The sequence below is a fragment of the Cyprinodon tularosa genome, unplaced genomic scaffold (assembly GCF_016077235.1).
Source record: "Cyprinodon tularosa strain WSP-4 unplaced genomic scaffold, ASM1607723v1 ctg1484, whole genome shotgun sequence".
In the NCBI taxonomy this organism is placed as follows: domain Eukaryota; kingdom Metazoa; phylum Chordata; class Actinopteri; order Cyprinodontiformes; family Cyprinodontidae; genus Cyprinodon; species Cyprinodon tularosa.
The window spans coordinates 1-52,869 of record NW_024038314.1 but is presented as its reverse complement, the minus strand read 5'-3'; the positions used below and the strand labels follow the sequence as shown (position 1 = coordinate 52,869).

Sequence of the window (52,869 nt, the reverse complement as noted above, 5' to 3'; positions counted from 1 at the left end):
CTAACCACGCTCCACTGCTCATCAACAGCTCAGGTTGTAGAGGTTGTCAGCGCTGCGTGTCCCGAGCCCGTGACATCATCAATGACCCCCCACCCCCCCACCATGGACTGTTCTCTGGGAAGAGGCTTCCCAGCATTCAATGCAGGACCAGCAGGTTCTGCAGCAGAACCCTTCAGAACCTCTGAAGAACGACTCCATCTTTAATGAACCAACATTTTATTTGTTTTCAAACAAAGAATAAAAAGAACATTTTTCTGCTTAAAGATGGAGATCCTGTCAGTTTAAACGCTGATAATCCATCAAATGGACCCGGTTGGAGAACCCTGGCTGAGATGGTTCTGCTGCTCCGGCATCAGAGCCGCCGGTTGATGATGGATTCTGAGTCAAAGATATCAGAACCGCTCATGTTGGACCTGTGATCAGACAGATGACTGAAGTTCTGATGAGCTGCTTTTCCAGATGTTTGAACAGAACTTTTCCCTTCGTTTGTTTCCCGTTTAGTCCACTTCCTCCGACCCACTTCCAGCTCCAGGCGCAGCCTCGATGGGTTCTGGATCTCTGGGAGACTCCGGCTGATCCAACGGTTCTGGCTGAGGCTCCTCCATGGGTTCCTCAGCTGGTTCTGGAGCCGGTGTGGGTTCCTCCACATCCTTGGTCAGATCGTCCTGCAGAGAAGAAAACAGAGTGGAAAGAAACCGGACCCTCTAGTTCTGGTCTCACAGGACGGTGGGACCAGAACCTAGGCGGGTTCTGGTCTGACCAGAGGCGGGTTCTGGTCCCACCAGAGGCGGGTTCTCCCTGATCCACATCATTCGGGCTTCTCTTCATCACCCCGTCTCACACAGAAGCTAAACCACCATCATCATCATCATCAGCCTGGCGGCGTTTCCGTCTGCTAAACAGCTGCTGCAGCAGCTCCATTTCAGAGGCGGGGCTTACAGCTCTGACATCATCAAGGTAGAACCAATCAGGTAATTCAGATGGAAAATCTCAGCGATGCTTAAAGTTTTTTTTTTTAAGTCAGTCCAACGATTTCTGCTGGTTTTAGCGTAAAGATCAGAGGGTGGTTCTGGTTATGCTAGCACACAAGCACTGCTGCATTATGGGTAATTCTGGAGCTGCAGCTTAAAGTCCCGCCCCCTGTACTGTGATTGGTCCAGCCTGATCTGGGCGGAGTAAACGGCGATTGGATGATTGATTCACTGATTGATTAATTGACCCGGAGACGCCGATCAGTTCTGATCAGGACTAAAAACTCCCCAAACCTCAGATCCAGATCAACCAAAGCTGAACCTCAGCAGAACCGTCTCGGTTCTACAGACGGGCCAAACAGAACTTCCAGCTCGGACCGTAGAGATCTCAGCTTCTGGTCTCTGAGGTCGGACCTCAGGCCTGAAGGCTGACCTCGGGTCGGGTCCTACAGTCAGTTTGTAGAAGGTCCGTTTTCTGGACAATCTGCAAAACCTACCTGGGAAACAGAGTCCAGAGTTCCATCCAGGCTCGTTGGCTCCGCCTCTTCCTGCTCCATGGGTTCCTCTTCCTCCTTTAGAAGAACCGCTTCCTGCTGATGGCGAGGATCCGGCTCGCCGGGCTCCATGACAGGAGTTTCTGGATTTGGAGCCGGTTCCGACTGGAACATTAGAAGAGATGAGCGAAGAGCAGAAACCTCCGGCTGCTTATCAGAGCGGGTCGGACAGAACCACTCACCTCCTGCCCCAGGACGGCCTCCGCCGCCTTGGGTTCTGGTTTCTTATGGGCTTCCAGAACCGCCATGATGGAGGTCGGGATGTGAGCTTGCTGTTAGAGACAACAGGATGGTCAGGACCAGGAACAGAGCCAGGCGGGGGCATCGGTCAGGTCCGAGTCTCACCTGATGCGGCGTGAAGGACAGGACGTGCTGCAGGAGCGGCGTCCTCATCTCGGGGCAACGCTCGAAGACGGCGCTCAGCTGCGGCGGCGGCAGCTGCAGCAACACGCTGTAGGACTGAGGCTTGGTCCTCTGGCAGCACTTCACGAAGCCCTCCCACACTTTGGGATACTTCCACACCTGTAGGACAGGAGGACACGCTTAGGACGACCTGCGGGACAAGCTGCGGGACGCCCGGAGGACGAGCTGCGGGACGCCCTGAGGACGACGCCCAGGACGCCCTGAGGACGACCGGCGGGATGTCTGGAGAAGGACTAGTGCCTGAAAAGACGATGCAGACCTGCTTGACGATGAGGCGGGACAGGATGTTCATGACGAAGCCGCCCAGGCGGGGGTACATGGTGAGGGACTGGATGACGGTGCGCATGAGCAGCATGGGGAGCGGACTGTGCTCCATCAGCTGCTGCATCACCACGGCCAGAACCTCCGAGGTGTAGACGTTCTTCTCAGCAAAGCACAGGTTGGTGGCTGAAAGCAGAAGGAAACATCTGGCTGAGATCTACAGCTGAGTTACTGAGAAACGCTGGCATCTAGTGGTGACGCTTCAAACTGCAGCTTCTAGGTTCCCTTCTTCTCCTCAGTCAGAGTTCGGTTCTAACCTCTAAAAACTCTATATTCCCTCTCCAGCTGGATCCTGCTCCGTGGTTCGGAGCAGGATCAGAACCCAGACCGATCTCAGGGGTCGGTTCTTAGCTGGGACCAGTGAAGTCCAGTTGGGCTCAGCGACGCCGCCCACTGGAGGAACACTGACCTTTGATGATGGACTTCATGTCACACTTGTTGGAGTCGATGTTGTGCAGAGCAATGAGCAGGTCTCCTGGAGTCAGAGGAGAAACCGAGGAGCTTCCCTCACCTGTGGAGAATCCATCAAGGAGCAGAGGACTTTAGTGGGGGGGTGGGGCAGCACAGGCTCCCCCTAGTGGCTGATTTTATTGATTGATTGAAGATTGATCTGATTAAAACTAAGATCACTGGCACCAATCTAAATATTATTGGTTTAGAAAAGCTTCAACATTTTGGAGGAAGTGGAGGAAAAAGGACTGAGCTGGTTTACATCTGAATATTTGAACTAAAAACGTAGAAATTTCCTCCTTTCATCTGAGGAACATTGCAGAAATGAGCAATCTCCTGTCCAGGGGTGATGCTGAGAAACTAGTCCATGCATTTGTTACTTCAAGGCTGGACTATTGTAATTCTTTACTATCAGGAAGTCCACAAACTGTAGTTAAAAGCCTTCAGCTGATCCAAAATGCTGCAGCCAGAGTTCTGATGGAAATGAAAAAGAGAGATCATATCTCTCCTATCCTGGCTTCTCTTCATTGGCTTCCTGTTAAATCCAGAATAGAATTTAAAATCCTCCTTCTCACATATAAAGCCTTAAATGGCCAAGCTCCATCTTATATCAGAGATCTGATTGTTCCTTATGTTCCTAACAGAGCACTTCGCTCTCAATCTGCAGGTTTACTAGTGGTTCCTAGAACTTCTAAAAGTTGAATGGGAGGCAGATCTTTTAGTTCTCAGGCTCCTCTCCTGTGGAACCAACTACCAGTTTTAGTCCGTGAGGCAGACACCCTGTCTACTTTTAAGGCTAGGCCTAAAACTTTCCTTTTTTAAAAAAGCTTCTAGTTGGAGTGGCTCAGGTTATCCTGATCTATCTCTATAGTTCTGCTGCTATAGGCTTAGACTGCTGGAGGACATAGGGACCCCTTTTTCATCATTCTGCTTCATTCTATCTCTATTCTCCCACTCTGCAGAATCTGTTAGTTCAATCTCTAACGTTCTGCTCTCTCTGCTTTTTCTCATAGTAGCTTCATCTGGTCTGTTCCTGTTTGGCTGTGACTCCATCCTGGAGAGAAATATCAGCTGTGCTGCTGCCATCAACACCTTTGTTTCTAGATGTTGGAGCTTGGCCTGTTTTCCAGTGTAGTCCTGTTTCTCTGACTGTGACTAACTGGATGTGCTCTCTTCATCCTCTGACATGGGAGCTGGCTCGGAGCTCGTCTGGTTAACCCTTTCTTTCCCAGGCAGAGCTGCCTGTTGAGCTGGTTAAACGTTAGCTTTTCTAACATAGAAAGTGTTTATAGATCTGTGATTCTAGTTTGTGGGCCTCAGCATCATAGACTACCTGCTCAGTGACTGATTGCTATAGAGTCAGTATCTCATCTCTGTAGCTGCTCATCAAGTAAAGTCAAAGACTGGATGATCTGGTTGATCTGGATCTATAAAATGAGCTGAGATGAATCAGGGCTATAGAACCACAGCGAGTAGAAGTGTAGAGGCGTCCTTACTGTGCTGAGTTCCCAGCAGTCTGTTGAAGACCTCCTTCACCACGATGGGGTTCAGCTTGATGAGTTTAGGCAGAGCCTGGATCACTTCACTCTGAGACAAACAGAACCAGTCCATCAGAACCAGAACCAGCAGCTGGACCCAGAAATCCGCGGACAGAACCTGACCTTCTCCAGCCCGTTGATGACCGGGATCAGGAAACGCACGTCAGGAACCCGTTTATGGTAGAGGTCTCTGACCCGCTCCACCAGCTCCGGAGACGGAGGCACTGCAGACAGGAAGCACACAGAGGCCGGTCAGAACCAGTGATTCTGCTGCCGGGTCTGGGTCGGGTCGGGTCGGGTGGGTTCTACCTTTGTCGGTCAGAATGTGCAGACAGCGGGTCACCAGAGTCTCGGCTCCTTTGGGGCAGTTCTCCACCAGGAGCAGCAGCTCAGGAGAGTTCATGCCCATTCCTCGGATCTGCAAAGAGAACCAGAACACATCAACCAGCCGGGTCCCGTTCCAAAGGAACCTGAACCGGACCGCCCCGACCACCACCAGAACCAATCAGAACCAGCAGGGGGAGCTCCAGCCGAGGCTCTCGCTCTGCTAGCTGCTCCATCTTCACCGACGGTGGTCAAACAAAACAAGGAACCAAACAGGAAATAGGTTCTGTTTCCTCATAACGGACCAGAACCACACCGACCCGGATCATGGCTCTGCTGGAACATCAAACCGGGTCGGTCGCGTCGAGGACTAAGGCCTCCATACTTGGGTCATGGAAAACTGGGTCCAGAACCTTCACCTGGACCCCAGCATCATGGAACTGGGTCCAGAACCTTCACCTGGACCCCAGCATCATGGAACTGGGTCCAGAACCTTCACCTGGACCCCAGCATCATGGAACTGGGTCCAGAACCTTCACCTGGACCCCAGCATCATGGAAAACTGGGTCCAGAACCTTCACCTGGACCCCAGCATCATGGAAAACTGGGTCCAGAACCTTCACCTGGACCCCAGCATCATGGAAAACTGGGTCCAGAACCTTCACCTGGACCCCAGCATCATGGAAAACTGGGTCCAGAACCTTCACCTGGACCCCAGCATCATGGAAAACTGGGTCCAGAACCTTCACCTGGACCCCAGCATCATGGAAAACTGGGTCCAGAACCTTCACCTGGACCCCAGCATCATGGAACTGGGTCCAGAACCTTCACCTGGACCCCAGCATCATGGAACTGGGTCCAGAACCTTCACCTGGACCCCAGCATCATGGAACTGGGTCCAGACTGGTACAGGCTTCCTGCAGCATAAGGCAAGTTAAATTCAAGACTTTTTTAAGACTTTTTAATGCCGCTTGAAATAAAAATTTAAGACCAAATTCACAAGAAACACCAGAAAAACCTGCTTGCATCAACTTAACCCAAAGGTTTATTCTAACATAAACTCTGCACTAATGTTTTAAATGTTGAAAAGCTTCCCATACAGGAAGAAAGCTAAAAACACACAAATGACAGAAATATTTGAACATTTAACTGAATTCACAAACTTAGTTTTAGTTTCAGTTTTAAAGCCCCAACATAACCAGCGCCAAGTCTTTCTGCAGCTATTTTTCTTTGTATGGTTTTCTATGTTTAATTTGGTGATAATGGAGGCGTTGCAGAGACAAGGGTGGAACTAAACTGAGAAATACCGGCTGTTTCTCTCTAACTCCGTTCTGACGCTTTGTGTTTCGTGCTTCGCATGCGACTCCGCTGCCTTAATCCCATCGTTCTGAGCTTGAAGGACTTGTAGCATAAATCCACTGAGCCTCATGTTTGTTCCCTGGTTTCAGCCACGGAGGAAACTCTCGGCTGGAGACGATTATCGTCACATTTACACTTGCTCAGATTGTCCAGACAGAAAGTTAACGGTGCATCTCCCAAATGTCCCGGCAGCAACAACGCTTTATTGGTTCCGCTATCGGGACGGAACCAATAATGGCGAGCCGTTATTTTTTTTTAAATAAAAAAAAGGTAAATTTTAATGTTTTATTTAGATTACAAAAATAAATCGTAATAAAAATAATCCTATTTATGATGTTTTAAAAATTAAGACCTAAGAAAGACTGATTTAAGACATTTTAACACCAATTAAGGCCTTAGATTTATTTTGAGGAATTCAATGCCTTTTACGACTTTTTAAGGACCCGCGGGACTGTGGAGGTTCTGGGATAGAAACCGGACCGGTAGCGCCTCCTGCTGGAATCTTCTAGAACTCACGGGCTGCTCGATGGCGCGGAGGACGCTGCGCTTGATGTCTGCGATGGCCTCGGTGTAGACGGACGCCAGCTCGTGGACCAGCCGGTGGTTCAGAGGGAGCAGGGACAGGTAGAGGAAGAGACACTGTCTCACCGTGTCCTCCGTCCACGGAGCCGCCACCTCTGCAGACACAATCACACGTCAGCTTCCTGCAGCCGCCCGGCGGGTCTGAGGACACGGAACAGAACCTGTGTCTTTGTCGGCTCCAAACAGCAGAGACGGCGGGTTTGGGTGAACGAGGAGCTGCAGGTAGTTCAGGGCAAACTTCTCAATGTAGTCCCTCAGGTGGTCCTTCTCATACATCCGCTTCAGGAAGGACAGGGCGGTGCTGCGGACCTGGAGGACAGACGCGGGACGGTTCAAAGACGGGACCAGGTCCGTTTAATGGAAGCGCCGCCAGCAGCCTCACCTTCTCCTTCTCATGTGAGCTCAGGTCCAGAAGAACATGGAGGTACTGGAACTGTCTGGACGGCCTCTTCACGATGAGCTCCTTCAGCGTCGTCATCCCCAGATAGACCCGCGACTGAGAGAGAGGTCAGAGGTCAGCGGACATCCTGGGGGACACCATGGAAGAGACGGGGTTCCGTTACCTCGTCCTCGCAGTACCGCCGAATCACGTCCAGCGCCGACTCGGTGATGATGGGCGCCTCCAGGACCAGCTTAGTGAAGAGTCTGGGAGAGAAACAGAGGTCAGAGTTCACCCAGGCAGTCCTCCACCCGACCACAGGGGGCAGCGTCCAGATATGGACCAGAACCTTCCGGAGCTTCTCCTCCGCTAGCAGCTGTTAGCCACACCTCCAGCCGCTGTCAGAGGAGAAAACCCACTGGGAAGGAAGGAGGGAGGAGCAAACAAGGAGGCTGAGGAAGGAAGGAGCAAAGGAAGGACAGAGGGGAGGCAGAGGAGGTGTGGTCCTCACCCGTCCCTCTGCTCGGGCTTCTCCTGCAGACCCGACAGCAGCGTGTAGAGGCAGTGGTCGTAGCTGTCCAGCAGGCCGGCGGGCAGCTGGCTCAGGTAGGTGTTGTACTCCTGGTAGAGCAGGGAGAAGGCCAGCTCGCTCCTGGTCCGGACGTCCTCCAGAACGTACTCCAGGACATCCTCCTTCATCACGCCCTCGAACTGGGTCACCAGCCTGGAGAGGAGCTTCACCCGGACCTGCAGCAAAGAGCGACCGACACCCGTCCTGAAGGAGGCGCCATGAAGGCCTGATTCTACAGCTGGCCATCCTAGAACTACATCAACCAGAAGCCCACCCGTCCCAGAGGTCCTTACGTGGGACATCCCGCTCTGCGTGATGGCCTTCTCCGACTGGAGGATCCGCTTCACCGCTTTGGACGACAAAAGCCCGATCTGGGAGTCCGACAAAGGCTGGACCACGTCGGCGAGTCGGAACACCTTCTTCCTCCCGACGGTACCGGTGCTCCTGCAGGAGAACCAGGAGGGTGAGGGAGGGTCTGGAGGAAAACCAGGAGGGTGAGGGAGGTTCTGGAGGAGAACCAGAAGGGTGAGGGAGGGTCTGGAGGAGAACCAGGAGGGTGAGGGAGGGTCTGGAGGAGAACCAGGAGGGTGAGGGAGGGTCTGGAGGAGAACCAGGAGGGTGAGGGAGGTTCTGGAGGAGAACCAGAAGGGTGAGGGAGGGTCTGGAGGAGAACCAGGAGGGTGAGGGAGGGTCTGGAGGAGAACCAGGAGGGTGAGGGAGGGTCTTGAGGAGAACCAGGAGGGTGAGGGAGGGTCTGGAGGAGAACCAGAAAGGTGAGGGAGGGTCTGGAGGAGAACCAGGAGGGTGAGGGAGGTTCTGGAGGAGAACCAGGAGGGTGAGGGAGGTTCTGGAGGAGAACCAGGAGGGTGACAGAGGGTCTGGAGGAGAACCAGGAGGGTGAGGGAGGTTCTGGAGGAGAACCAGGAGGGTGAGGGAGGGTCTGGAGGAGAACCAGGAGGGTGAGGGAGGGTCTGGAGGAGAACCAGGAGGGTGAGGGAGGGTCTGGAGGAGAACCAGGAGGGTGAGGGAAGTCTGGAGGAGAACCAGGAGGGTGAGGGAGGTTCTGGAGGAGAACCAGAAGGGTGAAGGAGGTTCTGGAGGAGAACCAGGAGGGTGAGGGAGGGTCTGGAGGAGAACCAGGAGGGTGAGGGAGGTTCTGGAGGAGAACCAGGAGGGTGAGGGAGGGTCTGGAGGAGAACCAGGAGGGTGAGGGAGGTCTGGAGGAGAACCAGGAGGGTGAGGGAGGTCTGGAGGAGGCTCACTTGGTCTGTGCCGAGGGGAGGATGGGCTCAGGGAGCCTCTTGGCTGCAGGAGCTTCAGAGGGAGGAGGCTTCTCTGGGTAACCTCCCACCACGGAGATGGCCTGGCCCAGAACAACCGAGGACAGTTTGCGTTTGATCAGAACGTCTTTGGCAGCAGAACCGTCCTCCGTCTGCTCCTCTTTATCCGCCTCCTCCTCCCGGGCCTTGCACTGTTCCAGACCTGGGGAGTAAAGGACCACAGTCAACACCGTCCATTTCTGTCCAAAGGGATCCGGGTCCAAAGGGATGCGGGTCCCAAAGGGATCCGGGTCTCAAAGGGATTCGGGTCCCAAAGGGATGCGGGTCCCAAAGGGATCCGGGTCCCAAAGGGATCCGGGTCCCAAAGGGATCTGGGTCCCAAAGGGATCTGGGTTCAGACACCTTGTGGCTGATAATCAGAACCAGGTCTCTCTGTTTTTGGTCAGATTTAGATAGAAAAGTTTGGTCTTCAGCCTCATGATGCGTCCTGTTCAGGGGGTAACCAGGGGCGACCAGCCGCTGATGACCCCTCCCCATCAGAAATCTTAAAGGGGAACAGCATTTTTTTTTCCCATTGTTTCATTGATTTTCCGTTATTCCATCATGTTCTTCTCTCCCAGATGAGTTTAGTGTCATTTGGAGCCGTTCTGAAGATATTCCGTTAGGTTATATCCAGTAACGTCTTCCTATGGGCAACGACTTGAAGGCACAAACTAAACTGTTCATCGTTTATTCTTTATGGAACGCCAGCATTCAGAACATGGAGGCCAATCACTGTCCCCCAGACATCCCAGAACGCCCGACGACATCCCAGAACGCCCGACGACATCCCGGAACGCCCGACGACATCCCAGAACACCAGACGACATCCCAGAACGCCCGACGACATCCCAGAACGCCCGACGACATCCCGGAACGCCCGACGACATCCCAGAACACCAGACGACATCCCAGAACGCCCGACGACATCCCAGAACGCCCGACGACATCCCAGAACACCAGACGACATCCCAGAACGCCCGACGACATCCCAGAACGCCCGACGACATCCAAGAACACCAGACGACATCCCAGAACGCCAACCGACATCCCAGAACGCCAGACGACATCCCAGAACGCCCGACGACATCCCAGAACGCCAGACGACATCCAAGAACACCAGACGACATCCCAGAACGCCGACATTCCAGAACACCAGACGATATCCCAGAACGCCGACATTCCAGAACACCAGACGACATCCCAGAACATCCAAGAACACCTGAAATCCTCTAAGAATACCCGAGAATATGCCAGAACACCCAGAACTGCGGGAGGTAGGAGCAGATATGCTGACCTGGGCCGATTCCTGCCGCCGTCATCTGCGTCGCCATCAGTCTGGCCAGATGTTTGATCTGGGCGTCAGTGCCGGCCGACTCCACAGGCGTGTAAGTGGCCTGGAAGGAGGCTGGCATGACGTCCGGCAGGTACACCATGCTGATGAGCACCTGGGACAGAGACCACGGTTAGCAGGCTGCACGGGTCCGAGTCGGCTTTACAGACCGTGCCTCCTCACCAGGTTGGCTACGTTGTCGGGCGTTAGCAGCGGGCGTAAGAACTCTGCCGTGAGGTCGATGGCTGAATGTGGAGCTGGAACCGCGGCTGGCTTCGGGGCCGCGAGTGGGGCCGGTTCCTCTTTGTCTTCGTCGTCCTCAATGAGAGCTGGTTCTGAAAGCAGGACAACAGAAGTCTAAGGGACAGGGCGTGGCATCAGGAAGCAGGACGCTGGCGAGGACTCACCCATCTTGACCTTCTTCCCGTCAGTGGACTGCTCGTAGCGAGGCCTTTTGCGCTGCTCCCGCGGTGCCGGTGTGTAACGGGTTATTTCGCTCTGCGGCATTCCCAGATCCAGCAGCAGGGTGCTGATCTGGACCTGGAACTCCAGGCTGCAGGGGTGCTTCAGGACCGCCACCAGGTGCAGCTTCAGGTTCTTCCGAACGCTGCTCACCTGAGACTTGGCCAGAGTCGGAGGGAGGTTGGCTGCAAAGACAGATCAATGAGGCTCTATCAGGAAGCATCCTGCAGGACCAGGTCAGACCAGGACCCCAGGTCAGGCCTGGGTAGCGGGTTCCGTCTCACCATGCAGCGTCTCGTAGGCCTGCACCACCTCACACATGAACATGGGTCTCTGCCGGGCGATGGTGGCCAGAGAGCCCAGCGCCGTGGTCAGGTTGATGCTGGAAATGGCAGGATGGACCATGAACTTCAGCAGCTTCTCCAGGGCGCTCTTCCCCTCCTCACACAGCGTGTCTGCGGGTTCACCACAACAGGTTAGTGTCACAAACACAGCATAGAGCTAGAAACTAGAAGCGGGTCCTGGGACATCACCATAGCGAATGTAGGAGTGGTCTCTGGGGACTTTGTCCAGGCTGATGTCTCCTTCCTGCCTCTTAGGGACGTCGGACTCTGGTGTCCGTGGCGACAGCGTAATGATCAGAGATTCTGTGAACTTGATGGCGTGGGTCCGGATGCCATCGTTCTCTGAGTCCAGCATGGTCAGAACCTCCCCGCTCATCTGTGTGACCAGATCCCAGCACGCCTCCTGCATCTCCGACACCGTTTTAGAGCGGACCAGCCACTGCAAAGACATGACGGGTCAGGAGGACACGAGGTGGGTTTCTGGCCCCCCGGCGGTGCGCTCTCTGGGCCCCCGGCGGCAGGTACCTGCAGGGTCACCCTGTAGAGCTGGGTGAGGGAGAGGACGGCCTTCTTCACCACGTTGACGCTGTCGTCCCTCAGCAGCATGTTGAGGTTGGCGATGAGCCTGAGGAGGAGTTCGTTGTCCCGCTTACTGATGGATCAGAAGCACAGCAGGAGCTCAGCAGGACGTTAAGATCAGCAGGATCACGATCAGAAGGTATCGGCTGGCTCACCACGCCTCCTCTATGAATCCGATCACAAACTTCCTCACTTCGATGGAGCGGTCCGTCTGGAAGGCGATGATCTCCTGCAGAACAGAATTATATCAGAAAGGAAGCGCCGGCTGGACTGAAGCCCCCCCCCCCCAAGCCAGAGCCGCTCTGGGAACAAAATCACGATGAAAAAGTCTTCATCCTCTTTCTTTACTTACGTCCAGAAAGTTGTCGAGCAGAGACGGGTCTTTGTTGATGATCAGCTCCTGAACCTGGAAGAAGGAATAGAATCAGATCCGTTCTCCTCCAGCGTTCTCCATGGAGCTTTAGAACCAGACCACTGACCTGTTTGAGAACGTTCAGCTTCTCATCTGATGACATCAGCGCCGCCTGATTCAGAAGCTCCACAACCTGAAAGAGGCCAAAGATCCAGTCAGCAGCTGCTTCGGTTCCTCTGGGTTCTGCTGGAGAGAACCTCAGAACCAGATTCTCAGGCAACAGAAGCTGCTTTAACATTATGGGGTTCAGTCTGAACAGAGTCCAGGCCCCCCTAGGGGCCTCCTGGGGGCCACCAGGACTGAGAAGACAGGGTTTAGAAGGGAGGGATCCTGACCACAGGAACCAGCTCAGCCGGGTGGAGCAGCAGTAGCTGAGGGTGATGGAGCTCCTCAGCCAGCAGGAGGCGCTGCAGTTAACCAGGGTTTCATTGATTGATTGATTGGTGATTGATCAGTCCCTCCCTCACCTCCTCCATTAAACCAGGTGGACCAGTTCTCCATCAGAACCTTCCAGAACTCAGGCCACCAATTAAAGACTAGATGATAAAGGGCAAAGTTTTGGCACCCCACAGACTTCCTGTTTCTGCTTGAAATGAGCAGAAGCAGCTTTTTACCCTCTCACTGGTGCTGCTGTCGATCAGAGTAGGGGCCGCCCCCTCCATCATGCCGCCCTGGGAGCGCCTCACCGCCTGGAAAGATCCTGGAAATCCTGGAGAACATGGAGTAGCTTCAGTAAAGATTCACCAGGAACCGATAAAACACTTTTATCTCCTTTAGATATTGGGAACAATTAGACCTGTTAGCTGCTATGCTAACCCTGATGCTAAGCCGTTAGCTCTCTATTAGAACTATTTATGCTTAATAATCGTACCTCCTTATTTCGCTGCCGGGTTTAAGCAAACATTAATAACCAGCAGCCATAGAAAGATCTTCTTCTCAAACGATTTTCCTCCTTTATTTCTTAGAAAACTCTGTCAGCGCGGAACGTTAGCCGCCGCTCTTCCTCTGCTGCTGGGAACCAAAGGTCTGCGCAGCAGCAGTGCCTACCGGCCGGAGGGGGTATTACAGCCTTTCATCAGCGGAAGCCATCGGATCCTTTTTTTTTTTTTTATAAACTTTATTAGAAAAATTTTATAATACAGAGAAAAATACAATTTACAGTGAACAATCGCCAGGGGTTTGAGCAAAATAAAATAAAATAAAAAGTAATTAAATAAAAGTAAAAAAAAAAAAAGTAATAGTAAATAGAAGCATATAAAGGGATTATATAAATACTTTAAATTTAGAGCATAAAGTTATAGTCTTAGCAGCTTTTTTATTATAGGAAGAGGACAATGTAGAAAAATAAGTAGTTGCTTCCTTTAGAAAAGAAATACACGAGGGTTTAGTCACAATAACTTTACATTTGTGGAAATAAAACTTGGCCAACAGTAACAAAAGATTACATAAGAAGAAATGTTCAGAAAGTTCTTTTTTATATTTTGTGATTCCAAATAAAACATCTTGAAAATAAAGTTCAAATTTATCATAAATATTGTCCAGAATGAAGCGACAGATACCTTTCCAAAAACGCCTGGTGTGTTCAGAGGACCAGAACAGATGAGAGACAGACCCTGAGGGGCCAGGTTCTGAGTGTCAATGTCCTTTTTATATTTAACCTAAAATGACTTTACTGGATAACAGCGGTGAATGATCTTAGAGGAAACCTCTTTAACCTTGTTTACTAGTAAATATTTATTAGGTAAAGACCAGGTTTTGTTCCAGCAGACCTCTGAGGCCAGTCCAGACCAGACTGAAGTTACGTAAGGAACTGAAATGCAGTTTGCTTGGAATAAAGTACGAAAATGTTTGTTATTTTTAGGAGATTTAGGTTGAAAACACAATTTACCTTCATAGGTGTCAGTTAGTTCAGTTGGAGTCTGACCTTTGAATAAAATCAGAACACCTGGAGGAAGAGCATCAAAACTATAGCAAACTGTTCTGGGTTTATAGGAATCTTAAAATGATAAAAAAAAAAAAAATTCTTGATAATTAAAGAGGTTTTTCCTTTTTCATTGAAAAGTTGACTTACTAGTGTGATACCATTCCTAAACCAGTTTAAAAAAAACAGAGATTCTCTCTTATAACATATATCTTTGTTATTCCAAAGAAAGTCCCTATTAGGAGAAAAATTATGTTTGAAGATCAGTGACCGGGCCAGAAGGGCTTGTTTATGAAAGTTAGACAGAGCGATCAATGTTAGAATTACACTGCAAAACAAACTTAAGACCAACTATCTCAGAGAACAAGTAGTGAGGAATAAAAGTCCAGATTGAGGTAGGATTTTTAATTCAAGTTCACTTTGAATGTATTGTTGATTGTTGTAAAGTCGAGAACGTTAAGACCTCCTGCATCATAACTATTCATTAAAACGGATTTTTTAATATAATGAGTTTTGTTTTTCCAAATAAAGTTGCATAGTGTCCTGTCAATTTCTGTGCACATCTTTTAGTCTACAGCCAGAGAAACAGCCGCATCGGTTAGTCTGCATATTCCTTCAGCTTTAGAAAGTAAAATTCTGCCCCGAAGGGATAAATCTCTTTGGAGCCATGAGTTAAATCTTTTCTTTCTTCTTTCTAAAATTGGGCTAAAGTTGAGATAACATCCAGTGTTCTGTGTTTGGTTAAGGTTATTCCTAAGTAATTAATGGTTTCTTTAATTGGAATATTGCAGCAATGAGAGAGTTCACATTTCTTAACAGCCATTAATTCACATTTGTTCACATTTAAGTAAAGACCAGAAGCCTCAGAAAATACTTTTATCAATTCAAGTGCCAGAGAAACTTCAGAAGAGTCTTTTAAGAAAATTGTTGTATCATCAGCCGATTGGCTGATAATAATTCTTTAGTCCAGAACTGACATTCCACCCAACTGACTATTTATTCTGTGAGTAGCCAATAGATGAGTGGATAGCAGAAATAAATCAGGGGAAATGGGACAAACTTGCCCTGTACCACGTTTTAAGTCCAATCTTGGGGATGTTCCGTTTCTCAATTTGATTGAACTAGAATGTTTTAATCCTGTTTTAAACCTTTAAATCGGTTTTTAAATGTGCAAACCCCATACGGTAACCCCATGGTAACCCCATGGTAACCCCATAGGGTAACCCCATGGTAACCCCATAGGGTAACCCCATTGTAACCCCATGGTAACCCCATAGGGTAACCCCATGGTAACCCCATAGGGTAACCCCATAGGGTAACCCCATGGTAACCCCATGGTAACCCCATAGGGTAACCCCATAGGGTAACCCCATAGGGTAACCCCATGTTAACCCCATGGTAACCCCATAGGGTAACCCCATAGGGTAACCCCATGGTAACCCCATGGTAACCCCATAGGGTAACCCCATAGGGTAACCCCGTAGGGTAACCCCGTAGGGTAACCACGGAGTTACCATAACACAGGATTATAGGGCGATTTTTAATTTCATAAAGAAATATTTGTTTTATAAATAAATCGAGAGCAGCTGGTTTATTTATATGTTAGGGGGAAAAAACCCAGAAGGAAAACAAATGAATAGAAGCGTAACCGTTTAGACCAGGGGTGCTCAAGTCCAGTCCTCAAGAGCTACTATCCTGCAACTTTTTGATTCACCCCATTTTTAACACACCTGAATCAAATGAGTGGCTCGTTACCTGCCTCTGCTGAGCTAAATGAGGGGATTGAGCCTTTGGATTCAGGTGTGTTAGAGGAGAGATGCATCTAAAAGTTCCAGGATGGTAGCTCTTGAGGACTGGACTTGAGCACCCCTGGTTTAGACGAACTACTGTTTTTGACTACACATCCCAGAAGTCTTTGCAGCAGAAGTCCGATAGCTAGCCAATGAGGAAGCAGGAGGAAATGCTAATGTTTACAAGCAGTCAACAGGCTCCAGTTTCCTGCTAAAAACACCGATTTCTGCGGCTGGATGGAACATTTCTATCAGATCATGTCTGAAGTTAAATGAAGGAGTTTGACAATCTGGTAGGAAAATGTTTATTGCTTCTTTTTCTCAGATATTTCCACTGAGCCTGTTAGCTCTGAGCTACAACATAAAAGCTAAACTGGAATCGAGTTTAACGTTTGTTGTGATTGATCTTATTTTTGTTTATTGGAGAGGAAAGTTTGTTCTGTTTTTATCTAAAGTGTAGCTCCTGTTATAGTCCAGGTTCTGGTTCTGGTCCCAGAGGGTCATCCAGTATCATGGAGACCATGGAGCCCATCAGAGGGGCCAGGTTCTGGTTCTGGTCCCAGAGGCTCATCCAGTACTATGGAGACCATGGAGCCCATCAGAGGGTCCAGGTTCTGGTTCTGGTCCCAGAGGCTCATCCAGTACTATGGAGACCATGGAGCCCATCAGAGGGGCCAGGTTCTGGTTCTGGTCCCAGAGGCTCATCCAGTATCATGGAGACCATGGAGCCCATCAGAGGGGCCAGGTTCTGGTTCTGGTCCCAGAGGCTCATCCAGTATCATGGAGACCAGGTTAGCCCATCAGAGGGGCCAGGTTCTGGTTCTGGTCCCAGAGGCTCATCCAGTATCATGGAGCCCATCAGAGGGGCCAGGTTCTGGTTCTGGTCCCAGAGGCTCATCCAGTATCATGGAGACCAAGGAGCCCATCAGAGGGGCCAGGTTCTGGTTCTGGTCCCAGAGGCTCATCCAGTATCATGGAGACCAGGTTAGCCCATCAGAGGGGCCAGGTTCTGGTTCTGGTCTCAGAGGCTCATCCAGTATCATGGAGACCATGGAGCCCATCAGAGGGGCCAGGTTCTGGTTCTGGTCCCAGAGGCTCATCCAGTATCATGGAGACCAAGGAGCCCATCAGAGGGGCCAGGTTCTGGTTCTGGTCCCAGAGGCTCATCCAGTATCATGGAGACCAAGGAGCCCATCAGAGGGGCCAGGTTCTGGTTCTGGTCCCAGAGGCTCATCCAGTATCATGGAGACCAGGTTAGCCCATCAGAGGGGCCAGGTTCTGGTTCTGGTCCCAGAGGCTCATCCAGTATCATGGAGCCCATCAGAGGGGCCAGGTTCTGGTTCTGGTCCCAGAGGCTCATCCAGTATCATGGAGACCAAGGAGCCTATCAGAGGGTCCAGGTTCTGGTTCTGGTCCCAGAGGCTCATCCAGTATCATGGAGACCATGGAGCCCATCAGAGGGTCCAGGTTCTGGTTCTGGTCCCAGAGGCTCATCCAGTATCATGGAGACCATGGAGCCCATCAGAGGGGCCAGGTTCTGGTTCTGGTCCCAGAGGCTCATCCAGTATCATCGAGACCAGGTTAGCCCATCAGAGGGGCCAGGTTCTGGTTCTGGTCCCAGAGGCTCATCCAGTATCATGGAGACCAAGGAGCCTATCAGAGGGTCCAGGTTCTGGTTCTGGTCCCAGAGGCTCATCCAGTATCATGGAGACCATGGAGCCCATCAGAGGGTCCAGGTTCTGGTTCTGGTCCCAGAGGCTCATCCAGTATCATGGAGACCATGGAGCCCATCAGAGGGGCCAGGTTCTGGTTCTGGTCCCAGAGGCTCATCCAGTATCATGGAGACCAGGTTAGCCCATCAGAGGGTCCAGGTTCTGGTTCTGGTCCCAGAGGCTCATCCAGTATCATGGAGACCAGGTTAGCCCATCAGAGGGTCCAGGTTCTGGTTCTGGTCCCAGAGGCTCATCCAGTACCATGGAGACCATGGAGCCCATCAGAGGGTCCAGGTTCTGGTTCTGGTCCCAGAGGCTCATCCAGTACCATGGAGACCATGGAGCCCATCAGAGGGTCCAGGTTCTGGTTCTGGTCCCAGAGGCTCATCCAGTACCATGGAGACCATGGAGCCCATCAGAGGGTCCAGGTTCTGGTTCTGGTCCCAGAGGCTCATCCAGTACCATGGAGACCATGGAGCCCATCAGAGGGTCCAGGTTCTGGTTCTGGTCCCAGAGGCTCATCCAGTACCATGGAGACCATGGAGCCCATCAGAGGGTCCAGGTTCTGGTTCTGGTCCCAGAGGCTCATCCAGTACCATGGAGACCATGGAGCCCATCAGAGGGGCCAGGTTCTGGTTCTGGTCCAGTCTGAAGCAGGATGAGGTTCTGGGACTTTGTAGTTGACCTAAAGCTCTGATCAGAGGAGATCTGAACCGTTCGATTCCCATCACAGGGAAGCATGTTGGCGGCAGCATCATGCTGAGGAGAGGCTGGTCAGAGATGATAGAAGGTGGATGGAACATCCTTCTGAGTTAGATCCCAGCTGTTTAGAATGGCCTAGTCAAAGTCCAGACCTCCTTCCGCTCTGACTGAGCCTGAAGTGTTTAGAGGAAGTAGATGATCAGACGATGTTCCCAGGTGGTGGAGTTCTAGATCGGGGGGTGGGGCAGAACCAAGGGAGGATCAGCCTGGTTCTGTGTCTTCAGAGTTCTGGTACTGATGGTTTTGTCTCTGATGGTTCTAAAGGTTGTGGTGTCTCCTCAGCGCCCCCATGGACTGGGTGTTTGTCATGAACCGGATGGGCTCTCAGGGCAGCTCCTCCTCCCAGCGGAGGCGGATGGTTCTGGGGGTTCTGATCCTCCTGCTGGTGGATGTCATCTGGGTGGCTTCATCGGAGCTCACCACGGTAAGGAGGTTCTGATCCCAGCAGTTCTCATCAGAAGGATCAGGACCTGCGAAACAATCCAAACACATTTCTGTAACTGATCCAACATGTCCTGCCCTATCGGTTGCATGAACTAGTTCCGGACCGGTACCGGACCCGGTACCACAGCTAGCCTCTCAGCATGTCATGTGTTTCCTCCTCTGCTGTTCTCTAGTACATCTTTAAGCAGCAGGAGTACAACAAGCCTTTCTTCAGCACCTTCACCAAGACCTCCATGTTTGTTCTGTATCTGCTGGGCTTCCTGCTGTGGCGGCCGTGGAGGCAGCAATGCACCGGATCGCTGAGGCGTCACCAGTCTGCGTTTGTAAGTCTACATCGTCTCACAGTCACTAAGGGAACAATTTAAGGTTCTGCTGCAGGAAAAAAAGTTTGACAAACTACGGATGGGCGGCAGCTTTACTTCTTCATCAGCTATTCATGATGAAGCAATGGTCTATTAAAGGCCTTTCTGTGGAGCGGAGAAAAACAACAACGGCACCAAGGATGGTTTAGGCTGCCAGAACCATGAGGAATGATTAACGGACCCGAACAAAGAACCAAATATATCAGAGGTTCTTAAAATCCAAAACACCCAGAGAAAAAAACAGAACCACTGATAAACCTGTTGGGTTCTGGTCGGTCTGACTGAACAGGTACCAGGACTAGCTTAGCTTTGCTGCTAGCCCGACCTGGCTCAAGCTAGCAGTCAATCACCGTGGCAACCCATGTGGTAATGCTTTGGTGAAACAGTCCAGGCTAATGGGCGGTCTGGGTTTGGGTAGACCGACCTCTGCTTTCTGTCTTAGGAGTTAAACCTGTGAAAGACTACAAACAATAAGACATTTTTCCATCAGAGTTTGGTTGGATTGTTTTATATAAAAACAACCAAATGTTGAAGCTTCCAAAACCCTGACCCCCCAGGGTGCAGACCAGGAAGCAGAGTCCTAGTTTAACAGACCTCTCTGCAGCTTCTCTACTGTTACCCACTCTTTACTCCATCCAGACAGTGTCTTGCCCACGACCAAAATCTAATAAATTAGCAAATATTCCCAAAGGAGTAAATCATGATAATCTAATTAAAATCAAAATAACTCCAATTGGGGAAAAAGTTAAAACAATTAAATGTGGTCTGTTTAACATAAGATCTCTTTCCTCTAAAAGTCTGCTAGTTAATGACTTGATTTGTGATAATCACATTGACTTGTTTTGCCTTACAGAAACCTGGCTGCAGCAAGAGGATTATGTGAGCATAAATGAGGCAACTCCTTCAAGCTATTTAAATTTTCACATCCCCAGAAGTTCTGGGCGAGGAGGAGGAGTAGCAACAATCTTCCAGCCTGCTGATGAAGGTTCCCAGTCATCCAGGTCATAGTCACTCCGTAAAAATTCAAAAAATATCCACTCAACTTGGTTTTCAAGATTTGAAGACGTTTCGCCACCTCTCCAGGAAGCTTTCTCAATTCAATTTGAATTGAGAGTGGATATTTTTTGAACTTTTACAGAATCTTCCAGTCTGACTTACTGATTACTCCCAAAACAGTTAATACCTACAACTCTTTGAACATTTAACCCTTAATTTCCCTCATCCAAATTTCAAGGCAAGAAAACCTCTTCTTTTTGTAACTTTGTATCGTCCACCAGGTCCTTACTCTGAATTTTTAGATGAGTTTTCAGAGTTCCTTTCTGATTTGGTATTAAATACTGACAGGGTCATCATAGTGGGAGATTTTAACATCCATGCTGACATTGAAGGCGATAGCTTAAGAGCAGCCTTTAATGCTATCTTAGACACTATTGGCTTTGTTCAAAATGTGAATAGTCCCACACATTCTCATCTTCATACTTTGGATCTTGTGCTGACATACGGCATAGAATGTGAAGAAATAACAGTATTTCCTCACAACCCTGTCCTCTCTTACCACTTTCTAATAACCTTCAGGATTACTTTAACAGAGTTCTCCTCCCCCAAAAGAAGGTTCAATTTTAGTAGATCTTTATCAGATAGAGCAGTTATACATTTTAAAGAATCTGCTTCACTTTCTCTCTCCTCTGTGTCGCTGAGCAGTGCTGCAGAGTGCAAAAGCTTAGCTTATTCCCCTTCACAGGTTGATGATTTTGTTGATGGGGTTGCTAGTTCTCTGCGTATTGCCTTAGACAACGCAGCTCCTTTGAAAATGAAAACCGTTAAAAATAGAAAGCTTGCTCCTTGGTTTAATGCAGAGCTGCGTACTTTGAAGCAAAATGCTAGGAAACTGGAGAGAAAATATCGCTCCACAGGCCTGCGGGAGTCCTTCCTAGTCTGGAAAAATGGTTTACTGCTGTATAAGAGGACCCTTTGTAAAGCAAGAGCAGCATACTTCTCCTCATTAATAGAGGAGAATAAGAATAATCCTACATTTCTTTTTAATACAGTTGCCAAACTGTCCCAGAGCCATAGCTCTGTTGAACCGTCCATTAGCTCTCCTCTATCTGCGATTGTACCTGAGGTAGTCATGGAATCTGAACCGGGTTTAGACTGCTTTGATCCAGTTGAACTTTCTGAATTAGCAAAATTATTGTCTTCATCTAAGCCTTCAACTTGGATGTTAGATCCAGTTCCAACCAGGTTATTTAAAGAGGTATTCCCTTTGATCTCCTCCTCCATTCTAGATGTGATTAATCTATCTCTGTTACAGGGATATGTACCTAAAGCTTTTAAGGTTGTGGGAATTATAATTTTTTTATTTATAAATTTTTTAAACAGCATCCTGTCTGGCGATGTGGCAATAATAATAATTTTCCTTTCCCCAGTGGAGCAGTACGGCTATCGCCATAGTGTTCCGCTTGATTTATGCATATAAATAGCTTTATTATAATTATGCAGGGAGTTTTACAGATTATATGGACACTGCAATGTAAGTAGAACAGGAAAGGAAAAACAGAAAAAAAGGAGAAAATATGAAAGAGGAGATAAAAGGAAGATAATAATAAAACATCTTCAGTCTGCTTCATCACCTGCAAAGAGATGGAAAAAGAACAGAACAACCAACAGATATAAGAGATACAATAAAGTAACACCTTGATACTATTGCTGAAGTAGTATTAGTTAATCTGACACATACTCTGTGAAGATCAGAATGTGGGCTTTCTGTGTGGAAGTGAATCTCTGAGTACCTGGAACCAAGCGCCTGTAGTTGATTGTGAGAGTGCACTACTGCATGTAAAGTTTATCCAAAGGAAAAATGCTCAATAGTGGTTGTGGAGAGCCGAAGAGGCGCCCCCCCAAAGCACTGAGGTGAGCGCAGGGAGGCCCAAAGCCCCAGACGCCCAGAGGGACCCCAAGAGCAAAGGCACCAAGGAGGGGCCAGCCCAAGAAATCCGACCCCCATCAAGGGAGGGGGAGAGACAGCCCCGAGGAAGCCCCCCAGCCACCACAATGCCGGAGCCACCCCAAAGTGAATCCGGCCCTGGGCCCCAGGGATCCGAGGCCCCAGGGGCGCCCCTCCCCCCGGCAGGAGCCCCAGCCAGGCCCAGGCCAGCAGGGCCCTGCGGAGAAATGAGCCAGTAGCCACCCGGGCATCAACCCCCAAACACCCGTGCACCGGCGAGCCCAGGCGCCGGTGCACTGGTGGAGCAATCAGCTGGTTTTCCTTAGAAAGCTTTGAATCAATCTGACCGGATGATCTGGTTGAATAGTTTCTATAAAGTGACCTGAGATGACAGGATGTGAATTGGACTAGAAATAAACTGAATAGACGGGTTAGTTGTAAAGCAGCAGTAGCTGGTTGGGTTTTAACTCTGTATTGTTTTGCAGTTTGCAGATGCTGAGGCTCACTTCGCCCCTTGTGCCGCCGACAGCCCCGTGAACAACTGCTTGGTACGTAGTTTACCTGCAAACAGGTGAGCTCAGGGTATCAGTTTAACGTGGTTGGAAAAATAATTTCCATCACATCCATTCTACTATTGACTCTAATATTGATTTATGAATTCTGATTTTCATTAATTTACTATAAAGTATTCACTCTGCTGCGTTCACACCAAACACGATCTGGGCGTTAAAAACGCTTAAACACAGAACTTTGGATGCTGGTCAAAGTCGCTTCGCAGTCTGGACCCTCGCCTCTCTGGTTGTTTATCTGCTCTGTTCTGTAGCTTCCAGCTAGAGAGCAGCTCGGCTTTATTTACTTTATGAGCGGGGAAATAGTTTTAACGTGTTTTTAAGTGAGAAAGTCCACCTCCAAACATCCTCTGTTCATCGGTTCATCAGGATTATAATCCCACTATAATCTGCAGTTCTGTTGGGAGCTCCAGACCTCCAGCATCCCGCCAGGAGGCGGCGCTGGGAATCCCCGCTGAAAGCTCTCAGCCTGTGGGGGATTTCCTGCTGCTGCTCGTAGCGGCTGGAAGTGGATAGAAAGAGTTTTTAATGTTTGTGGTAAAAACTGCAAGAAACAGAATAAATAATCCAATATTTTTCATCAGCAGGTTTTAACATTTCTAGTTAATTTGGGGATTTATAAACGGTTTCTCTATAGTTCCTTCAAAAATGTTTTAGTGGGACACTGGTACGCCCAGATGCTGGGACACTGGTACGCCGAGATGCTGGCACACTGGTACGCTGGGACACTGGTACGCCCAGATGCTGGGACACTGGTACGCCCAGATGCTGGGACACTGGTACGCCGAGATGCTGGTACGCTGGGACACTGGTACGCCCAGATGCTGGGACACTGGTACGCCCAGATGCTGGGACACTGGTACGCCCAGATGCTGGGACACTGGTACGCTCAGATGCTGGCACACTGGTACGCTCAGATGCTGGCACACTGGTACGCTGGGACACTGGTACGCCCAGATGCTGGGACACTGGTACGCTCAGATGCTGGGACACTGGTACGCCCAGATGCTGGGACACTGGTACGCCCAGATGCTGGGACACTGGTACGCCGAGATGCTGGCACACTGGTACGCTGGGACACTGGTACGCCCAGATGCTGGGACACTGGTACGCCCAGATGCTGGGACACTGGTACGCCGAGATGCTGGCACACTGGTACGCTGGGACACTGGTACGCCCAGATGCTGGGACACTGGTACGCTCAGATGCTGGGACACTGGTACGCCCGGATGCTGGGACATTGGTACGCTCAGATGCTGGCACACTGGTACGCTCAGATGCTGGGACACTGGTACGCCCAGATGCTGGGACACTGGTACGCCCGGATGCTGGGACACTGGTACGCTCAGATGCTGGCACACTGGTACGCTCAGATGCTGGGACACTGGTACGCCCAGATGCTGGGACACTGGTACGCCCAGATGCAGGGACACTGGTATGCTCAGATGCTGGCACACTGGTACGCCCAGATGCTGGGACACTGGTACGCCGAGATGCTGGAAGACTGGTACGCCCAGATGCTGAGACACTGGTACGCCCAGATCCTGGAAGACTGGTACGCCCAGATGCTGGGACACTGGTACGCTCAGATGCTGGGACACTGGTACGCCCAGATGCTGGCACACTGGTACGCTCAGATGCTGGGCCACTGGTATGCCCAGATGCTGGGCCACTGGTATGCTCAGATGCTGGCACGCTGGTACGCCCAGATGCTCGGCCACTGGTACGCCCCAGATGCTGGGACACTGGTACGCCCGGATGCTGGGACACTGGTACGCTCTGGTGCTGGCACACTGGTACGCTCAGATGCTGGGACACTGGTACGCTCAGATGCTGGGACACTGGTACGCTCAGATGCTGGGACACTGGTACGCCCAGATGCTCGGACACTGGTACGCTGGGACACTGGTACGCCCAGATGCAGGGACACTGGTATGCTCAGATGCTGGCACACTGGTACGCCCAGATGCTGGGACACTGGTACGCCGAGATGCTGGAAGACTGGTACGCCCAGATGCTGGTACACTGGTACGCCCAGATCCTGGAAGACTGGTACGCCCAGGTGCTGGGACACTGGTACGCCAAGATGCTGGGACACTGGTACGCCGAGATGCTGGCACACTGGTACGCTGGGACACTGGTACGCCCAGATGCTGGGACACTGGTACGCTCAGATGCTGGGACACTGGTACGCCCGGATGCTGGGACACTGGTACGCTCAGATGCTGGCACACTGGTACGCTCAGATGCTGGGACACTGGTACGCCCAGATGCTGGGACACTGGTACGCTGGGACACTGGTACGCCCAGATGCTGGGACACTGGTACGCTCAGATGCTGGGACACTGGTACGCCCAGATGCTGGGACACTGGTACGCTGGGACACTGGTACGCCCAGATGCAGGGACACTGGTATGCTCAGATGCTGGCACACTGGTACGCCCAGATGCTGGGACACTGGTACGCCGAGATGCTGGAAGACTGGTACGCCCAGATGCTGGGACACTGGTACGCCCAGATCCTGGAAGACTGGTACGCCCAGATCCTGGAAGACTGGTACGCCCAGATGCTGGGACACTGGTACGCTCAGATGCTGGGACACTGGTACGCCCAGATGCTGGCACACTGGTACGCTCAGATGCTGGGCCACTGGTATGCCCAGATGCTGGGACACTGGTATGCTCAGATGCTGGCACGCTGGTACGCCCAGATGCTGGGCCACTGGTACGCCCCAGATGCTGGGACACTGGTACGCCCAGATGCTGGGCCACTGGTACGCCCAGATGCTGGGACACTGGTACGCCCAGATGCTGGGACACTGGTACGCCCAGATGCTGGCACACTGGTACGCTTAGATGCTGGGCCACTGGTAAGCCCAGATGCTGGGACACTGGTACGCTCAGATGCTGGCACGCTGGTACGCCCAGATGCTGGGACACTGGTAGGCCCAGATGCTGGGACACTGGTACGCCCAGATCCTGGAAGACTGGTACTCCCAGATGCGGGGACACTGGTACGCCCAGATGCTGGGACACTGGTACGCTCAGATGCTGGGACACTGGTACGCCGAGATGCTGGGACACTGGTACGCTGGGACACTGATACGCCCAGGTGCTGGGACACTGATACACCCAGATGCTGGGACACTGGTACGCCGAGATGCTGGGACACTGGTACGCTGGGACACTGGTACGCCCAGGTGCTGGGACACTGATACACCCAGATGCTGGGACACTGGTACGCCGAGGTGCTGGCACACTGGTACGCTGGGACACTGGTACGCCCAGATGCTGGGACACTGGTACGCCCAGATGCTGGGACACTGGTACGCCGAGATGCTGGCACACTGGTACGCTGGGACACTGGTACGCCCAGATGCTGGGACACTGGTACGCTCAGATGCTGGGACACTGGTACGCCCAGATGCTGGGACACTGGTACGCTCAGATGCTGGGACACTGGTACGCTCAGATGCTGGGACACTGGTACGCCCGGATGCTGGGACACTGGTACGCTCAGATGCTGGCACACTGGTACGCTCAGATGCTGGGACACTGGTACGCCCAGATGCTGGGACACTGGTACGCTGGGACACTGGTACGCCCAGATGCTGGGACACTGGTACGCCCGGATGCTGGGACACTGGTATGCTCAGATGCTGGCACACTGGTACGCCCAGATGCTGGGACACTGGTACGCTGGGACACTGGTACGCCCAGATGCAGGGACACTGGTATGCTCAGATGCTGGCACACTGGTACGCCCAGATGCTGGGACACTGGTACGCCCAGATCCTGGAAGACTGGTAGACCAGATGCTGGGACACTGGTACGCTCAGATGCTGGGACACTGGTACGCCCAGATGCTGGCACACTGGTACGCTCAGATGCTGGGCCACTGGTATGCCCAGATGCTGGGACACTGGTATGCTCAGATGCTGGCACGCTGGTACGCCCAGATGCTGGGCCACTGGTACGCCCCAGATGCTGGGACACTGGTACGCCCAGATGCTGGGACACTGGTACGCCCAGATGCTGGGACACTGGTATGCCCAGATGCTGGCACACTGGTACGCTCAGATGCTGGGACACTGGTACGCTCAGATGCTGGGCCACTGGTAAGCCCAGATGCTGGGACACTGGCACGCCCAGATGCTGGGACACTGGTAGGCCCAGATGCTGGGACACTGGTACGCCCAGATCCTGGAAGACTGGTACGCCCAGATGCTGGGACACTGGTACGCCCAGATGCTGGGACACTGGTACGCCCAGATGCTGGCACACTGGTACGCCCGGATGCTGGGACGCTGGTACGCCCGGATGCTGGGACGCTGGTACGCCCCGATGCTGGGACGCTGGTTCGCCCAGATGCTGGGACACTGGTGTGGCCGGATGCTGGGACACTGGTACGCTCAGATGCTGGGACGCTGGTACGCCCAGATGCTGGGACACTGGTACGCCCGGATGCTGGGACGCTGGTACGCCCGGATGCTGGGACACTGGTACACCTGGATGCTGGGACACTGGTACTCCCAGATGCTGGGATGCTGGTACGCCCAGATGCTGGGACACTGGTACGCTGGGACGCTGGTATGCCCAGATGCTGGGATACTGGTACGCCCAGATGCTGGGACACTGGTACGGCCGGATGCTGGGACACTGGTACGCCCGGATGCTGGGACACTGGTACGCCCAGATACTGGGACACTGGTACGCCCAGATGCTGGCACACTGGTACGCCCAGATGCTGGGACACTGCTACGCCCAGATGCTGGGACACTGGGACGCTGGTACGCCCAGATGCTGGGACACTGGGACGCTGGTACGCCCAGATGCTGGGACACTGGTACGCTGGGAAGCTGGTACGCCCAGATGCTGGGACACTGGTATGCTCAGATGCTGGCACACTGGTACGCCCAGATGCTGGGACGCTGGTACGCCCAGATGCTGGGACACTGGTACGGCCGGATGCTGGGACACTGGTACGCCCAGATGCTGGGACACTGGTACGTTGCGGCGCTCCCGATGCTCGGATGCTCCTGGTCCTCCATGCAGCGTGTCCAGCCAGCCTGGCCCGGCGGAGCTCTCCAGAGAGCGGCGGCGTTTCCCACGCCCTCCGAGCTGAATGCGGAGTGCGATCGCCAATGAAAAGACGGTTGCTGAGGTCAGCAGCTCCTGCAGTAACTGAGGTTTCAGAGTGAGGAAGCTGAGAAGGGCCAGAGCCTCCTCTATCGCTGCTCCTCCTTTATGGATTAGCCTCCTGCTGCACATTAAGGAGGCATCTTCACTGCCGAACTTTAAACATGGCTCCAAACGTACTTTTTTTCTTTTTTATACTTATTTTTTATTGAACATTTCTGAACACATACAGTGGAAAGGCAACAATACATTCAACTTCATATACAATGTTGGACAACCGTGTCCATATTTAAGAGTGGTATTCTCCTTGCGTCTGTAGTCGCTCCATTTTCCCCATTTAACAACAAACTTGTCCTCCTGCAATCTCAGTCTATGGGTGACTTTCTCCATTGCAGAAATCTCTTCCACCATACTCATCCATTGCTCCACCGCGGGGGGGTCGTGTCTATACCATAGTTTTGTGATGGTTTTCCTTGATGCTGAAAGTAATATTTTTAGCAGGTATTCATCATCCTTTTGAATTACATCGTGTGTGAGGCATCCCAGATAAAGTGTTTTACATGATCTGGGTATTCCATAACCCAATATGTTTTTCTAAATAAGGCAAACATTATGCCAGTATGTGGTTAGCTTTTGACCAACAGTTAGACAGTGTGCCTTTACATGAGATCAACAAATGCTAACAGGCTGCTGTCTCCTCTGCAGAGTGAGCCGCTTTATGTCCCGGTGAGGTTCCAGGATGCAGCTTCTGACCCATATGACCGTTTACCTGCAGACGCTGAAGCTGGTGAGTACCGTCCTGCTCACCTTTCGCTCTCTGAGATCTTCAGTATTACATGGCAGCTGATCCTCATCAGTGGGAGGAGCTCCATGGCAGCAGGAGGTAGAATGAACTTTCATTAACAAGATCTAAATGTTAAAGAAAGCTAAACAAAGCTGATCATGTCACCTACTGACCATATGATAGACCGACAGTGTGACCTATTGACAGTGTGACGAAGAGACCATGTGACCGTGTGACCTAGTGACCGTGTGATCTAGTGACAATGTGATCTACTGACAGTGTGACCGTGTGACCTAGTGACCGTGTGATCTACTGACAGTGTGATCTAGTGACCATTTGACCTAGTGACCGTGTGATCTAGTGACAGTGTGATCTAGTGACCGTGTGATCTACTGACAGTGTGATCTAGTGACCATTTGACCTAGTGACCGTGTGATCTAGTGACAGTGTGATCTTGTGACCGTGTGATCTAGTGACCGTGTGACCTAGTGACCGTGTGATCTAGTGACAGTGTGACCTAGTGACCGTGTGATCTAGTGACCTAGTGATCTACTGACAGTGTGATCTACTGACAGTGTGATCTGGTGACCATTTGACCTAGTGACCTAGTGACCGTGTGATCTAGTGACAGTGTGATCTAGTGACAGTGTGACCTAGTGACCGTGTGACCTACTGACAGTGTGATCTACTGACAGTGTGATCTAGTGACAGTGTGATCTAGTGACAGTGTGACCTAGTGACCGTGTGACCTACTGACAGTTTGATCTACTGACAGTGTGATCTAGTGACCATTTGACCTAGTGATCTAGTGACAGTGTGATCTAGTGAACGTGTGATCTACTAACAGTGTGATCTAGTGACAGTGTGACCTAGTGACAGTGTGACCTAGTGACAGTGTGACCTAGTGACCGTGTGACCTAGTGACAGTGTGACCTAGTGACCATGTAATCTACTGACAGTGTGATCTAGTTACCATTTGACCTAGTGACCGTGTAATCTAGTGACAGTGTGATCTACTGACAGTGTGATCTAGTGTCCGTGTGACCTAGTGACAGTGTGACCTAGTGACCATGTAATCTACTGACAGTGTCATCTACTGACAGTGTGATCTACTGACAGTGTGATCTAGTGACCGTGTGATCTAGTGACAGTGTGATCTAGTGACTGTGTGATCTACTGACAGTGTGACCTAGTGACCGTGTGATCTACTGACAGTGTGATCTAGTGACTGTGTGATCTACTGGCAGTGTGATCTAGTGACCGTGTGATCTAGTGACCGTGGGATCTAGTGACAGTGTGAACTACTGACAGTGTGATCTAGTGACAGTGTGATCTAGTGATCTAGTGACCGTGTGACCTAGTGACAGTGTGAACTAGTGACCGTGTGATCTAGTTACAGTGTGATCTAGTGACAGTGTGACCTAGAGACCTTGTGATCTAGTGACAGTGTGATCTAGTGACAGTGTGATCTAGTGACCGTGTGATCTAGTGACAGTGTGACCTACTGACAGTGTGATCTAGTGACCATTTGACCTAGTGACCTAGTGACCGTGTGATCTAGTGACAGTGTGATCTAGTGACAGTGTGACCTAGTGACAGTGTGATCTACTGACAGTGTGACCTAGTGACAGTGTGATCTAGTGACCATTTTACCTAGTGACCTAGTGACCGTGTGATCTAGTGACAGTGTGATCTAGTGACAGTGTGACCTAGTGACAGTGTGATCTACTGACAGTGTGATCTACTGACAGTGTGATCTAGTGACCGTGTGATCTAGTGACAGTGTGACCTACTGACAGTGTGATCTAGTGACCATTTGACCTAGTGACCTAGTGACAGTGTGACCTAGTGACAGTGTGATCTAGTGACCGTGTGATCTAGTGACAGTGTGACCTACTGACAGTGTGATCTAGTGACCATTTGACCTAGTGACCTAGTGACAGTGTGACCTAGTGACAGTGTGACGTAGTGACAGTGTGATCTACTGACAGTGTGACCTAGTGACAGTGTGATCTAGTGACCGTGTGATCTACTGACAGTGTGATCTAGTGACCGTGTGATCTATTGGCCATGTGTGACCAATCATCACGTGGACACGTAAGCATGTGATTCTGTGCCTCCCCCCACCTGCAGCCTCCAGAAAGCAGCGGGTCCGTTTCAGTAACATCATGGAGGTCCGCCAGCTGCCACCCACTCAGGCCCTGGAGGCCAAGCTGTCCCGCATGTCCTACCCTGCTGCCAAGGATCAGGAGGCCTTGCTGCGTACGGTGGGGAAGCTGACCATCACTGATGTGGCGAAGATCAGCTTCTTCTTCTGTTTTGTGGTGAGTAGCAATCAAAGTTTGAACAGAAATCTGGACTTGAGGAGGCGTCCAACAGCCCTTCAGATTCTGGTGGCAGGGAGTCTGCTTTAGATCCAGTGTAGGACTGGTTTTAGCTGAACTGGTTCAGCACTGGAACCATTTTGGTTGACTTTGATGTTGGCTCCTCTTCCAGTGGTTCCTGGCCAATCTGTCCTACCAGGAGGCTCTGTCTGACACACAAGTGGCCATCGTCAACATCCTGTCCTCCACCTCAGGTGACTCTCTCTTCATTTCCTAACCAAGAGGTTTATGGAAGCCCTGATGTCTGACTCCTCCTCCTCAGGCCTCTTTACGCTCATCTTGGCGGCCATCTTCCCGAGTAACAGCAGCGACCGCTTTACGCTGTCCAAGCTGTTAGCCGTAGCTCTCAGGTAAGTAGCACAGAGCAGCTAAATGTTTTAGGAGAATTGACCCCAGATTCGATCCAACTGCTGGTGTTTATAAACCCTGTTAATTCCTAAATCCTGCTTGGCTGCTTGTTTTTGCAGCATGGGGGGTGTTTCTCTGGTGAGTTTGTCCAGCATGGAGAGCCCTGATGACAAAGGAGTTGTAGGTAACCATGAAATCTACTCCCTGCTTCCTTCTGCTCAGTTAAACTTGTTTTCTGAAGATGCTGAACTGAATCTTCTCTGAAGGTTCCCTGTGGTCTCTGGCGGGCGCCATGCTGTACGCCGTCTACATAGTGCTGATCAAGAGAAGGGTGGATCGGGAGGATAGGCTGGACATCCCCATGTTTTTTGGTACGGTGCTTTGGATTCTAACCTTCTTCCTTCCAGTCACCCGTCCAAGGCGCAGAGATGTTTTTAGCAGAGCGCAGCCAGTCTTAGATGATAACTGGATGTGGGTTCAGACAGGTGCAGATCAGTCACTGTTGACGGTTGACGAACCAGCAGCTCCAGGTTCTGTTTGTCATTCAGGATTGTTCAGTTTACCTGCCATGGCATTTATCCTGAGTGAGGAGAGAGTTTCTCCCTCCAGCCCTCTAGGTGGCGGTAATATGTTTAAAGGGAATTTGGCCCATTCCCCGCATGCTGTACATGCTGTACTCTAACTGCTTCTTTCCACTGACGGTTCGAGTGCGTGGGGGCGCACTCCCCATGCGCTCTTCATCCATAGATCTATATGGACTTCAATGAATTGTATTAACCACAATTCACTGCTGCATGTGACATTTAAGCAAAAAAGCAGAAATAAGAAGAAGATTAATAAACATAAAAATCCCTGTAAATCATCCATCATCATCAGTGTTTGTTCTCTAGATGGATGTTCAACTCTTCTGTTTTATTGAACATCTGGAGAATCATTTGAACAAAATGCTTAGTATGTGTATATATGTATAAATATATACATATATATATACATATATGTATGTATATGTAAATATATATATATATAATTTATATATATATATATATATATATATATATATGTATGTATGTATATGTCATATATCTTGATCTTGATCAATCTTTGAATGAGGTCTTGCCTAAAATGTTACATTTTTTTAAGTAAACTTCTGGAAGAGAAACATATTTAAAAGTTAATTAAGTGAAAATTATAAAGCAATAAATTATTAAAAAGCAATATTTATTTATTTAATGCAAGCATCTCAGGTAACACTTAAATGTTTTATTTATTGGTAGAGATCTTTCTATACCTTAGAGGTTTCTGCCTGTGTCACATGTTGACATTAGACCATAAAATGTTCTGGTCAGAATCTTTCTTTAGTTCAGGCTGTCCAGTAGGACTGCCTATTCAGGTCCACCGCAGCATTGCTGCAGCTGTGGACGCACCATATAGTGACATCAGTCACTATATGGCGGTCTGGATTATAACTTCATCTAGCAGAGAAAGGGAACGATGGACAGAAAGTAATGAGTTTTCTGCTCCATCAGACGCTGTAAGCTCTGACTGTCTGCAGGTGAGGCTGAACTAAAGTAGTGTTCCATCTAAAGCTGTTCCTGCGGCTTCTTCAGGTGAGAGTGGCTGTTCCCTCCATGTTCAAGTGATGGAGCTGCTACCTGACCGTCTGCAGAGGGTTCTATGTCCTCACCTGCAGCGCAGCCAGCCTGATGTAATAACAGCTTCATAAACCTCAGAGAGTCTGCGTCAGCAGCTGAACCAGTTAGAAGGAATGGCTGGTGGGGTGATGGTTAGTACTATAGTATTAATACTATAGTATTAATACTATAGTATTAATACTATAGTATTAATACTATAGTATTAATCAGTATTATTTGATTAAAAATAAGAATAAAGCTCCAGTTTCTTTGCAAACATCTTTAAATAATAATATTTGTGGCTGATTCAGGGCCCCCCCCCACCCTGGGCCCTGGACAGCTGGTCCCCTCCCTAACCCCCCCCCCCCCCTATCGGTGGGTGTTCCTATCTCCACCCAGTCGGTTTAACAGAACTTTTTTGTAAACAGTCAGTTTTCTAACTTTCATTGATGTGTTTTCTTCTATTTTCTACGGTTTGTTGTTCTGCTGCGGCTGCCTGCTTCTCCTCCTCAGGGCGATATTCCCTCTAAGCTCCTTTGCAGATCTGGGCATTCATGACATGCATGGGTTAGAAATCCATAAGAGCCCTTTGGGGCCCCAGTAACCGTGGCCCGGGGCCTTCCTACAGGGTGAGGCAGCCGGTAGCTCAGGAGAAAGCCGTGCTGAGCTGCAGCTGTGGTCTGCTCCTCAGGGTTTGTAGGTCTGTTCAACCTGCTGCTGCTGTGGCCCGGCTTCCTCCTGCTCCACTACTCGGGCTTCGAGGCCTTTGAGCTTCCCAGCCAGCTGGTGTGGAGCTACATCCTGATCAACGGCCTGATCGGGACGGTTCTGTCCGAGTTCCTCTGGCTGTGGTGAGTAGCCAGGCTGTGATGTGTGCAGGTCAGAGCCTTGCTGTGGGTTTGCTGATGTTCTCCTCTGTCTTCAGGGGATGTTTTCTGACCTCGTCTCTCATCGGGACTCTGGCTCTGAGCCTCACCATCCCGCTCTCCATCCTGGCAGATATTTGTCTGCAGAAGGTAGATCTTGTGTGTCCAGAGTGAGCTGCTATGGCTCTGCTGCAGACACCAAGCTATTGAAATGGTTCTTTCCCTACAGGTCCATTTCTCCTGGTTGTTCTTCGCTGGAGCCATCCCCGTCTTCCTCTCCTTCTTCATCGCCGCTCTCTTGTGTCACTACAACAACTGGGACCCCGTCCTGCTGGGCCTGAGGAGACTCTACACTTTTGCTTTTAGGAAACATCGCATTCAGAGGTACAGCTGCCCACACGCTAGATTACAGCAGTGTTTCCCAACCAGGGGGACGCGTACCCCTAGAGGTCCACGAGGGTATTGCAAGGGGTGCACGGAAATATTTTATTTCTCACATAGTAAAATAAAAAAGGGCTCTGATCTGTTTTTCTTTATGAAGACACAACAAAAAATTACTTTTCTCAACCTGAAAGGAAGTGTTTCTCTGAGGTCACCTTCAGCTGTGACCCACATCCGAACCAAGCAGAGGAACAGGAACAAACCCGAACAGTCTGGATGCAGAGAACAGCCTGGATGTAGAGAACACACTGGATGTAGAGAACAGCCTGGATGTAGAGAACAGACTGGATGTAGAGAACAGACTGGATGTAGAGAACAGACTGGATGTAGAGAACAGACTGGATGCAGAGAACAGACTGGATGTAGAGAACAGACTGGATGTAGAGAACAGACTGGATGTAGAGAACAGACTGGATGTAGAGAACAGACTGGATGTAGGGAACAGACTGGATGTAGAGAACAGACTGGATGCAGAGAACAGACTGGATGTAGAGAACAGACTGGATGTAGAGAACAGACTGGATGCAGAGAACAGACTGGATGTAGAGAACAGACTGGATGTAGGGAACAGACTGGATGTAGAGAACAGACTGGATGCAGAGAACAGACTGGATGTAGAGAACAGACTGGATGTAGAGAACAGACTGGATGTAGAGAACAGACTGGATGCAGAGAACAGACTGGATGTAGGGAACAGACTGGATGTAGAGAACAGACTGGATGTAGAGAACAGACTGGATGTAGAGAACAGACTGGATGTAGAGAACAGACTGGATGTAGGGAACAGACTGGATGTAGAGAACAGACTGGATGTAGAGAACAGACTGGATGTAGAGAACAGACTGGATGTAGAGAACAGACTGGATGCAGAGAACAGACTGGATGTAGAGAACAGACTGGATGCAGAGAACAGACTGGATGTAGAGAACAGACTGGATGTAGAGAACAGACTGGATGTAGAGAACAGACTGGATGTAGAGAACAGACTGGATGTAGAGAACAGACTGGATGTAGAGAACAGACTGGATGTAGAGAACAGACTGGATGTAGAGAACAGACTGGGTGTAGAGAACAGACTGGATGTAGAGAACAGACTGGATGTAGAGAACAGACTGGATGTAGAGAACAGACTGGATGTAGAGAACAGCCTGGATGTAGAGAACAGTCTGGATGTAGAGAACAGACTGGATGCAGAGAACAGACTGGATGTAGAGAACAGACTGGATGTAGAGAACAGACTGGATGCAGAGAACAGACTGGATGTAGGGAACAGACTGGATGTAGAGAACAGACTGGATGTAGAGAACAGACTGGATGTAGAGAACAGACTGGATGTAGGGAACAGACTGGATGCAGAGAACAGACTGGATGTAGAGAACAGACTGGATGTAGAGAACAGACTGGATGTAGAGAACAGACTGGATGCAGAGAACAGACTGGATGTAGAGAACAGACTGGATGCAGAGAACAGACTGGATGCAGGGAACAGACTGGATGTAGAGAACAGACTGGATGTAGAGAACAGACTGGATGTAGAGAACAGACTGGATGTAAGGAACAGACTGGATGTAGAGAACAGACTGGATGTAGAGAACAGACTGGATGTAGAGAACAGACTGGATGTAGAGAACAGTCTGGATGTAGAGAACAGACTGGATGTAGAGAACAGACTGGATGTAGAGAACAGACTGGATGTAGAGAACAGTCTGGATGCAGAGAACAGACTGGATGTAGAGAACAGACTGGATGTAGAGAACAGACTGGACATAGAGAACACCCTCTATGCAGAGAACAGTCTGGATGTAGAGAACAGACTGGATGTAGAGAACAGACTGGATGTAGAGAACAGACTGGATGCAGAGAACAGACTGGATGTAGAGAACAGACTGGATGTAGAGAACAGACTGGATGCAGAGAACAGACTGGATGTAGAGAACAGACTGGATGTAGAGAACAGACTGGATGCAGAGAACAGACTGGATGTAGAGAACAGACTGGATGTAGAGAACAGACTGGATGTAGAGAACAGACTGGATGCAGAGAACAGACTGGATGTAGGGAACAGACTGGATGTAGAGAACAGACTGGATGCAGAGAACAGACTGGATGTAGAGAACAGACTGGATGTAGAGAACAGACTGGATGTAGAGAACAGACTGGATGTAGAGAACAGACTGGATGTAGAGAACAGACTGGATGTAGAGAACAGACTGGATGTAGAGAACAGACTGGATGTAGAGAACAGACTGGATGTAGAGAACAGACTGGATGTAGGGAACAGACTGGATGTAGAGAACAGACTGGATGTAGAGAACAGACTGGATGTAGGGAACAGACTGGATGTAGAGAACAGACTGGATGTAGAGAACAGACTGGATGTAGAGAACAGACTGGATGTAGAGAACAGACTGGATGTAGAGAACAGACTGGATGTAGAGAACAGACTGGATGTAGAGAACAGACTGGATGTAGAGAACAGACTGGATGTAGAGAACAGTCTGGATGCAGAGAACAGACTGGATGTAGAGAACAGACTGGATGTAGAGAACAGACTGGATGTAGAGAACAGACTGGATGTAGAGAACAGACTGGATGTAGAGAACAGACTGGATGTAGAGAACAGACTGGATGTAGAGAACAGACTGGATGTAGAGAACAGACTGGATGTAGAGAACAGACTGGATGCAGAGAACAGACTGGATGCAGAGAACAGACTGGATGTAGAGAACAGACTGGATGTAGAGAACAGACTGGATGTAGAGAACAGACTGGATGTAGAGAACAGACTGGATGTAGAGAACAGACTGGATGCAGAGAACAGACTGGATGTAGAGAACAGACTGGATGTAGAGAACAGACTGGATGTAGAGAACAGACTGGATGTAGAGAACAGACTGGATGTAGGGAACAGACTGGATGTAGAGAACAGACTGGATGTAGAGAACAGTCTGTGTTGGAGCCGTTTTGCATCTCTTTTATTTTTTTTTTTTATTATTTATTTTTTCTTTTTCCCTGAATTTATTATGAACTTATTCGCATTCTAATTCTCCTGATTTAGTTTTGAATCTTTAGTTGGAAATATGTCTGTTTTTCTTTCTGATTTGTTTATTTGCTCTCTTCCTGTCTGTGGGCGTAACGTTGAGCTGATTTGATTAATAGGTGCTGTCACCTGCCGCTCAGGTAGAGTGGAAGGGACAAACAGTTTTTCAACCGCGTGATGCGGGAGCGCTTTTGTTTTGTACGTTAGTGAAAGAAAAATAAATGCCTCTATTTTTGGAAGACGCGCGTTGGATCTGATCTATATTTCCACTCTGAAGCGGTGGCTCCGAAGTTGCCACTACATTAAGTTGAAAAACTGTCCCGAAGCGTCGGATATTGCCTGATTGTGGATTAACGTTTCCAATTGTGGATTACTTCAAGATGTGTGTGGACTTGACGCTACCTGCAATACGTCTCAGCTGTTGTGTGAGTAACCTGGCGGCTTATTGTTCTTCGACCCAGGTGAGCAAACATTTGGAGAGACTGGAATAGTTTGGATGGCCAATAACGTTAACAGCGCAATCGCTCATCTAACGTGACTGTTGCTGAACTGAATGATTATTGGAAGCGGACACTTTTAATGTCGCTTGACGATGTTAATACGATCAAATAGACTGTTTGTGGACGTTATTTGAACCGCTGACTAAAAGGAAACCAACGGGCCTCCAATAAAAAAGAACTAAGTTTAAGCGCTTGGATGCGCGCAAATGAAACTAAATGAATGCGCGTAATAAACGGAACTGAACTGTTGAATACTGACGTTGTTTTGGAAAGACACGAAACGAATTTAAACGAACTACTTAAAATAAACTGAGATCATGTCTGATGAAGAAGGCCAGAATGAGGTCAGAGGCTTGGAAGAGCAAGGCTATAAAAGCGAGCTGTCTTTCAAAGCGCTCAGCGCAACCCGACGTGGTAAACTTGGACAATGCACTCGCAAAATGAATGAGATCAAAGCTATAATGTGTGAGAATGTTGATGTTGAGGATGTGAAACGGGAAGTGGCTGCGTTCCACACAATATTGAATGATTTTAAGTTCTGTCATGAGTCTACTCAAGCTCTGTTGTCTGATGATGTGAGAGAGAGTGAAAATCTTGATTGGTATGAACCTAGAATGGCTAGATACAATGAATTCCTTGTTAATGTTGATGAATGGTTGAAACAACAAAACATAGATCCACAGACTCTAGTTGATGTGACTGACAGTGCGTCCAGAGTATCTAAGACTGCATCAAAGACTTCCAAAATATCCTCCACAGTTTCATCTATTCGCGTTCAGATAGTAGTTGACAAAGCTGGTTTATTGGCTAAAGCTAAAGTTTTAAAGGAGAAGCACGAAATAGAACTGGAAAAGGTGAAGTTACAAGCAAAATTGGAAACACTTCAATTACAAGAAGATCTTGCTATTTCACACAGTAAATTAAAGGTGTTAGAGGAACTTGATCCAAGCCAAGAAACAAAGCCACAATATGAAACAGAGGATGATATGAATGCATATCTGGAAGGATATTTGCAAAGTCACAAGACCAAAACTGTTGAAGTGAAATCCAGTGAAAGCAGCAGAATTGAGTCTATTCTGTCTCCCCCTCACTTCGTTGAACTAGGAGCAGTACCTAAGACCCCATTACAGAAAACCCTGCGTGAACATCAAATGTCTGAACCACCGGTAACAGCAGCACCCGCAAAACAAAAAATTAAACCAAATTCATCTAAGGTCACCATGACAGATGTACAAACAAGAAAGGAATCTACTCCTGGAAGGGACCAGTCTGAACATTCAAATATTTCAATACAAAGACAGTCAGACCTGACAAATCTGCTTGTTTCAGTTGTATCTCAAACATCACTCCCTAAAAAAGAAGTTCCTGTTTTCAGTGGTGACCCTTTAGAGTTCCAGCTCTTTATGCAGGCATTCAGGCACAATATAGAAGACAAGACTGACAGTAATGAGGACCGACTGTATTTCCTTGAACAGTTTACAGCGGGCCAACCAAAAGAACTTGTCAGAAGCTGTTTACATCTGGATACTACAGCTGGTTTTATTGAAGCAAAGCGTTTACTGAAACATCATTTTGGAAATGAGTTTAAAATCGCATCAGCTTATATGAATAAGGCCTTGACCTGGGCTACAATAAGACCAGATGATGTTAAAGCACTGCATAGTTATGGACTGTATTTAAGAAGTTGCAAGAATGCTGTGCAATCTTTTCAGTATATGTCAGAACTTGATTTACCATCAAACATGAAATTAATAGTGTCAAAACTTCCGTACAAGCTCAGAGAAAAATGGAGATCTGTTGTATGTGACATTATGGAGCAAACACAGCAGAGACCCAAATTCTGTGATCTTGTTAAGTTCATCGAAAAGCAGGTAAAAATATTGCAAGACCCTGTGTTTGGTGACATTCAAGACGTCACTAAAATCAGCCAACCAAGACGGATGGTAGCAGATCTGCCACATGTAAAATCTGGTGCAAAGAAAAGTTTTGCTACCACAGTCTCCCCAGTCGTTTGTGTTGCTGACCCTAACAGAACTTATCCTGTAAAAATGGAAAATGGAATTAAAGGCCCTACAGCCGATATGAATGATGCATTTCTTAGACCATGCACCTACTGTAAAGGAAATCATGCTTTGGAAACATGTCAGAAAATAACAAAGATCCTTCATCAACAGAAAGTTGATTTTCTGAAGAAAAATGGTTTCTGCTTTGCGTGTTTGATTAAAGGCCATTTAAGTAAATCATGTAAAAACCGTTTGATATGCCGCTCATGTGGTAAGAGGCACCCCACCATCTTGCACATAGCAAACAGTCCTCCAGATGGCGCTGTAGGAAATGTGACTGTCTCTTCAGTGGCCAAGAAAGATGCCAGCAGTGGCACAGACTCAATCATCCTGGGCATGGCATCTACAGTCCAAACAGGGGCCGGTACCATTGACCACAAATTGCCTATCGTGCCTGTAAAGGTAAAAACAGCCAAGGGAACTCATGTTGTTGAAACGTATGCTTTTCTGGATTCGGGAAGTTCCGCAACATTCTGTACAGAGACGCTCATGGAGCAACTGTCCATAAGAGGAAGGAAAACGGACATCTTACTTCGAACCATGGGTCAAGAAAAGCCTGTGCAGACCTACAAGGTGAGTGGAATCCAAGTATGTAGCCTAGATGGTGATGACTTCATAGAGCTTCCGGAGGTATTTACACAACCCGCCATACCTGTTAACGGAGGGAACATCACACGTGAGGAAGAGCTCAAACAATGGCCTTACCTTCAAGCAGTCCAGTTGAAGTCCATCAGTGCTGACGTTAGTCTGCTGATTGGAGTGAACGTTCCCAAAGCCTTAGAACCGCTGAAGGTCATTAACAGCCAAGACAGGGGGCCGTACGCTGTCCTAACACACCTGGGTTGGATAGTGAATGGACCTCTGGGTACTAGCCCACCCTTAGACCAACATGGCCGACCACAGATAACATCCAACAGAATATCAGTGGCTCGTCTGGAAGAACTCTTGGTCCGACAATACAATCAAGATTTCTCAGAATTGGCGCACCAAGAGAAAGCAGAACACTCTGTTGAAGATAAAAGATTTCTTAAAATAATGAATGAATCCATCACAAAGAAAGAAGGTCACTATGAATTACGACTGCCGTTCCGCAGAGATGACCTTCACCTGCCGAACAATAGGAAAATGGCTGAACAAAGAGCTCTAGGTCTCAAGAGAAGACTAGAGAAAGACCAGTCATTTAAAAATGATTACCTCAACTTCATGAATGATGTTTTCAATAAAGGGTTTGCAGAAATGGTACCTGAAGAACAGCTCCTCCGGATGGATGGAAGACTTTGGTACATCCCACACCACGGGGTCTATCACAAACAGAAAAAATCTATCCGTGTGGTCTTCGACTGTACATCTTCATTTCAAGGTACGTCTTTGAACTCCGAGTTACTGCAAGGCCCAGACCTTACGAACTCCTTATTGGGTGTACTCCTTCGTTTCCGACAGGAATCAGTGGCAGTGATGGGGGACATAGAGGGAATGTTCCACCAAGTCAGAATTCCTGAAAATGATGTGGATTTTCTGAGATTTTTATGGTGGCCAGATGGTAACACTAACCAACCACTCAGAGAATTCAGAATGGTTGTGCATTTGTTCGGAGCAGTTTCCTCCCCAAGCTGCGCAAACTTTGCACTCCGACAGACAGCTGAGGATAATAAGAATAAAGCAGACACTTCCGTTCTTGCCACCATCAGACACAACTTTTATGTGGATGATTGTCTCAAATCAGTTCCAGATGCAAGCAAAGCCATCACTCTGGTCCATGACCTGAAGGCAGTATGCGCCACAGGTGGATTTAAGCTTACCAAATGGACTAGTAACAGCCGTGCTGTCCTAGCCTCATTACCCTCAGAGGAACGGGCCAAAGACATTAAGAACATTGACTTGGAGAGAGACAAACTTCCTGCGGAACGTGCCCTTGGCATGCGATGGGACATCGAATCTGACACATTCTTCTTTAATATCACTCTCAAAGAACAACCACATAATAGAAGAGGAATTCTGTCAGTGCTTAATTCAGTTTACGATCCCCTGGGATTCTTATCACCAGTTATGCTGTCTGGAAAAAAGATCCTTCAAGAGTTATGCAAGATGAATTGCGGATGGGATGAAGAAATCCCAACAGCTCTTGCATTTAAATGGAAGGAGTGGCTGAAAGAACTTCAGATGATTTCCAGCTTCAGAATTGGAAGATGCTACAAACCAGCTGGTTTTGAAATCACAAGCGCTCAACTGCACCATTTTTGCGATGCTAGTGAGAGTGGCTATGGGACAGTAAGTTACCTGCGACTGACCAGCAGATGTGGACCTCCTCACATTGCCTTTGTGATGGGGAAAGCAAGAGTGGCTCCTTTAAAGGTAGTGACTATTCCCAGACTGGAGCTGACATCAGCAGTTCTAGCTGCTCGGATAGATCAAATGCTGACGAAAGAACTGGAGTTTGAGATGATAGACTCTGTGTTTTGGACTGATAGCACATCTGTTCTCAAATACATCATAAGTGACACACAGAGATTCAAGACCTTTGTGGCTAACAGAGTAACAGTCATCAGAGACCTGACACAGAAGTCACAATGGCGTCATATTAGAACTGATCTTAATCCAGCGGACAAAGCATCCAGAGGAATGTGGGCAGAGACCTTTCTAAAAGGCACAAGTTGGATAGAAGCCCCAGACTTTCTGTTTGAATCCGAAGTAGCCTGGCCGAAGCTCATCATGGACCCTCTAGAGCTGTCTATCAGTGACCCAGAGGTAAAACAAGCTGCCATAACTCTTGCCACAGTAGCCTATAACAGTCCTCTAATTCGTTTCATAGAGTACTTCTCAGAATGGAACAAACTCCTCAGATCTGCAGCCTGGCTACTGAAGTTCAAGAAGCATCTGATCCAAAAGAGGAAGACAAGTGTCACATTAAATCTGTCAATAAAACCAGATCCTGCAGACCGACAGTTGTCAGTAAAAGATCTCAGCGCTGCTGAGGAGGCTCTTACGTCTTTCATTCAACATCACTCTTTTGGAGACGAAGTATATGCTTTACAGAAGGGCCAAGCTGTGAAGAGAAGCAGTCGACTCTACAAGTTGGATCCTGTTCTTCAGAATGGAATTCTGAGAGTTGGTGGCAGGCTGAGCAGACTGGCTATGCCTGAAGAGATCAAGCACCCGGCCATCTTGCCTAATGACAGCCATCTGTCAACTTTACTGTTGCGCCACACTCACAAATTAGTAGGACATTGTGGAAAGAATCAAATGCTCTCGAAACTAAGAACAAAATACTGGATCCCAAAAGCCAATTCGTCAGCCAGGAGAATAACCCGTGACTGCACACTCTGCAAACGATGGCATGGAGCAGCTATGAAGCAGAAGATGGCGGACTTGCCTTTGGTGCGAGTAACCCCAGATCTGCCCCCCTTTACTCACACGGGCTTGGACTACTTTGGGCCCATAGAAGTTAAGAGGGGCCGTAGTCGAGTGAAGAGGTACGGCGCCCTGTTTACATGTCTTGCCAGCAGAGCTGTACACTTAGAGATGGCCTACTCCCTTAATACAGATTCCTGTATTTCAGTCATCCGCAGATTTGTCTGCAGACGAGGCCAAGTAAAAGAGATTCTGTCTGACAATGGAACCAATTTCGTGGGAACAGAGCGGGAACTGAGGGAAGCTCTGGCTCAGCTGGACCATAGTAAAATACAGAATCAGATGCATACAGAAGGAATCAAATGGACATTCAACCCACCTTACGGCTCTCATCACGGAGGTGTGTGGGAGCGCCTCATACGGATCATCAAGAAAGCACTCTACTCTGTGATCAAAGAACAGACCTTGGACGACGAATGTCTTCAAACCACCCTCTGTGAAGTGGAGGCTATTCTCAATGCACGTCCAATAACAATAACATCTGGAGATCCGACAGATCCTGAACCTCTTACTCCGAACCATCTACTACTGCTTAAAGCAAAGCCCATCCTTCCACCGGGGCTCTTTAACAAGCAGGACTGCTATGCTAGGAGAAGATGGAAGCAGGTTCAGTTCCTCTCAGATCTCTTCTGGAAGAGATGGACACGTGAATACCTCTCACTGATGCAGGAGAGACAAAGATGGAACGAAGTAAAAAGAAATCTTAAATCTGATGACGTCGTCCTCATCATTGATGACACATCACCCCGAAATTCCTGGCCGATGGGACGTGTAATAGAAACTTTCCCTGATGCAAAAGGATTCGTACGTCGTGTCAAAGTCAAGACTCAGACTGGTGTTCTAGAAAGGCCAATCACAAAGCTTTGCCTCCTCAGAGACATGGCCTGACTGACCGTTCCTTATTGACCAGAACACTCATACACTTTACTGACCATAGAATAGTTTATTGAATTAAGCTTTCATGTTTTCTATGTAATATGTAAAGGTATTGATTGAGTAAATGGCCGGATATGCGAAAAAAATTGAACCGCTTTTGAATATCTGAAAATATGACTAAAAACAGTCTGACTATGGTGTTTACTGTATGTTGTCTTATGGACTAAATGAACGTAATTCTTGATTTTTTTGGAAATCCCTTGATTTTCTTTTGAAAGGACTACTTTTTATTTATGAATGATTTATTTATGAATGATTTATTTATGAATGATTTATGAATACATAAAGGGACTTAATGTGAAAAAAAGGACAAAAAAGAAAAGGAATGTGAAAGACTTTATTTGAATGCTCTTTTGAAATGCACGGTTCCTTGTGAATGTATGTGTTTAATTGCCATAGTATGATCAATTAGGGGCCGGAATGTTGGAGCCGTTTTGCATCTCTTTTATTTATTTTTTTTTATTTTTTATTTTTTCTTTTTCCCTGAATTTATTATGAACTTATTCGCATTCTAATTCTCCTGATTTAGTTTTGAATCTTTAGTTGGAAATATGTCTGTTTTCTTTCTGATTTGTTTATTTGCTCTCTTCCTGTCTGTGGGCGTAACGTTGAGCTGATTTGATTAATAGGTGCTGTCACCTGCCGCTCAGGTAGAGTGGAAGGGACAAACAGTTTTTCAACCGCGTGATGCGGGAGCGCTTTTGTTTTGTACGTTAGTGAAAGAAAAATAAATGCCTCTATTTTTGGAAGACGCGCGTTGGATCTGATCTATATTTCCACTCTGAAGCGGTGGCTCCGAAGTTGCCACTACAGTCTGGATGCAGAGAACAGACTGGATGTAGAGAACAGACTGGATGTAGAGAACAGACTGGATGTAGAGAACAGACTGGATGTAGAGAACAGACTGGATGTAGAGAACAGACTGGATGTAGAGAACAGACTGGATGTAGAGAACAGACTGGATGTAGAGAACAGACTGGATGTAGAGAACAGACTGGATGTAGAGAACAGACTGGATGTAGAGAACAGACTGGATGTAGAGAACAGACTGGATGTAGAGAACAGACTGGATGTAGAGAACAGACTGGATGTAGAGAACAGACTGGATGTAGAGAACAGACTGGATGTAGAGAACAGACTGGATGTAGAGAACAGACTGGATGTAGAGAACAGACTGGATGTAGAGAACAGACTGGATGTAGAGAACAGACTGGATGTAGAGAACAGACTGGATGCAGAGAACAGACTGGATGTAGAGAACAGACTGGATGTAGAGAACAGACTGGATGTAGAGAACAGACTGGATGCAGAGAACAGACTGGATGTAGAGAACAGACTGGATGTAGAGAACAGACTGGATGTAGAGAACAGACTGGATGTAGAGAACAGACTGGATGTAGAGAACAGACTGGATGTAGAGAACAGACTGGATGTAGAGAACAGACTGGATGCAGAGAACAGACTGGATGTAGAGAACAGACTGGATGTAGAGAACAGACTGGATGTAGAGAACAGACTGGATGTAGAGAACAGACTGGATGTAGAGAACAGACTGGATGCAGAGAACAGACTGGATGCAGAGAACAGACTGGATGTAGAGAACAGACTGGATGTAGAGAACTCAGAAGAGCTGCAGTTTTATCTAAACAGGTTGCTGACAGGTGACTGATCTAAAACACGACCATCTAAGCACAATGATGTAAAGCACGACGATCTACAGCGCGACAATCTAAAGCACGACCATCCAAAGCACGACGGTCTAAAGCACGCGATCCAGGTTACAGCTCCACTTCCTTGAAGGCTGAAAAAAAGTCATTAGGGGGAATTTTTTTTTTTTGCCATTGGCCCCTTGATTTTCCGTTATTCCATCATGTTCTACTCTCCCATCTGAGTTTAGTGTCATTTGGAGCCGTTCTGAAGATATTCCGTTAGGTTATATCCAGTGACGTCTTCCTATGGGCAACGACTTGAAGGCACAAACTAAACTGTTCATCATTTATTCTTTATGGAACGCCAGCATTCAGAACATGGAGGCCAATCACTGGCCCCCAGACATCCGCCGTTAGATTTTGTATATTTCTATTTTTTTAAAACAAAGCGTGTATGAGGAAACCACCCCGACCCGCTGCGCCGGTTCTGTTAATGGACCCAAAGCCTCGCTGACATGAGGCTCTTTGATCACTCATACCAATCCCCCTGTAGAGGCAATGGGCTAAGTTGTTCTTCCTTATATTGGTGGTGATGATGATGATGATGATGATGATGATGGAGGTGATGATGGTGATGATGATGATGCTGCTGCTGATGATGATGATGATGATGATGGTGGTGATTGGCTTCCCTCTTCTCCCAGACTAGCAGATAACCACGAGCAGAGTGAGAGTCTTATTCCACTACACACCGTTTCACCTCATGACTGATGCTCCTTCCTCAAGGTGAGTGTTTCCTCCGTGGGGGGGGGGGGGTTATTATATCTGCATCACAGAGAAGCAGATTTAAGATTCTTTGAACTCCTAGTTGGACGGTTAGAGTGGGGGTGAATACTTGAATCTTTATGTGATCCTTTATTCTGAAATGCTTGAGATCTTTTCTTGTCCTGCAGGTGTCCGGTATAGAAACTGCTCGGCCGAAGATCACCCCAGTGCCACCACCCATTAATTTATTCATCTTCTCCCTGTCGGTTTTTTTTTTTGTTTTTTTGTTCTGTGTGGAGAATGACCTTCATTTTCTGCCTTAACAAACAATTAGAAGAAAAACCGCTAAACTTTTCCTTATGATCAGGGTCATCCAAGGCTTTGGGTCTGTTTGCTCCTTTGCTGTTTTGTACCTTTCCTGGGTCACACGCTGATGTACCCGTTACATACCTCTGTTGGGTCTCACTGATGCGCATCTGTTGGGTCTCACTGACTTATCTCTGTTGGGTCTCGCTGATAAATCCTCTGTTGGGTCTCACTGACGTACCTCTGTTGGGTCTTACTGACGTATCTCTGTTGGGTCTCGCTGATAAATCCTCTGTTGGGTCTCACTGACGTACCTCTGTTGGGTCTTACTGACGTATCTCTGTTGGGTCTTACTGACGTATCTCTGTTGGGTCTTACTGACGTATCTTTGTTGGGTCTCGCTGATAAATCCTCTGTTGGGTCTCACTGACGTACCTCTGTTGGGTCTTACTGACGTATCTCTGTTGGGTCTTACTGACGTACCTCTGTTGGGTCTCACTGACGTACCTCTGTTGGGTCTTACTGACGTATCTCTGTTGGGTCTTACTGACGTATCTCTGTTGGGTCTTACTGACGTATCTTTGTTGGGTCTCGCTGATAAATCCTCTGTTGGGTCTCACTGACGTATCTCTGTTGGGTCTTACTGACGTATCTCTGTTGGGTCTCGCTGATAAATCCTCTGTTGGGTCTCACTGACGTACCTCTGTTGGGTCTTACTGACGTATCTCTGTTGGGTCGCGCTGATGTACTTCCGTTGGGTCTCTCTGATGTACCTCTGTTGGGTCTCACTGACGTACCCTCCATTGGGTCTCACTGACGTACCCTCCGTTGGGTCTCTCTGACGTATCTCTGTTGGGTCTCACTGATGTACCGTCCGTTGGGTCTCGCTGATAAATCCTCTGTTGGGTCTCACTGACGTACCTCTGTTGGGTCTCGCTTATGTACCTCTCTTGGGTCTCTCTGATGTACCTCTGTTGGGTCTCTCTGATGTACCTCCGTTGGGTCTCGCTGATATACTTCCGTTGGGTCTCTGTGACGTACCTCTGTTGGGTCTCTCTGATGTACCTCTGTTGGGTCTTACTGACGTATCTCTGTTGGGTCGCGCTGATGTACTTCCGTTGGGTCTCTCTGATGTACCTCTGTTGGGTCTCTCTGACGTACCTCCGTTGGGTCTCTCTGACGTACCTCCGTTGGGTCTCTCTGACGTACCTCCGTTGGGTCTCTCTGACGTACCTCTGAGGCTTCTCTCGCTCTCATACCTCTGTATTAGTTTTTCTACATCGTTTTTTTTATCCGGGTGGAGATCAGTGATCATAAAAAGGCTCGTATCTCACATTTAATAACACTTGGTTCCATATTATTACTTAATACCTCATGCTGGTCAAGCTCTTTGTGTACCAGATCAATCCAAGAAACAAGAGCAACCTGGAACAGCGTGAGAGTTAATTAAAGATCTGCTCTTTAAATTCTGGATGGAGGATCAGGAAGTTCTGCATTAAATTACCCAAACTGCAAAGGAACAAACTGGCCTGGATGCCCTGGTTGCTGCGTAATCTGGGCCATAACCCTAATTTCTCAGGCAGCAGTGCTGCTGCATAAAATCTGTCAGATTTCTGTAATTCCCCATAATGCTGTTCTTCTGTTTCGGGATCTGTCCTCATTGTTCTTTTGTTAATTATTAAAACTATTTTTCTTGCCTTTCATAAAGGACCAAATCCCTTTAGCCAATCATGGCTGTGCTGGTGAGCGTTTCCATGGAGACAGCCTGCTGTCAGAAACTGACGGGGTTGAGGTTTTATTGATGTTGATCCTGAAAGCTGAAATCATCACGGCAGAGTCTGGGTTTGTTTTTTATCACACAAAGAACTTCTTCCTTCATGGAAACGCTACAGATGGAAGCAGTGGAATGTAGATCTTATTCCACTCATCCTGCTCTATGTCAGGTTTTATTACACTGCTGGTTAACTGGTGGCATGGAGAAGACCAGTCTGAGCTCTTTAAGACATTCTCCTCACTCCGCCAGCCTCCCCTTTGTCATGATTTCAGCTGAATGATTACGTTTTGTCTTCTATGGGTGGTGCTTGTGAAATCATGGGTGGGTTTTTCCTTTCTCAGATTCTTTGTCTTGTTTTCAGTCATTTATGAAGAAGGACAATCGAAAACAGGCTTAAAAAGACAATTTATCTCCTTTATCAGCCGGTTCTAATGGTTTCTAAGCTGTTTTCATACCTTTGTGCACTATTAAAACCCATCTTTTTAACAGCCAGAGTGATGGTGTGTTTTATTGAGTGTTTTCACAGCAGCATCTTAATGCTAGAGACACAAGAAACCACCCATTCCTACAATGTTAACCCTGCAGAATCCTTATGATTACAAGGAACACAATCCCGTCTGTTGAAGCAGCCTCAGCATTCGTTGTTCTGCGGTCTGTCTCCAGCTCATCTCGGTCTGTGAATGGTCACCGTGAGTGTGAGGTCTCCATTGATAGTGGGTTCCAGCCGGGGATCCAGACTGACCAATCACAGACTGACCAATCACAGACTGCTTCTGAAGCCGCTCCTTTGTTCTATTGGCTGTTGAGGGATGAATAGTCTTATCCATTGACCATAGCAGGTTTCCTCTCCATGTTTGGCCTCTGCTCTCTGCTGGGAGCACACACCTGATGGTGGCAGCATCATGCTGTGGGGTTCTTCAGAAAAAGTTCTTCATCTCTGAAGAAGATAAAGCTTTAAGATGCTCCAATCCCCCCACATTCCATCCCCTTGGTATGTGTGGATTGTCTGATTAATGGGTTCTGATTTCTACGGTGGCTGACAGGTGACTGACAGGTGGCTGACAGTTTGCTAATAGGTGACTGACAGGTTGCTGACAGGTGACTGACAGGTTGCTGACAGTTTGCTAATAGGTGACTGACAGGTGGCTGACAGGTGGCTGACAGGTTGCTGACAGTTTGCTAATAGGTGACTGACAGGTTGCTGACAGGTGACTGACAGGTGGCTGACAGCTGACTGACAGGTGGCTGACAGGTGGCTGACAGGTTGCTGACAGTTTGCTAATAGGTGACTGACAGGTTGCTGACAGGTGGCTGACAGCTGACTGACAGGTGGCTGACAGGTGGCTGACAGGTTGCTGACAGTTTGCTAATAGGTGACTGACAGGTTGCTGACAGGTGACTGACAGGTGGCTGACAGCTGACTGACAGGTGGCTGACAGGTGGCTGACAGGTTGCTGACAGTTTGCTAATAGGTGACTGACAGGTGGCTGACAGGTTGCTGACAGGTTGCTGACAGGTGGCTGACAGGTGGCTGACAGGTGGCTGACAGGTTGCTGACAGTTTGCTAATAGGTGACTGACAGGTTGCTGACAGGTGACTGACAGGTGGCTGACAGCTGACTGACAGGTGGCTGACAGGTGGCTGACAGGTTGCTGACAGTTTGCTAATAGGTGACTGACAGGTGGCTGACAGGTTGCTGACAGGTGGCTGACAGGTTGCTGACAGGTGGCTGACAGGTGACTGACAGGTGGCTGACAGGTGGCTGACAGGTTGCTGACAGGTGGCTGACAGGTTGCTGACAGGTGGCTGACAGGTTGCTGACAGGTGACTGACAGGTTGCTGACAGGTGACTGACAGGTGACTGACAGGTTGCTGACAGGTTGCTGACAGTTTGCTAATAGGTGACTGACAGGTGGCTGACAGGTTGCTGACAGGTTGCTGACAGGTGACTGACAGGTGACTGACAGGTTGCTGACAGGTTGCTGACAGTTTGCTAATAGGTGACTGACAGGTGGCTGACAGTTTGCTAATAGGTGACTGACAGGTTGCTGACAGTTTGCTATTAGGTGACTGACAGGTTGCTGACAGGTTGCTGACAGCTTGCTAATAGGTGACTGACAGGTGGCTGACAGGTGGCTGACAGTTTGCTATTAGGTGACTGACAGGTTGCTGACAGGTTACTGAGAGGTTCAAACAAAGTAAACCACAAAACAAGCTGCAACACGTTTGATGCAAACTCCAAAACACACAAACCAGATGTGGGCGAAATCTGGGCGTCTCCAGACCACCTTCTCCAGAAGCACCATGAAGAGCGTTCTGATCCCCCCATCCTCCCCACCTTCTCCAGAAGCACCATAGAGAGCGTTCTGACCCCCCCATCCTCCCCACCTTCTCCAGAAGCACCATGAAGAGCGTTCTGATCCCCCCACCCCCCCACCTTCTCCAGAAGCACCATAGAGAGCGTTCTGACCCCCCCATCCTCCCCACCTTCTCCAGAAGCACCATGAAGAGCGTTCTGACCCCCCCCCATCCTCCCCACCTTCTCCAGAAGCACCATAGAGAGCGTTCTGACCCCCCCATCCTCCCCACCTTCTCCAGAAGCACCATAGAGAGCGTTCTGACCCCCCCATCCTCCCCACCTTCTCCAGAAGCACCATAGAGAGCGTTCTGACCCCCCCATCCTCCCCACCTTCTCCAGAAGCACCATAGAGAGCGTTCTGACCCCCCCATCCTCCCCACCTTCTCCAGAAGCACCATAGAGAGCGTTCTGACCCCCCCATCCTCCCCACCTTCTCCAGAAGCACCATAGAGAGCGTTCTGACCCCCCCACCCCACCTCCTCCAGTAGCACCATAGAGAGCGTTCTGACCCCCCCACCCCATCCTCCCCACCTTCTCCAGTAGCACCATAGAGAGCGTTCTGACCCCCCCCACCCCATCCTCCCCACCTTCTCCAGAAGCACAATAGAGAGCGTTCTGACCCCCCCCACCCCATCCTCCCCACCTTCTCCAGTAGCACAATAGAGAGCGTTCTGACCCCCCCCACCCCATCCTCCCCACCTTCTCCAGAAGCACAATAGAGAGCGTTCTGACCCCCCCCACCCCATCCTCCCCACCTTCTCCAGAAGCACAATAGAGAGCGTTCTGACCCCCCCATCCTCCCCACCTTCTCCAGAAGCACAATAGAGAGCGTTCTGACCCCCCCACCCCATCCTCCCCACCTTCTCCAGTAGCACAATAGAGAGCGTTCTGACCCCCCCACCCCATCCTCCCCACCTTCTCCAGAAGCACAATAGAGAGCGTTCTGACCCCCCCCACCCCATCCTCCCCCACCTTCTCCAGTAGCACAATAGAGAGCGTTCTGACCCCCCCCACCCCATCCTCCCACCTTCTCCAGAAGCACAATAGAGAGCGTTCTGACCCCCCCCACCCCATCCTCCCACCTTCTCCAGAAGCACCATAGAGAGCGTTCTGACCCCCCCACCCCATCCTCCCCACCTTCTCCAGAAGCACAATAGAGAGCGTTCTGACCCCCCCCGACCCCATCCTCCCACCTTCTCCAGTATGCACAATAGAGAGCGTTCTGACCCCCCACCCCATCCTCCCCACCTTCTCCAGAAGCACAATAGAGAGCGTTCTGACCCCCCCACCCTCCCCACCTTCTCCAAAAGCACCATAGAGAGCGTTCTGACCCCCCCCATCCTCCCCACCTTCTCCAGAAGCACCATAGAGAGCGTTCTGACCCCCCATCCTCCCCACCTTCTCCAGAAGCACCATAGAGAGCGTTCTGACCCCCCCATCCTCCCCACCTTCTCCAGAAGCACCATAGAGAGCGTTCTGACCCCCCCATCCTCCCCACCTTCTCCAGAAGCACATAGAGAGCGTTCTGACCCCCCCATCCTCCCCACCTTCTCCAGAAGCTCCATAGAGAGCGTTCTGACCCCCCCCATCCTCCCCACCTTCTCCAGAGCTCCATAGAGAGCGTTCTGACCCCCCCCCCATCCTCCCCACCTTCTCCAGAAGCACCATAGAGAGCGTTCTGACCCCCCCATCCTCCCCACCTTCTCCAGAAGCTCCATAGAGAGCGTTCTGAACCCCCCCCATCCTCCCCACCTTCTCCAGCACACCATAGAGAGCGTTCTGACCCCCCATCCTCCCACCTTCTCCAAAAGCCCATAGAGAGCGTTCTGACCCCCCCACATCTCCCAACCTTCTCCAGCAGCACCATAGAGAGCGTTCTGACCCCCCCATCCTCCCCACCTTCTCCAGAAGCCCATAGAAAAGCGTTCTGACCCCCCCCTCCCCCCACCTTCTCCAGAAGCACCATAGAGAGCGTTCTGACCCCCCCATCCTCCCCCCCTTCCAGAAGCCCCCATAGAGAGCGTTCTGACCCCCCCTCCCCCCCCACCCCGG

The 52,869-nt window shown here is 49.2% G+C and overlaps 2 protein-coding genes across 3 annotated transcripts; one reads left to right on the top strand and one right to left on the bottom strand.

The window, feature by feature from the left end:
* Positions 1-476: 476 nt before the first annotated feature.
* On the bottom strand, positions 477-12,960 carry sympk (symplekin). Its single transcript, XM_038279150.1, has 27 exons — positions 12,793-12,960; positions 12,536-12,630; positions 11,989-12,054; positions 11,862-11,915; positions 11,665-11,738; positions 11,456-11,582; positions 11,120-11,369; positions 10,871-11,041; positions 10,532-10,771; positions 10,308-10,459; positions 10,089-10,239; positions 8,735-8,954; positions 7,766-7,916; positions 7,413-7,648; positions 7,086-7,167; positions 6,905-7,018; positions 6,684-6,831; positions 6,457-6,617; positions 4,567-4,675; positions 4,381-4,481; positions 4,216-4,306; positions 2,679-2,780; positions 2,208-2,395; positions 1,871-2,047; positions 1,708-1,797; positions 1,469-1,630; positions 477-665 (listed from the first exon to the last, which is right to left on the bottom strand). Exons 2-27 carry the CDS (start codon positions 12,584-12,586, stop codon positions 498-500), a joined length of 3,636 nt encoding a protein of 1,211 aa, XP_038135078.1. The 5' UTR covers positions 12,587-12,630; positions 12,793-12,960; the 3' UTR covers positions 477-497.
* Positions 12,961-15,767: 2,807 nt separating this feature from the next.
* Positions 15,768-46,414, top strand: LOC119779497 (solute carrier family 35 member F5-like). 2 transcript variants are annotated; one of them, XM_038279152.1, is made up of 14 exons: positions 15,768-15,925; positions 18,389-18,530; positions 18,724-18,873; positions 22,342-22,404; positions 28,269-28,350; positions 30,481-30,671; positions 30,844-30,925; positions 30,994-31,081; positions 31,199-31,263; positions 31,346-31,450; positions 33,402-33,561; positions 33,636-33,726; positions 33,806-33,960; positions 46,318-46,414. In XM_038279152.1, the coding sequence occupies exons 2-14, from the start codon at positions 18,396-18,398 to the stop codon at positions 46,382-46,384; spliced, it is 1,434 nt and encodes a 477-aa protein (XP_038135080.1). In that variant the 5' UTR covers positions 15,768-15,925; positions 18,389-18,395; the 3' UTR covers positions 46,385-46,414. The 2 variants fall into 2 exon arrangements, with proteins under 2 accessions (XP_038135080.1, XP_038135079.1); XM_038279151.1 differs by having other exon boundaries at positions 18,371-18,530.
* Positions 46,415-52,869: the final 6,455 nt, after the last annotated feature.

Excerpts from the sequence above, each read along its gene's own strand:
- sympk (XM_038279150.1), bottom strand. The coding sequence starts at position 12,586 with ATGATGGAGGGGGCGGCCCCTACTCTGATCGACAGCAGCACCAGTGAG. Across the intron at positions 11,739-11,861 it reads TGCTCGACAACTTTCTGGAC|GAGATCATCGCCTTCCAGAC; the intron begins GTAAGTAAAGAA and ends TCTGTTCTGCAG. Across the intron at positions 2,781-4,215 it reads ACTGCTGGGAACTCAGCACA|GTGAGGGAAGCTCCTCGGTT; the intron begins GTAAGGACGCCT and ends GATTCTCCACAG.
- LOC119779497 (XM_038279152.1), top strand. The coding sequence starts at position 18,396 with ATGGACTGGGTGTTTGTCATGAACCGGATGGGCTCTCAGGGCAGCTCC. Across the intron at positions 30,926-30,993 it reads CATCCTGTCCTCCACCTCAG|GCCTCTTTACGCTCATCTTG; the intron begins GTGACTCTCTCT and ends CCTCCTCCTCAG. Across the intron at positions 31,082-31,198 it reads CTGTTAGCCGTAGCTCTCAG|CATGGGGGGTGTTTCTCTGG; the intron begins GTAAGTAGCACA and ends TTGTTTTTGCAG.